Source organism: Equus caballus, chromosome 19, assembly GCF_041296265.1.
Source record: "Equus caballus isolate H_3958 breed thoroughbred chromosome 19, TB-T2T, whole genome shotgun sequence".
Lineage (NCBI taxonomy): Eukaryota > Metazoa > Chordata > Mammalia > Perissodactyla > Equidae > Equus > Equus caballus.
In genome coordinates, this window is record NC_091702.1 from 63,791,098 (window position 1) to 63,863,186 (window position 72,089).

The following is a 72,089-nucleotide window of genomic DNA, read 5'->3' on the forward strand; positions in this document are numbered from 1 at the left end:
TGCTGATCCCGTCTGAAGATACTCCTTTGGGTGGAGGGGAAAGGGAAAGTTTGTCTTATTTGCATTTTATTTTATTTTTTTCTAAAAAAGCAACAGAAAGCAGGGAAAAGACTGGCGAGGACGAAGCCGGGAGCTGGGAGCTCTGAATGCGTGCTTGCTTTCAAACGCCAGCCGCTCCGCCATCTTGCCCAGGGCCCAGCCCAGTGCGAGCAGGTCTGCCGGGTGCAGGTGCGGAGGCGTTTGACCCACAACGCTCAGAGTCACTCAGAATCAGGAAACCGAAAAGCCAAAGATGGCAAATATTTTTACAGACCACACTTCTGCTTCAGCCTTTTTAACACAATGTGATTAAATAACTCTTATTGAAAGGCGGTAAGGAGGTGAAAAAAAAAAACGTTTAAGCTAAACACCTCACCTGCCCCCATATGCTGAAAAAAATACAGGTTATGAGATTTCAAAGTACATTTTGAACTAGGACATGTGGCTTTTCTCTGCTAAAGAGAGCTTTGCAGAGAGCTTACTTCATTAAGAAGCAAGTTTAAGAGAAGAAAGTCCCCCCTGGAATAAAGCCCTTATCAAAGAAAGAGGCTCTGAGAGCCGGCCTGGGCTCCTGGCACCCCCAGAGAAACGGTTGCTTGGAAGGAAGAGACTTAAGTGGTGTCACTTACGCGGGACATCTGCAGTCCTCTTCTGCCTCTGGCACTTACAAGCCACAAGGCCTTTGACAACTCACTTACCCTCTCGGATTTCAGTCTGTCCTCTTTTGTAAAGAGGGATGGTAACACTCATCTCCTAAGATTGGTATAAGGATTAAATGAGATAATGCATGAAAAGCACAATGCCAGGCACTCAATAAACCATATCTATTATTATTCTTATTTCTTATTAACCCTCCCATTATTTCTTATTAACCTGACTTCTGGGGACATGACAATCTGAGATTGGATCCTGGGAAGGAAATGCTTAGCCACAGAGCTCTTGAAGGCGGGTGGTGGTGAAGTCCCCTGGGAAGAGCTCCGGGGGTCCAGGGGCCAAGGCTGAGGACACTGATAAAGAAGAGGAGGGGCCCCTTCAGAGTCCCTGTCCAAAGCTGTCCCTGCTCTTGTTCATTTGCTTAAAGGGTCAGATTAATATCTCCGAAATGTGTCAAATACTCTTCTTAAATATTTTTTAATAGACTGGAGCCTAACTATAGACTGTGAAGAAAGTAGGGGAAAATCCAAGCAACTTTTTGATTATCAATGCCCCTTAAATTGTTCCTGACCATGGGCATGTGAAGAATGCTCACTCAGAGCAAAGTTGAATGCAGAGAACATTATCTGTCTTCAGTCCCAGAGGAATGCCGGGGGTCTCCCTTCCATCTCGTACTGAGAACAGGCAATACTACCAAAACTGACAGACAGATGGCCCTGGGAGTCCAATTCACCGGTAGGTTTATGAGGACTAGCGTGTCACCATTACACATGGGGGAGCAGACAAGTTACGGCAACTCCCTCACAAGCCTGGTGCTTAGGGAACAGCAAAGGAAGGAGGGCCTTCAATGCAGACCCAGAGGAAGTTAAGGAAATCAGTGGTTTTAAGGTCGGGTGAGGGCCGGGGGTACAGGATCCTGAAAATAGCCATTGAGGATCTGGAATTTCCATTTTTGCTGTGCAAACATGTCGGATTTCCCAGCAATTCCCAGAAAACTCAGAATCATCCATGACAACTGTCAGAGCATCTTTCTCCAGTCCAGTCGCTGGTTACATTTGTCTGTTCTCTCATCAAGCCTCTTGCCTCTTCCCCTTTCTTTCCATGGCCACCAGCCAAATTTAGGACCCCTACCTCATGTCCTGACTTCACACTATCATTTCCTAACGCTCTTCCTTCCTCCTTTTAGTCTCCCTCCCTCTCTTCTAAAAATTCTCCTAGCTGCATATGAAACTGTAGTAGAATTCTCAACTGGAGCATAAGTGTTCACTTAGAATGCCTGGAAGACGGTTGAGATGTCCCTAAGGGATGTGGGAGGAGGGAGTCTGACTGGCATGAGAGATGAAAAATAACTCATCCTCAAAGAAGAGAGGCCCTCACTGGCAAGCCCGGTCTGACAATAAGGCTTCAGTGGTGGAACGGGGGCCAGATTCTGGGTGTGACACCAGTTGTCGAATTTTCCTCTGGCTCAGGCCCCATGGACTTATCAGCAAGTCCCCAAGGAGAAAAGGGCTGAATGCAATAACGAAAAGAATTCAGCTTAATGTGAAGACAGAAAAGAGATTCTCGCTGCTTTAGGGAAGAAAATGAAGTGGTTCTGGTGCTCTGTGGCAGCAATGCTAGCGACACAGGCCCAGGGAACGGTAATGACCCTGCACCATGTCTAGCCTCATGACAGGAGGTGGAAGCTGGCAGTGGCAGGAGGGGATTTCCCAACATCTTCCCAAAGGCACCAGAAGGTTCTTGGCCCCTTTGCATTTGCTTCACCAGGATCGGCAGAACCAGGAGCAAATGGTCAAGTCCAGTCAAAGGAGAGAAGGACATGGCAAAGCGGGTGTGGGCTGAGAGCACTACACTCGAGCACGTGCGAGTTAGTCCCAGGGATTCTGCAAGTTCAGGAGGATTTCTCTGCAGAGAATTTGTAAGGCTCTACCTAAGATGGTGGGGACATTTATGCTATTCTTGTGGTCCCCTTTGTACCTTCAGGCTGGGATGGCTTGAGGAAATGTGGTATTTAATCAAAAAACAGTTCACCAGGGGAGAGACATTAACATTTGTTAAATGTCTACTGTATGTTGGGTATCGTGATAAGTACATTTACACATATGTCATTCAGTCTTTATAATGACTCCACAAATCAGGCACTTGTATGCCTCTGTTAATTAAAGCTGGAGACCCTGAGGTTCAGGGTGGTGAAATTACCTGCCCGGGATAACACAGCTGGCTCGGACTGCACCCGATTCACCCGAGTGTAGGGTCCTTGCTTTCCCCATTGTCCTTGCACTTAGGAAAGATGCAGTGTCTGCTACCAAATGGAAAACATCAAAACCTGATGGATTCGCAACCATTCTACATTAAGTATTGTGTCCTGAATATGCTCTGTTAGCATCACAACTCATCACTAAATATAAACAAGCCAAACTTAGAGACCCATAAGTTACTTTCACAAAAGCATTTTACGTAAATGGAAATGAAGGAAGGAAAACAGAGCAAAAGAGAACAGTTGGCAGGTCCCAGTGACAGCTGTGAGTCTTCTTATCTACACCATCAGCGAAATTCGAGAAGGGATGCATTACAGTGGATGAGAATGAAATGAACTTGGTCTTGTGCCTATGCAAACTTCTTGTCAGGATTCTGCCTCTGGGATTCCAGCGTCCACTGGAAACACGATTGTCCCATTGCGTTAGGCGTTCTTTGACCTTAGGGAAATAGATCCTGTTTGAGACAAGTACACATTTGAGTAATCCCAGGATCTACCTCTGACGCAACACTGCAGTGATAGAGTCACACTCCTGAAGGGAACAAAACTGTTCCTTTGTGTAAAGGATACATAGAAAGAAAGCCAAGTGTGTGTCTTAGGGGAAGAAGTAGAGAGAGTGTTAAGCAGTCACAGAAAGAAATTTTGGTCTCTTGGTGTCTCACAGACATATCACACTCATCTTCGTCAAAACTAAACTCACCATCTTGTCCCCTAGTGTCCTTGCCTCAGTAAATGGCTCCAACATCTACCCAGTTGTCCAAGCCTGAAACCAAGCATCAAAAGTGGCTTGTCTCTCCCTTTCCACTCACATCTAGCCAATCACAGAATCCTTTTGTTCCTACCTTTTAATTATTTCTCAATTCCTCCCTTTGACTTCAACCCCACTTATTCTCTGAATTAAGGTCACCGTTTTCTCCTCCCTGATTGGCAGAAAAATTTTCCACCTGGTCTCTGTCTTGTTTGCCCATTAAACCATTCTCCAAGTACGTCAAAAGTAGTCTCATTTTTTATTTTAATCGTGGTAAAATACACATAAAATGTGCCATCTGAACCATTTTCAAGTGTGTAGTCAATGGTATTAAGTATGTTCACACTGTTCTCCTACCATTAGCACTATCTATCCACGGAACTCTTTTCATCTTGCAAAACTGAAATTCTATACCTATTAACAAGAACTCCCCATTCCTTCCTCCCAGCTCCTGACAAACTTCCTTCCATTTTCTGTCTCTATGACTTTGACGACACTAGGTACCTCAGAGATGTGGATTCATCCAGTATTTGTCCTTTTGTGACTGGCTTATTTGACTTAGTGTAATACCCCCAAAGTTCACCCATGTTGTAGCATGTGTCGTTTTTAAGGCTGAATAATATTCCATTGTGTATATATACTACATTTTGTTTATCCATTGCTTCTGCCTTTGGCTATTGTGAATAATGCTGCCATGAACATGGGTGTACAAATGTCTCTTTGAGTCTCTGCTTTCAGTTCTTTTGGTGTATATACCTAGAAGTGGAATTGCTAGGTCATACGATAATACTATTTTTAATTTTTGGAGGACCTGCCATACTGTTTCCATAGCTACTGCACCATTTTACATTCCCACTAACAGTGTGCAAGGGTTCCAATTTCTCCGTATTCTCATCAACACTTGTTATTTTCTGGGTTTTTGGTAGTAGCCATCTTAATGGGTGGTATCTCATTGTTGTTTTGATTTGCATTTCCTTAATGATTAGCGATGTTGAGCATCTTCCCACGCGCTTATTGGACATTTGTATTTCTTCTATGGAGAAACGTCTAGTCAAGTCCTGTGCCCATTTTTTAACTGAGCTGTTTGGATTTTTCTTGTTGAAGTAGAGCCTCGCTTTTATTTCCCACTATAATTTTTAATTTCCAACCATAGCTCTATCTGATTTTATTTCTTTATCATTTAAGGCCTTGTTTAAGGTGCATAACAGTTAAAGACTGTTGTGTCTTTTAGTAGATTGTTCCTTTTACCAATATGAACTGCCAACGTGTCCCTTTTAACACATTTTGCCCTGAATTTTGTTATCTGTGATTCTAATCTTGCTGTACTAGATATTTGTTGTTGCTGTTAGCAATTGTCTGGCGTATCTTTTTTTTCACAGTTTTATTGAGGTATAATTGACATATGAAAAACTGCACATATTTAATATATATAATTTGATGTTTAGACATATGCATAAACCCACAAAACCATCACCATATCCATCACCTCACAAAGTTTCCTTGTGATTCTTTGTGGGGGGCTTTTGGGGGAGGGGAGGAATAAGAACACAACAGGAGATCTACCCTCTTTTTTTAATATAATTTTTAATAGACTTTATTTTTTAGAGCAGTTTTAAGTTCACAGCAAAATTGAGCAGGAAGCCTATCTTTTTTCATCCCTGAATTTTCTGCCTTTCAGGAATCTCTTTCAGTGTGTCTCTTTTTACCAACATATAGAGGATTTTTAAAAGTCCAATCTAAGAAACTGTATCTTTTATTCATAAAACAAATGCCTGCACTTGCCGGACTTCATGGTGAGGATTTAGGGACAAATGGAAAGACAAGGTCCCTCTTCTCCCGGGGCTGGTCAGCCTGTCCACGTTATTCGGTTACTGGTGAGTGTGCTTGTTTCTAATTATTTCGTATTTTCTCCTTGCTACGTCTTCACTTTGTTCCTATTCTTTCTCCTTTCCTCATTCTGTCATACTAACCCATTTTACTTTGTTACATTTTTTTGATCAAATGTGTTGAAAAGGGCTGTTATGTATTGCTATTCATTTAACAATTGCCCTTAAATTTTCACCACAGGTTCTTAAATATACTTTTCTAATAAAGTTTAAATTTATTCGCTATATCTGTCTTCTTCCTGAAGAAGATGAGAAACTTAGCATGACTTCAGTTCCCTCAATATTCCCCCCTCACATTGACCATGTAGTAATCACTTCCTAGGTTGTCACTAAACCCATGTTTCCCCTAATGTTGCTTTTAAAATCAATAAATATCTTAATTCACCAATGTGTTTTACCAACGTCTTTCTTACCATTTGGAGTCACTCCTTCTTGCTGGAGTATATACACTACAGAAGTTCTTTCAGCAAGCGTCTACATGTGACAAATCCCAGCATCTTTGTGGTCTGAAAATATCCGTAAACCCTAATTCCTGATGCAAAGTTTGAATAATAAGTATTTCTGTATTAAAAGATTTTTTTATCAGAGTTTTTAGTTTTATGGCATCTAACATTGTTGATGAGAAAGCTGATATTATCTTAACACTCATTCTTTTAGTCTATATTATATCTCTGGCAGATTTTAGGGTGTTCCCATTATATCTAATGTTACAAACTTTTTAACATAGTGTCTAGATACAAATTTTTTTTTGTCTTATTTAGTACTTCTTGGGACTTTTTTTTTCAACCCAAGGATTCATATCTGTCTTTCCTTCTGGAAAACTCTCATTTATTCTTTTTTTTTTTTTTTTTTCCTGCTTTATCTTCCCAACCCCCCTGTACATAGTTGTATATCTTAGTTGTAGGCCCTTCTAGTTGTGGGATGTGGGACGCTGCCTCAATGTGGTCTGACGAGTGGTGCCATGTCCGTGCCCAGGATCCGAACCCTGGGCCGCCGCAGCGGAGCACGGGAATTCACCATTCGGCCGCAGAGCCAGCCCCTGGAAAACTCTCATTTCTGTATTGCCTATTCGAAATTCTCTCCCATGTATTTTAGTAAATGCATATTGGATCACCTGAATCCATTCTCTCTCTTAACTTTTCTTTGATATTTCTCTTGTCTATATTCTTCACGCTACATTCTAAGAGACTTCTTCTGGTTCACCTTCGAGTTTAGTAATTTGCTCTTCAGCTTATTTTACAGTTGCCATTTCTTACTTTGTCTCTTGGATAATAATATAAATATTTATTTTAAAGTCCTTTCTTTGTTCCTGTATTATCTCTGGCTCCTCACCTCTCCCACCTTATCCCAATTATTCTGTTTGCTGTCTGTGTCTCATGGTTTCGCTCTTCTTCTGATACTTTGTAGTCCTTTTCTATAGGCTCGTCTTTCGTGGGTTTCTCCTAAGTGCATCCTAACTTGTGACAGTCTCCAGATGGATGGTCCTGCAATGGCCTCATCCCCAGCGCTGCATTGGGGACAGCTCCGCAGCAGGCCTGGACCTGGTGCACAAAGGATCACACCCTTTCCAAACCCTGTTCTTGTGAGGCAGAGGATCTCTAGGACTCTGCTGGGAGCAGGTGGGCCCCTCTCAGCCCCCAGCCATGGGCAGATGGAACAGTGTCAGTCCTGATCCCAAATATTGGAAGGATCAGGTCCTACAATGTCAGTCTCCTGGAAGCCCGATGGCTTTGGACCTTTCTTACTACTATGTGTTCCTGCCTACTTCCCGCCCCTCATTTTTTGGCAAACTTCTGGATTTCTGATTTATGAAGAGTTCCCTTTATTTTCTGTTTTCAAGCATGAAAGTGCTTTTAATAATACAATTTTACTATATTGATATCATTTCTCCACGTCCAGAGTAGAAGGGGGATTCCTGCCTGTTCAATTTGTTGATGTTCCATTTGCCATCTGCAAGTCGATGGAGCAGCCAGTCAAAATATAAATATGACTACTCTCTTCAACATAAGGCCCTTCACAGCTCCCCTACTCTTTCTGGATAAATCAAAAGGCATCTTATGGCCTGACTTCTGCCCACCTCTTCAGACTCATGTCTCACTGTTTGCCAACTTACATTCTCAGAAGCAGCCACGAACTTCACCTCCAGACTTCTTCACGTGCCGTTCCCTCTATGTGGAGCACTCTTCCCTGCCCATTTTGCCTTCATCCTTTATGTCTCAACAAACCTCAGAATCAGTTCCTCCAGGAAGCTCTCTGTGACTAACAAAAATCAGATTAGGTGTCCCTCCTAAGAGCAGCCTAAGCTGCCCATAGAGTCGCTCTGCTGCCGCACTTCCCGCACTGTGCTTGAGAGCCGGCTTGCAGGACTGTTACCCCTTCTGGACTGTGTGCTCCATTAGGGCTGCGTGCCTCACTGTCCAGCATGGGACGTGGCACACAGGGGGAACTCAGTGTGTAGTATTGAATGCATTGTGGATGCCACCCAGAAAGGCAGGGAGGGAGGAGGTTGGGAGGGATATTAGGAAGAAATGATGGGGAAAAAAAGGCCTGGAGATTCAAGAAAGTCTCGGACTAGATCCTTTACTAATGAAAATTTGTCTTTTTTATTTAAAGATTTTGAGGTCTATCTGCCCTCATTTTACCCCACCACTGTCTCTTGCCCACTCCCAGTTTTCCAAGAGTACTTTTTCACTGGGCTTCTCAACTGCCTTAGTTTTCTAGGGTTGCCATAACAAAATACCACAAACTAGATGAGTTAAACAACAGAAAAATATTCTCTCACGGTTCCAGAGGCTAGAAGTCCAAGAGCAAGGTGTCAGGAGGGTGGGTTCCTTCTGAGGGCTGTAAGGGAGAAGCTGCCCCACACCTCTCTCCCAGCTTCTGGGGGCCTCAGATCTTCCTTGGCTTGTACATAGCATTCTCCCTGCACCTTCACAGCAGTAGCTTATTGTTAAAATAATTATAAAATGTGGTTTACAAGACGTGATAAAGTAAAACATAACAGATGAGGAATTCCCCTGTGGTACTCCCACAAAAAGGAAAGTGTTACAAACAGGAAAGAGGACAGAAGAATTCAAATAACTCCAATCCCTCAGCAACCAAGTTAGCAGCAACCTGGGTGGGGCGCCCAATTTGATTTCCACAAGTCAACTGATTTCAAAAACGTTGAAGAGACAGCTAGACACTATTCATGACTGGGATAGTCCACTACTTAGGGATTAGTTTTGCTATGGTGACACACATACACACACATACACAACATAAGAACACACTTGAATCTGCCTCTGCGTCAAACAATTTATAAGAATAACAGAGGTTAAGGAACATGACTCCATTAAATGATTCCATGGAGATCAAGTCAGCAAACCCCAGACTGGGAAACTCTATAAAACAAACTATCCAGTTTATTCAACAAATAAATGTCAAAGGAAAACATAAGAGATGGAAGAGAAAACCAATAGGTTAAAAGAAACTTCAGAAAAATATTAACCAATTACAGAAATCTTATTTGGATACAGTCACACAAACTAAAAAAAAAAAAAAAAAAAAAATCACATATAAAACAATTTAAAATTTGAACACTGCCTAAATATTTGATGATAGTAAGAAATGATTATTAATTTCAGATGCGATATTGTGGTTCTTTTTATTTTTAAGGCTTTATCTTCTAGGGAAATGTGAGTGACTCAAGTGGGTTGTTAAACGATGTCATGTCTGAGGTTTTCTTCTAAAAATAAACAAGGTAGAGGGGAATGGATGGGAGTGTAGATAAAAGAAGATTGGTCATGAATTAATGATTGTCAAACCTAGTTAATGGGTATAGGGATTTACGCCATTCTTACCCCTCTTGTATGCTTAAAGTTCTCCAGTAAAAAGAAGTTAAAACATTGAGAGTTTACACTGAAAATTTGGAGAAGAAAAATTAAAAAGAAACTTAAAATAGATGTAGACCACACACAATGCACCCGGTTGCAAAATCCAGTGCCAGAGAACCCCCGACTCAGCTCAGCCTGTCCACCCGTGATTTTGGAAGACGCTCTCTGTAGCTCAGTCGTGAATCTGGAGTGCACTCTGAAATCTTCAACACAATTGCCTCGGCCCACGTGAGGCAGATGGTAGAGCCTTGCCTCAGTTGAGTAAGTTAATTTTCAGCCCTGTGAAGGTATAGAAATAACTAAGGCAATTATGACATGCTGCCCATAGTTTTATGTGCTCTGCCTCTGGGAATACATTTTTCAATCATCAGGATAGCCTAGGAGCACTTGTTATTTAATTTGAAACGATCTTACATGTAATCCTTATGATTTCAATTTGAAGTGTAATTGATATTTGATTTGAGGTTTTAATCCAAAAAGTATAAAACTCTTTGATTTGTTTATGAATGGCATTTGAAAGCTGAGAACCTGATTTATTAGAGTTATAAATTGTTTTATTAGATATACAAGGATTGCCTAAGGGCATTTCAAGTGTTTGAGAAAATCAGGATACTAACGTTTTATACATTTGTTTTAATGTTTAAGGGAATTTAATTTATTAAATTTTAATGAAGTCAAGTGTTTAATTACTCTGTAATTAAAGAACAAGTGGAAATAATTGTTTTTTTCTATAGAAAAATTATTCCATTTATAGAATACAAATTTGAAGATTGAACTTAGCTTAAGAAAAATATTTTTTTAATTAGAACTTTAGTCAATTGAATAGTAATTTAAGACCACATATCGTCCTTTCCAAACACAAAAGTGTCTCCCAGAAATTAAAAAACTTAAATGACACTGTGAGTGTGAGTTCCCACAGCAGAATCAGAACAGACAATCTTACAAATACTCCTTTGTTGGCAAAGAAAACGCAGAGGAGAACCTTTAGACAGAGCATAAACCGCATTTCTTTGTGAGCTTGGGTTTGCGTGGGATTATGACAAGCAGCAAGAGAATAAGAAAGACATGCAATCAGCTTTCTTATATGAACAATGAGAAATAAATAATTGGATTAATTTATTTCTAATTTTCAAAATTAGTTTGACAAATTTGGAGAATTTAGTAGATCCATGTTTTCAAAATTCCATTAAAGATCCATTACTGGATTGTGAAATCAATTTAGTGAGTCACCAGCTTACATAATAGGGATGAATACTGTTTCAAGAAACTTTGTTTCAGTTGAGTTTACCAGTAGCTGTATATGTATTTCTTATTGGGGATGATGTTCAAGACAGTTTGAAAGCCGCTGTTACCAATTTCTGGCTTATGTTAAAGCTCCTTCATAGCATTTTTTTCTAAAATGTAAATTTGTTATTTTTTCTAATTATACACGTAAAACACATATTTTTTCATTGTTCCGTTACAGAAATGTATGCTAAAGATTTTTTTAAATCACTTATAATCCCACCACTCATTTTGTTGTGTAAAAAGGATAGACACTTGTATTCACTAGAATTTCTGTTGAAGAATTGTATATGGGGAATAAAATATTTGATGAGCCTTAAGACTCAAGGTTGAGAGGCCCTGAGCTGAGCAGACCCTCTCTGTGTGAGGTGAGGGAGGGGATTTCCTGTTGCCCAAAGCAATGAGAAGAGAATTTAAGAAGAGCATGAGAGGAAAGCCGAGGGCATGCTAGAGGGTGTGAGTTCTGGAAGGTGACATTTTGCCCCTGACTTCCTTAGGTCCCTCTAATAAAATTACTAAACTCATGAAATGTTTCAGGACAAGGAAACTTTTACAGGAACTCATCAAAGTTTTGAATTTCGTGACATTAAACACGAGCGAGATAGCATGTCGAAAGGCAGGAATGTGAAAGCTCATGGAAATTACTCCCGGAACTAGCAAACATTTTGAGAAAATGTCTGACTCTTTCAAGGCCAAGGTATTGGATCTCAGGTTAGGTTTAATCGTATCACTGTCACAGTCTGCGATGCCACGGTCTTCCAAAACAGGTGTGAGGGTGTGTGCATGAAATATGTATATATATCTCTCCACTTTTTACAAAGGAGAATAGTTCTACTTATGTTGCTATCAGCCTTCTTCATTTGTCATTTTTTATGCCAGAAAATGTGGGTCTCTGTATGCATAAATCACTTGTGGTGTGTTCATACAATGAAATGTTATACAGCTTCACACATCCACGTGGATGGATCTTCCAAATATGGATGGGTGGCTGCGGGGCTGTGGGAGATGAGGCACTCCAGGGCGCGCAGGGCCGAGAGGCTCCGGGCGTGGGGCTGTCACGGGCCGTGGCTTCCTTCCTCCGTCAGAAATCACTCATGGGGTGCGGAGGGACCACGGAGCCCTGGCCTCCGCGTCGGCACAACTCAGCCTCGAGGGGAGGCGGGCGAGCAGTGCGGCCAAGAAACCAAGAGCATGAGACAGGGCAAGCGATTTGGCGCGAAAGGGGAGGCATCTCCAAGGAGGTGACCTTTCAACTGAGACCCAAATGGAAGGGCAGCCCTGCACACACAGAGAACAGCAGGTGCAAAGGCGCAAGGGCAGGTTGGAGAAGAGAACGGAGACCAGTGCAGAGAGCGAGCGACGCATGGAGGATGCGCAAGATGCAGCGAGGCTTCATCCCAACCCCGGCGGAGGTCCAGGCGGAGAGGCAAGTCTGAGCCTCTGCCAAAGGCAGAAGAGGGTGGGAGGGTGCAGGGGCCGGCCCACCGGAGTGAGACAGGATCTGAGAGTGCGAGGGCCTTGCGGGTTTGTTCCCTGCTGTTCGGTGACCATGCAAGGACCGAAAGTACCCTCGGCCTGAGACGCTGCCTGAACAGATTGATGGCAGCAAAGAAGAGAGAAGGAAACAAATCCAAACAGATATTTTGGAGGAAGGAACCGATGTGACTTGGAGATGGACTGAATGTCAGGGGGAATGACAGGAAAGAGTCCAGGATGCGACCTGGATGCCCCGAGATGGATGGTGCAGACAGACGTGGTCAGCAAGTCATTGCTGTCTTCCGTATGTGGTTTCTCCAGCCGGTGAATGGTGACTCCCGTTCTTCGCCCAGTCACTCTGGCCCTGTCCAAGGGTGTCTGGTGTGCCCTTCACCCTGGGTTGAGGCGTGGCTGAGGAGTTGGGGACCAAAAACAGTCCAGGAGAAGGAGCCTGCCTCTTGAGTTCACCCCAGTGAGGCACCCACACGTCCCTAGGGGTGGGGCTGGCAGGCCCAGGAGGTCTGGCCCGACTACTCCCTCCTGGACTTCAATTTCACGTAGGGAACATTTAGAACAAGTTGAGTTCTCTGCATTACTGTCTCATGTACCCCCGGGCCAGTCATGAGGGGATAAATGGAACACAAGAGCACCGGGGAGGGGTGGTGCCTTCAGCCAGCCCCTGCAGCCATGAAGGGGACCCAGAGGTTCCACGTTGGGGGATGGGGTGGCCTTGGCGGTCCAGGCAGGCAGCATTGTGGAGGTCTCTGAGGAGACAATGGCAGCACGTAGGAGCCTGGTGACCAGAAACGACTCTCCACATGCTGAGGCCAACCATTAGCAAGTGTCTGAAGGGCCCCAAACCCAGAGCCAGTGCTCAGGGCGGCCCTGATGCCCTAGGTGAGGAGAGGGCAGCCTGGTGACCCCACACGGCCAGAGGATGGTAGGGGATCGTAAACCAGCTGGGCTGACAGCCCCTCCCCTTTATTAATGCTCTAAAGTAATTTAATTGGGCGTACATAAACACATTTTACATTAAATCTAAAAGCATGATTTATTCAGACCAAAAAAGAGATGAATCTTAAAAAGTTAGTCTCAGGAAAATACATTATAGTCTAATTTCCTTGTCAAAGTTCACAAACAATAAAAACTAAGCAATACAGTGTTTAGACAGATGAGGTGCTGAAAACGTAAAGAAAACCAAGGAATTCAAACAGTATTCAGGCAGTGATTGCCTCCGAAAGGAAATGAGTCACAAGTGACAGCAGCAGAGTGGACAGATTTCCAGCGTGTTCTGTTTCTCAGGGTGGGGAGTAGTAACATGATTTCGGTTTTCTTAAACGATTTTTCAGACACGACATATATGTTATTTTCACCCTTCTGTACGTACTTTACACAAATTTTAGAAGTAAAAAAATTATAAGTAGGTTGAAAAAATTTGACCAAAGTCTAGATTTTGCCCATATCGTGTTGGCCTATATGGCGTTTAAAAGTTTTGACGGCCTGGCCCACCTTTTTAAATATGGAAAATGTTATGTAAAAATCCTTCTTTTGAAAAATTGGAAGATCTGGCAACCCTGAGCCCAGTCCTGAGGGGGGAGTAGCCGCGTGGGGACAGCAACCCCCTTTGGGTTTGGAGTGTTTGCTCAAGGTCTCCCCGCACCCACCTCTTCCCATTCCCCCTCAAATCCGGAGCCTGTAGGCCTTCCGTTTTGTCATTCTCAAGCTATTTCAGTGGCTATATAACATAGCAATTCTACAAGCAATCTAATCATAAAACCTGTGTAAAACTTTACAATTACTTCCTTAGGAAATTCCTTGCAAGGCCCATGGGTGGGTCAAAGTATTCGAATTTAAAACTGTCGTAGCTGTTGCCCTCAGTTTGTACCAAGGTACATTCTCACTAGCTGGGGAGCACGCCCGTGGTCCTGGACTGCAGGCAACCATGAATATTAGCAATTAAGCTTTCTCCCTCCAACAGATGAAAACCAATCGCTGATTATTCTGCTAATTTGCATTTATTTAACCACAAATACGGTTAGCCCTTTTTTTCATGTTTATGGCCATTTCTACAGTAAATTGCCTATTTATATCTCTGGATCTTTTCTCACTATTTCCTTAGTGACTTATAAAATGTTTGTGTATTAGTGATATTAACTGATAGTCCCTATCAGTTTGTCACCTACCTTTAAACGTTATTAATGGTGGGATTGAGGAAAGTTATCACAGAGAGATTTTTAATTTTATGTAGTCTGATCTAGTAATCTTTATAAGTGCCAATTTAGGAAAAATAAAAATATTGACTAGGTACTTTTTTTCTTTCAAATAGAACAAATTTACCTTTTGTTATGAAAATAATGTATTCATTGTTTAAAAAAATTCAAATGGTATAGGAACATTTAAAGAAGAAAGTAAAATTAACCATAAATCCTACTGTCCATGGTGGTCTATATTTTAAATACTACAGAAAATACTTTCTTTACAAGTTTATTGAGCCCCTGGAGAAAAAAAAGGGTATATTCTTATAGTGTACATCATTCTCTTTGCTAAACAGAGGGACTTTGCTAATAAAATTCAGTCCTACTTTTAGCCATCACAATGTAAATGCCTCGGCTTGTTGACAAAGCAGCCACATAGAGGCAGCTTTCTGACCTTTCACCCTGAAATCAAGCGGCAGGACTGTTCTTAGAGCTGGCCAAGATGCATATGGCCTTTGGCGCCTCACCAGTGACCACGTGCACAGGAAACCTAGAATTTTCCCCCTTCCTAGGGTGGGCTTTCGAGGCCAACAGTCCAGTGCTCTCACCTCTACTGCTCCTTCCTCAGTCTTCTGAGCACATAGGGAAGGGGCCATATTCGGGAAGACGGGGCATAGATATTGGATAGTAATTAAAGTGTACATAGCGTATGAGGACAAAAGGCCAGCAGCCTTATCCTGCACCTTCAATGCCTACCCCCATTGCCTTTGGAGACTGTATTCTTTACGTTTATAATCTAATCACTTTACTTAAAAGCACCCAAGGAGCTTAAGCTCAATTTTCATTTCTCTAAATTCATTTGCAAACTCTATTTCCATTTCTCTGAATCCACTCGTTGGTGGGTACACATCTTTGATGTAGCTACAACTGTACAAATATTCTATTTTGTGTCATGCATCATTCACCTAAACCATCTCCTACGCACTTTTCAGTGCAGCTAAAGAGCCCCCTGAGCATCTATTCCGAGGGGCTTTGCAGCCTTCCCCCTTCTTCTAATGAGTTTTTGATTATTTGTTCAGCTATTACTTTCTTCCTTAGACGTGCTCAGTTATAAGCCCTTTTAAATTCAAAACATGTCTGTACAGATTACTTTTTTGGTTGCTTCTTTTCGGTTTATTTCCTTGAGGCACAGGTCCAAGGTTAGAGGTTACGAACGGCTTTTCACCTCGAGTGAGCAGCACTCTCGGCGAAACAGCTGTGGTCTCGTCATGTGATTTCCTTTCGCCATCGTGAGTTTCTTTAGCAGTCATGAAGGAATAAAGGAGAATTTCTCTGGCGGGAACCACCCAGCTGTGGTCCACCACCCATGGCCGCCACTGAAAACCCGCTGATATTTTTCTCAAATTCCCTCCAACCTAAGCCCTGCAGAATTTTCTCAAGGTGAGTCTAACCCATTCACTCAGAAAGAAGGAGTTCCTCTGTGGGCAACTGTCCTTTTTGCTAACCTCAACATGTGGCTTAGATCACAGGGCCTCCAGCAGACAGACTGCCCTAACCCCAGAGCAGACAGCAGGCCTCGCACTGCAGGTCCCTGGCCATCCTCCCCGACGTCAGGGGGCACTCTCTGGAGCATGCCCGCCTTGCTCAAGTTGTGCAGGAACAGTGCCCAGGGTCCTGGCCTCCTTGGAGTTTGCGTGGTCAATTGTGTGAAGTCTGCCAGCCCTGCCCACCCTCCACAGAACACCCAAGTCCAAAGGCCATGGACTCCACTTCCATCAACCAATAGATATCTTCTGAGAGTTTACTTCCACCCTTGGCCCCTAGTCTCTTCTCAATGCAGTAGCCAAAGGGATCCATCTAAATGTAGGTCAGATCTTGTCTCTCTTCTGCTCAGAAGCCACCCTCTCCCCTCCTCAAAGGCCTCCCAAACCAAAGGTCTTTAAGCTGCTACAAGGCCTGTGCAGTCTGGCTCCCTGTTGTGTATCTTACCCCTTCTCCTGCCTCCTGCCCCCTCTGCTCTAGACACACCTGTCTTCTCGCTCTTCTCCAGCACATCAAACACACTCCCATCTCAGACTTTCTGCCCTTGCTGTTGTCTCTACCTGGAATACACTTCCCCTAGAAAGCAAGCTGCATACCTCACTCCCTTCCTTCTTTAGGTATTTGGCCAAATGCCACATCTCAGCGAGCTTTCCTTGAACTAGTTCAAAATTGCAACCTCCTCCCTCTTGCTACGTGCTAGTCTCCTTTCCTGCTTTGTTTTTTTCCATACCATTTATATACATATACACCTATCACATTTACACCCACATGCTCATAGTCGGTCCCCACCACTATTTTCTAAGATGCTTGAGAGCAGAGACTTTCGTCTATTGTGTTCACTGCCATTTCCCCAATGACTCCCACGATGACCAATTGGCATATGGCGGGCGCCATACACATGCATTTTTTTAAATGAAATGCCACAGGCCTTGCACAATGCCAGGCACTACACAAAAATTTACAGGCACAGCCCCTGCCCCCCAGAAACTCTTGGTTTAGTTGGGGAGTTTGACAATTGCTAATACCTTATAAAGTCACATATCTCAGGCTAACACTCTAGAAACTGCTTAGTTCCTCTAAGACACTGCGACAGCCCCTGAGGGAAGATGCCTCCAGAAAGAGGGTAGTTTATGGGCTGTGGTTTTGTGGCCGAACTGCCTGGTTTCACGTAGATGTTGCTAGCTTGCACAAAGATCTTAGCTTATTTTTCTTTCACTCAATTGTGCTTTTTCTATGAACAATGATTTTTTATTAAAATAGCAAATGATAATAGTCAATCTTTTTTTATATATAACTCTTAAGTCAGAGAAGCCCATAGTACAAAGTATCCGACTGATCTTTTAGAGTTTTTCTTGATTCAAAACCACACCTAGCACACCCATTAGGATGACTAATATTTTTAAAAAAGAAAAAAAAACAGGAAATAACAAGTGTTGGAGAGCATGTGGAGGAATTGGAACCCTGAGCACTATTGTGGAAATATAAATGGTGCAGCCACTATGGAAAACAGTACAGCAGGTCCTCAAAAAATTAAAAATATAATTACCATATGATCTAGGGATTCCACTCCCCCAAAAAACTGAAAGCAGGATCTCAAAGAGATATTTGCACTCCCATGTTCATAGCAGCGTTGCTTGCAATAGCCAAAACGTGGAAGCAACCCCAGAGTCCATTGACAGAGGAATGGATAAACAAAATGTGGAGTATACATACAATGGAATATTTTTCAGGCTTAAAAAAGAAGGAAATTCTGACATATGCTATATGGGTGAACCTTGAAGACACCATGCTCAGGGCAATAAGCCAGTCACAGAGAGACAAATACCGTCTGCTTCCACTTACATGAGGTCCCTAGGCCGTCAAACTGATAGAAATGGAAAGGAGAGGGCGGTTGTCAGGAGCTGGGTGGAGGGGAAATGGGGAGTTGTTGTTTAATGGGTATAGAGTTTCAGTTTTGCAGGACATAGAAGTTCTGGAGATGGGTTGCACAGCAGCGTGAATAAACTTAACACTGCTGAACCGTACGCTTAAAAATGGTTAAGATAGTAAATCTTACGTTATTCATATTTTACTACAATTAAAATTTCTTTCATTAAAAAAGCACACCTAGAAAATACGAGAAATCTCTCTGTTGGACAGTTGAACACATGGGCACCAACTCCTTGTGCAAGCACATTGGTCTCAAAATATCAAAAACATGTTTTAAAAGAAGGGAAAAATCAGCAGGCATTAGTTGGTGGGAACACCACTGTCACTGAAAGTTCCTCTCTAGTCTACTCTTCCTCAGTTTCCTGAAATCATTGTCTTCTGATGGAACCAACAGTCCCTGAGTGAGGAGTGAGGTGGGGAACAATTTTCACACCTACGTTTCACCATCTAGTGATATGACATGTCCACAAAGGGTCACTGGTTCACAAGGGAGGGGGCGTCTAGCCATTTCTACCACCAAGGCATGAAATAGAGAAAGGAACCAGTGCTCTGGATCTGAGGCTTAAAGACTGACCAGTGAATAAGCTTTCTTCCCATTGCAGGCAGAGGACCCAGCATGAGGAACGTAGAAAGCATGCTGGGCAATCGTGTGTATTTCAGCGCTGGTCTCAATGAGGCCTGCAGTGCTTTGGTTACCTGAGGGTGTGGAGAAAGGACCAGCAACAGAAGAGAATATGCCATTCATTATCTTTGGGAAAATTATTTAGTTGCTCTAAGCACCGCTTTCTCATTTTAAAAAACAGAGATAAATCTAAACTCACAGAGTTGTTGTGAAGGTTAAATGATAGAAATGTCCTGTCACATAGACTAGCAATATACACACAATTGTTAATGACTGTCCTGTTAATAATGTTAATAATAATTGTCCAGTATTATGCTGGAAATCATGAAAGATCTTGTGATCCAAGTCAAAGAATTTGAATTACATCCTGTAAAAATGCAAAGCCAATAAGGGGGTTTTCTTCTAAATCTTTAAAAAATATTTGAGGGACCCGGCCCCATGGCCTAGTGGTTACAGTTCTGTGTGCTCTGCTTTGGCAGCCCAGGTTCGCGGGTTCAGATCCCAGGCACAGACCTTCACCGCTTGCCAGCCATGCTATGAAGCACCCACATACAAAAGCTAGAGGAGGATTGGCACAGATGTTAGCCCAGGCTAATCTTCCTCAAGCAAAAAGAGGAGGATTGGCAACGGATGTTAGTTCAGGGCAAATCTTCCTCAGGAAAAAAATATACACATATTTAAGAATGATATGACTAGACGTACATTTTAGAAAAAGAACACTCGGGTGACTTTAAAAGTGGGCATGATCAGGGAGCAATAGAGGGAGGGAGAGTAGTTTGGAGGCCAGGACGAGGTTTCAGGTGACACATGAAGGGTGTGCACCAAGGTCTGAGGAGTTACACTGAAACTGGCCAAAACATACAAACTAATCGTGTTTATTCTCAGTCAGCAGGAACAAGGATATCCAAGTGAGCATAGGAAAGTCTTCCTTTTGTTTCATTCTCTCTGTGTCTCCCAAGTGGAAAAGAGAGAGCAGTAAAAATGATAAACAATGCTTTTCTCCCTGGGCCCTCTACACAAGCAGCCCAGGTTTCATACGGCTTTGCAGGGAGCAACGCTGAAAGGAAACTGATGGCAAGGCCTTCTGAAATTACACTTCCAGGAGCCTAAACCCCGCAGGCACCAGACCTGAGGACTGATCAGCGTCCATCACTGAGTGAGAAGGTTCTCACTGAATTGTTCACTCATAGCTAAAGTAGAAGCTGGTTCTGGTTAGGCCATTCAAAATTCTTTTGCATAACCCTATTTAGACACAACAAGGATTTTCAAAATATTTTTCCTAGCCTTACTCTTTATTTAAATTAGATCATAAACAGACCCACAATGTGTAAAAGACATAAAAGACTGAACTGTTTTGACTAAATATGCATGAGACGTGTTTGAGGCTGGCATGGGGAAGAGGGCAAGAAAGAAAGAAATGCTCTCTCAGCAGCCTCCTCTGTGCTCCTTCCGGAAACCAGTTTGAAAACCACTTATGCAAGGAAAAATAAAGCTTCTACCTTTGCACAGGAGGCTGCTCTTTCAGGTGGAGTCTGAATGATGCCAAATGGGAGAACACATGTAATAGAAGGAACTTCTAACATATTAACTAGGTACTCGCCACCCACCCCACCTCCCACCTATTCTTTGTCTTGGAGCCTTTATCCAGGAGTCAGATAACGTTAATTCCTCAGGGTCAGAGCCAAAACAATCACAGCCAGAGAATAGAGTTCCAGTCACATCCGTTCTAGCTGCACACACTTCAAGCCTTAAAATATTCTTTTGTAAATCCGTGTCATATAAAATAGCTTTGTGAGACGTGGCTTTTTAAATATCAAAAACTGAGTCGTCAGCATAAAAAATAAGTTTAGAAGAGTTCTTGCCTGGTCACTTGAGGAGGAGAATAAAAGTTCATTAATAATCTTACTGGAATCAGAGAAGACATGGACATTCTGACTGTGTGGGCCCATTCCTACACCTTGGGAGCTGGGAGGGAAAAATGATCAAAGTTCCATCAAGTCTGGAGAGTTCTGAAAGCTGGGCCTCACCTCCCGTGCCCAGACCCAAGAGATGGCAAACCTGGTGCAGATTTCGATACGTTTACCCACATGGGACGGTCTGGCAACAGGAGAGTGAAAATCGTGGAGGCAGAGTGGCATGGCAAGACTCTGGGTCCCAAAGAGCCACAGATAAGTAGCAGAAAGCATCCTGTCCTCCACAAGGAGTGTGGGAAGTGGCCAGGCGAGGGCCCTTCGAGTGGGGCAGGAATTTGAGGCTTATTTCCCTGAAGCGACTGAGTCAAAACCTCCAATGACTGAGTAGTCACTCATTTAAACGAATTTACCTGATGTTTTCTGCAGGTGGAGATGGGGGCTTGAAGTAAAAACTGAGTGCAGTTATAAGAAAATAAAGAAAGCACATTTTTGTGCAACTGAATTTATGATTTGTAGAAATTTGTACCCAAAACACTAATAAAAAATATTTTTATCAAAAATCTCAATCTATGCTTGAAACTAGTCTTATTAAAGCACATTAAGATAAATCATGAAATTTGAAAACAGATACACAGCAGTTTTTCCACAGGGAAAACAACACAGGCACGTCTTATTACCAAAACCCCTGGGGGCAGATGTTTGTGAACTCAGAATATTTCAGATTTTAGACACACAATCCTAAATATTATATAATAGCCCCAGAATGGCCTAGGGGAACACATCACATCAAACAGGATAGGAATAGACACACTGCATGAGATAAAAAACACAGATAAATAAAGACAAGTCAGTGCAGTTCAAGTTTTTTCTCCAAATGTTTTCAGATCAGTCTAGGTTTTGCTGCCAAATAAGTTATTTAAAAACTTTCCATTTTCAGATCTTCCTGGATTTTAGAATTGAAGATAAGGGATTGCGAATCTGTAGCAAATTTAGCATTGTTCAGAGAAAGTATCAGAACCAAGTGAAACTTGAGTTGCGTCTTGAAGACTAGGCAGGACTTGAAAGGGAGGGAAGAAAGACATTCAGACAGAAGCAATGACGCGACTGAAAGATGTAGTGGGAGATAGGCCTGTCCAGGAAGTCCACAGAAATCAGTTGGGAAGGGTTGTGGTAACACCTGAGATTTGAGAGGTAAATTGGGATAGGACTTTGGAAGGTCAGGCTAAAATTTGAGACTGTATAGAATGCACTCAGAGGGCACAGTGACTTCTAATCCATAAGTCATGATTCTCGGTGCATACTATCCAGTGTCATGAGCTGGCAGCTTCTTCATGACAAGATAGGGCAGCAAGGGGAGGAGCAGGACCTAGCACTGGTCCTGCCCTGTAGGCCAGCACCAGCTGAGATTCTGCTAGGCAGTGTTGAAGAGCTTGGTCATCTTCAGCCTCAGTACAGAAAATACCCAGGACCAGGACTTCAAGGTGAAATGGCAGGAGGTCTCAGCTGGCAGTCAACAAGGAGCCAGGTGTCCTCCACAGCACAGAAAACCACGGGAAGAGGAGACAGGAATTCATATTCCATTTGTTCCAATACAGTTGCAGGAGTACCTAATGCGTGGTACTTATTGTTGAACTGCAGTGTTAGGAAAGGCTAGGTTATGTGGGGTAACAAGTTAACTCTCAAATCTCAGAAAGTTTATTTCTTGCTCCAGTTTCATGTCCAGCACTGGTGTGTGGAGTGCTCTCCTGCACAGCGTCCAGGAAGCCAGGCTGACAGAGCCTCCACCATCTTGTGCCTGCACCATCTGGAACGGGTGGCCTCCCAGTTTGCCCCAGTCCCAGAGAGACATGTGTCCCTCCTACTTACTATCCATTGGCCAGAATTAGTCATGTGGCCCCAACCTAATGGCAAAGGAGGCTAGGAAATAAAGGGAAACACACAGAATATTTAGTGAGCACTGGTTCTCTAACTTACGACTGAATAGATTTTATAACAATTTTAATTTTTTTTAGAAACAGTTCTCTCAGGATGAGTGTTTGGAATATTGAAGAAAATATCAGTTTACTTAGCATTAGTTGCACACATATTCTTACTTTGCTTTTAAGTCCAGACGTAAATTATACTGAAAATTCTTTCTATGAAAAAATTCAAGACAAATTAGACAATATTGAAATAATTTCAACAAATGTCAACTCAATAAAATTTGAAATTACCTAGTAAATTGCACACTTGTTTGGGTAACCCTCACTCGAAGACTTATTTTAAAGGCGACTGCTTTATTTACTGAGAAATAATATTTATCCATAAACTTTTTCCAATCAAGAAAATGTTGGATGGTTATAAAGTGGGCATATGATTTTTTTCCTTCACGTTTCCAGATAAGAAGCAAATTCAATCTAGAGTTGGGGTTGGGAGTAGTCGCCATCTTGACAATCAGGACCATGATTTGGAAAGATTAATCTGATGACATTTTTATTGTTGAATGGGTTGAAGATTGTACACAAAGAAAGCAGCTAATACCAAAGTTCAACTGTGAAGTAATTATGTGCCATTTCGCAAAAGAATTATTTTATGAACAGAAAACTTTCAGGTTGAAGCCAGGGACAATCTGGCCTATAGTTTCTAAACTTCACTAGGCCAAAGGCTGCCATGCAGAGATGATACATCTCGGACCACTGGATCTTCCAGGTTTCTCTTCCAGTCCATGGGTGCCTTTCCTGAAGTCAGAGAAGATAAAGCTGCTGGGGAGATGACTTTGCCACAACCACAAGCCCTGACTCACACTATTGGTAAACAGAGCAGAAGTAATGTCACAAGGCATGGGGCTTGCTGAGCGGAAAGCCTGAAATAGCAAACCCCAGAGTTTTATTTAGAAGAACGCTTACAATGTCAAGCTTATGAGATAGCTCTTAGCTGCCAATAAAACAAACAAATGAAAATGAATGTGGTGGCATTTTTTTTAAATAAAAACTATGTGGTCTTTTTTTATTCATATCACTTAAAGTTGAAAACTTTGACTGGAGGAAAAGCCATGTTGTTAGCTACTGAGCCTTCTGGCATTCTGAATTTTTGGCAGAAGCATCCTCAACTGTAATGATTTTTGTCGAAAACAAAGGTTTTAAGCATTCAAGCTTTGATTTATCCTCCCTCTGGTCTGAAATAACCATTATTGTTTGGGGACTTTTTTGTTTGCCTGTTTATTTAGTTTAATTTGGTTCAGTTTGAACGGATCTTGAAGTTAACATGCTCAAGGATTTGCAATGTAGAAAGGAATTCTATGAAGGCAGCAGATTCTTGGGTTTTTTCCTTCTGTAAGACTCTCCTGTTGAGTCTATGCTCAACCCAATAATCATACGAGGTAGAAAAAAAATGAAGAGTAAACTCAACATAGTAAAATCCTAACTGCACCAGTTCCATTCTTGCAGCTTTTTTCCCCTAATGCTTTCCAGGCCTCAGACATCCACAGGAGAAGAAAAGCAAGCCACAAGCCACGAGTCCCTCCCCCTGCCCTGCCTTCTTCCCAACCTCTTCCCTAGCACACAAACACACGCACACTCACTCAGTCCTTTGGAAATGGTAATTCCCACCCAAAACATGCAAGCTTACATAAAATGTTCTTTGGCCTTACTGATAATTCACCTATGCTTCCCAGTTTTTCTATTTTGAGAGAATGGGAAGGGAAAGAATCTCAAGAATCTTTAAGAAAATGCAGAGAAGGAAAGCTGTGCCAGGCAACTGAGGGAAAGCAAATTACAGTCATCATTTTCAAAAGAGGAATGAAATCAAAAGCCATCAACTCTAGATAAATAATGAAAACAATCACGAAAGACATTAATAAACAGATGGTTTGTGAACTTAAGAGGAAATGGTGGCTCACCAGAAGATATCATGTATGCAGTAAGAACAAGTCGTATGAAATTGAGTTCACTTCCATTTTTGAAAATTCAACTAGTGAAAGAGCTGGAGAACTCCGTAACTACTGTGTTTCTTGACTTCATGAGACGTGCTGTCTTTCACAATCTTCATGAATCCTGACGAAGAAGTGTGGGCTGGACGCCAGTACAGCTGGGTGACTTCTCTTTGAGGTGAATGGCCAGCCCCTGGGCTCAGGATCCGCGCCCACCTGAGGGAGCTGTCAAGTGGCTTGTTACAGGGCTCATCCTCAGCCCTGTGTTACTTAACCCATTTTTCAAGTGCCTCCATGGGGACCTAAATATCGCGGTTATCAAATTGGTCCAACTTAAAATTATAAAAGTTATTGACAATTAGCTCCAAAAAATTCTCAGCAAAATGAAATAATGAGCTATATCTTAAAAAGTATTTATATCTGAAGTAAATAAAGCCTTGCTTTCGTATTTCTCTCCTGAAAGCTGAGGCGTCTCTAACTTTTTAGGTCTTCATCTGTCATATTTGTCTCGTAGATTTTCCCAGCGTATTATTTACCTTCAAATTGTCTTTCTGGTTGTTTGTAGAGTCCTTTGAAGCATCTCTCGTCTCCTCCATGTTCCTAGGTAGAGGTGAATCTAAGGATCAGAGGGGAGTGATTGGAACCAGACATCATTTATCACCAGCCAGCATGAGAACACGTTGTAACGTAACTCAGGGCCACAGAACCAGTGAATACTGTGGTAGTGATATTAACCAGTTATTCATTCAGGAGAAAATAAGGTCAGAGTATTAGGCTAAACACTAACAATCAGTAATGCCTGAGGCTGCAAAATTTGCAGTTCATAAGAAAGGACTGAGAGCCTAGAAATTTGATTATTAGAGTGAGGGTCCTAGGAAAAAGTGTGGGGGTAGGTCAAAAACACCAACAGGGAAGGGGTTAGAGGAAATGCTAGAAATAAAAGAAGGGAGAGGTATTAAGAAAGGGATGGTCCCTGTGCGACGAGGCCCAAGGCCTAAGCAGTGAGCCTCGGTCCTTGAGGGAGCAAGAGAGCAAGGAAGCTGTGGAGGCACACAAAGCTGACGAGGCGCCCAGTTTCCTCTCCCCACCTACAAACTCATAGAACTTTGAGAAAATTACCTAAACTCTCCAGTGAAAAACCGTGTGAGACTTCACTGGGGTTCAGTGTGGTTTCAGCTGCGGGAGAGTGAGTCACTAATTTCCTCATCAAAACCATGTGAGGGCATCCCCAGCCCCTCACCGTGGACTGCTGGGCAATGAGGAAAATCCACCTGCAGGTGATGGCCTGGCTGAAGGCCCGCTGAGACAATCCCCTCAGTAGTAAAGGAACGGGCTGCCACGCAGGTGAATTACACAGTGGAGAGTTGCTCACATGTTTTGGCAATGGCTCATTCCCTAGGGAGAGCGCCGTTCAGACAGAGCTGGAGTGCTCTCTTCCCCATCCTTAGGTACTTGGAAATGTCAGCTCTTCCTGTCTCGGTTCCAGGTCCACCTTTTCAAGGCTTCACTTGCCTGCTTACCTGCCGCTATTGTTTCAGACCCTGCCCTGGAAACTTCTCCTTGGCCTTTCCCCTGGGGTCCAGCACCTGCTTCCTGATTCGAGGCCCCCATCTCCATCAGCATTTTTTGCCTCCCAAGTCCCTAGCTCCCACATTCCATTTCTCATTCATCTCTACCTGACCACCATCTTAGGGTTCTTCTGCTCAACTCTTCCCCTGACCCTAAGAGATTAATTCACTCCGCATTGCATTTTTTTCTTCTGCAAATTAATGAGTCAACCGATCAAAGATCAGCTCCATGAAGGTGGGGGTTTGGTCTGCTTTGCTAACTGCAATACCTTGAGCATCTAGAATAGTGCCTGACACCTAGTAAGCTGTTAATAAATATTTGTTGAGTTAATTAATGAATCGCACTAGAAATTAACCCTTTCTTTCCACAACTTCTCCTGTATCATCAGCAGCCATTCTGCAGCCAAAAGGCCCCCATCTCCCTGCCATCATAAACCCAGAGCCACCTCAAGTGTTTGGCCATATTTATTTTTTAAAGAGAATCAATCCTCAGAAGAGCTGTTTTGTTTTCTTACACATTTTTAAATATCTGAGATCCCCATTTTTACATACCTTGCAAATATATGCGACCAATTCTCTTTAATCTTTTGGGGGTTTTTCTTAGTCTCCAAACCTTTCGGGTTGAAAGGAATGCTTTGAGAAAAAGACATATTCTCTCCCTATATAAACTCAAGAGGATAGCTCTGATGCATTTGACGGTACATACACCAACAAGAGAACCAGACATGAAGAATTTGAAACTACTGATAGGCTGCAAGTACTTTTGGCTGCCATCACTCCACATTTTAGGTTTAACAGTGACACAGCATAAGCCAGCTTTGGAGTCCACTGAGGTCAGCCACTGGCTGCTTGACCTTGAACAAATCATTGAAAGAAACTGAGCCTAAGGTGCTAGCATATTTCTATCATCACTCAAGAGGTTATTTAAATCCTGATGTATTGCCCCTGCAGTTAAGGTAAGGAGCCACGAGATGATGTTGACGTCTTTACGGCCTGAGCAGCAGAAATCAACTTGTCTCCTTTGTGCATTTTACCAAACTAGGGAAGGTTTTTGCCCAAAGTCTCCCTGTCAGATCTCTTGGCTTTCAGTCCACTAACCATGCTTCAGGTGTAGTTTACCTGAGATGGCAATACATGTGCTTTTTTTATTTGGTATAATAAAATAGAGCTATAGGTTTAAATATATAATTAATATACAGATCACACATTTCAGAGCTAATGATCTAAAAATAAATAAATAAATACCAAAGGGCAACACTTCGGTAGCTTTTTCATTAATATTTAACTAAAGTCTATTTCAATACCAAATCTCGGTAACTCTCCTGACTTCCATTACTTTAAAGTCCCTTCCTTGAAATTATAACCAAACCAAGGATCTAGGGCTTCCCGCTCTCTTAGCTCTTTTTTGATGATGGTTCTTCTCGTCAACTTCTGGTTTCCCTCCTTTAGTTAGCTGAAGGATAGGCCTTAATTTCCCCTTTGCCCCTCTCTCTTCCACAGTCGCAGAAGCACAAGTCCCCACATCCTTGCGCTAGGAACAGTCTAGTGGCCAACATCGTAAGCGTTGCTAAAGATCCCTCCAGAAGTCTTGCCTCTGCAACTACCCAGCAAAGCTATGAGGCCTCAGGCCAGTCGTGTCCCCTCTCTGGGATTCAGTGCCTTTATCTCTAGGGCTAGGTGGCTCCAGAGTCTACTGAAGCTCTGAGATTCTATGACTATATTCCAAGGGTCATATATATATGAAAGTAAAAATAGTCAACCTTAAAGTTAATAAAAACAATACTATGGGAAAGTGAACTCAGTAAAACTAAACCTCTTATATAGACAACCCATATGTAACAGAAATCTCTGAAAGACTCAATTTCTCCAGTTTCTTGGAACCCAACAAGGAAACAGACCAATATTTTAGGGGTCCCTAATGAGTCCCTTTTTCTCTCTCAACACAATTTTTTATTTGTGTGTGTCTGTGTGCTTTGTCACTCCACTTAGATTGTAAATTCCTCCAGGAAAGGGAATAGATCTTTTTCTAACTCAATGTCTATCATATAATAATCCATCAAGAAACACTCAGCTGATCGCTGATTTGCCAATTAACAAAATCTGCCTTTTATTGACAAAGTTATGTGAATCGCATTTGACAGCACTATAAAAAATACATGAACTGCATTGAAGAGTTTGACTTTTATCTGGTATATGGAGGGAGAGTCCCCATCATTTACTCTTATTGGGAAAGCTATCCAATAACTCCATCTTGTTCCGGTATCTATGCCAAATCATATGCACCTGTAGATCGCACAATTTGTTTGTATTTCACGTACCACATGAAATTCTTTTAGGAGTTCTACATGTCAAGACATTGTATCTGGTGATATAAAGCAGACTTTATAACCTAACAAAAAGGTAGAGTTTAAAATGTTCTCATTTATAATTCCTTCAAACCAATAATCTAAACTTCTCTCAAATAGAAGAGAGTAGTATCTTCACTAATTCCCACCCCTTGTTAAACTCCTGCATCTGGTTTCTCCATCCTGATTCCTAGGCTTCATAGCATTACTGGAAAACTTTTATAAACCCATGCTCAAAACTATCCTGGAGTAAGACAGTAAGGCACAAATATAGAGAGGGATACGGCCTATAGTTCCAACATTGATGGATAATATATGTGCTTAAAGATAAAGCCAAGGTAAAAATTACAACTAGTCGAAAATTTGTCTTTCTGACTTTGCTATTTCTGGTTTTCAATTGCTGTAATCCCATGGTCAGAGACAGCAGACAGATGCTATAAAGGGCTTGAGAAAACCTTGTTTTCAGTTTGACTGTTGCCAAAACTGCATAGATACTTTCAAGGGAGAAACAGGGTGTGAGAGTTCTAGACTCATCTATGCTCGTCCCCACCTTGAGATTTGAGTTCCTTGATGTAACTGCCATTGTCCTTGTTATTGTCTTTTCCTTTCCCAGATTCAACACCAACTTATTCTGTTATTCTGGCCAACTCATTTCACCTGTCCGGCAGATTCTGGTAGAATCTTTCTTTGAGCTCACAGGAATGTAGTGAACATTTGGGAGACTCTGAAGACCTGAAGAGTATTAGATGAAGAGGATATTTAATGGTGACATAGTGGAGGTGCTGTAAAGACAGAGATTAGAGGCAGATATGGGTACAAGGACTCCCAGCAGACCCGCAGGTATGTAAGCCAACACTCAACATCGTGCCCTGTGGAATCCAATTGAATCTAGCTCAACGACGTCATCGGCCTTCTCTTGGATTGTTCCTCCCCTGACTTTGACCTGACGGGATGTGAAAACTCCCCAGCAGTGTCTACTCCTGCTACTCCTCAGAATTATCATAATTTAGGAGGAAACACACTCTTGCCTCCTCCCAGCCGCTCCCATACCCTCATTCTACCACCAGCTCTCAGCCTAGCCTTTTGACTCCCAACTCCCTCCTTGCTACCGTTTTCTACCAACCTCTAGACCCTTCAGTTTCTCTCCTGATAGTTTAGTCTTTGGCTTACAGTCTTCTCCCAAATGATTCATGACAGCATCTTGTTAATCTCAATATCCACGTGAATGGCCCTTTCCACACTCCAGCCTCAACATTCTTACACTACCTCTGCACCTCCACTGAAGCCCCCACATCTCCCTTTGCATCTGTTATTCTGCAGAATTGCTCCCTTGTGAGGTTTTTCAGCCTAAATTTCCCTTCTTTGAATCCTCCCTCCCCTTTGACATATACTAAAATTGCTGCAATCACCCCATCACAGCTTTCGGCCTGCTTGTTCCTCTATTTCCTCCATTACGTTCATGTCCTCCTTTACTTGCTTCCTTATCCACTCTTGGTTCTGATAATGAACGATTTGTTATTATTCCCATTAGTACCTCAGAATCCTCTGTGCCTTCCCTCTTCCATGACATTTGCCTTGGCAAGCCCCAGTTCTGAGCAAACTCTGTTATTCACATTGCCTGCTCATGTGTCAGGCTACTGAATATTACCAGAGAAAATCTTGAATGTGGATCAATTGTTTTCATTCCAAAATCATACCATCTGGCCTTAGCTGGGTTCTCAAATTTAGGAATTTATCTCTATCACTTTTGCCATATCAAATTGTTATTGCTAACCTGAAAGTCCACCCTCCTGGTCATCATCTGTTTTCTTAATCGCACTCTATGATGTGAATTTAATCATTTTCGCTTCACTGCCATTCAAAATTTTAGCATCTATAATCCATCCTCTCCTTCTTTACTCCTTTTTCAGAGGAGGGCATTTCCGTCGTGCTGACTACATGTGTCCATTCCTTCCCCAACTCCTCCAAGAACGTATCCTATCCATCATCACGCCCATCTCTTCCTCTCTGGTATTCTTCCTCAGTTACACCCAGGTCTCCCACATTCGTACAAGGTTCCCTCAACCATCCTACCTCCATGAGGTACCACCCTTCCTGTATCCTTTTGCAACTGTCAAACTTCTTGAGAAAGTGTCTGTGTTTGATGCCTCCACTTCAACTTTCATTTACTCCTCACTCGTGCATCTGATCAACAAGGTTACCAATGACCAACCGGTCATATAATCTTTTTTATTAATAACCATTTTCTCAAAGAACATTTAAGGACATGAGAAAATTTTCATGATATAATGTTAAATTTTTTAAAGTAACAAAATTACGCAGTGTGGTCCCAAATTCTATTATTTAAAATGTTGATATGTGTGTTAATGTGTGTGTCTGTTCAGGAAGTGAGTAGGACAAAAACCATCAAAATGTTAAGAGTTATCAGATTAATGGTTACTGGCAAAGAAATCAAATTATGGATTTTTTCATACATTTTTATGCTTTTTCAAATATTCTTTAATGAGTGCTCCTTTCATAATCAGAGGAGCAAAAAAGGATTTAAGTGTTTTTTTTCCTCACTCCTCTTTCTCAGGCCCCCTGACACATTTGACCCCATTCATTGCTAGTCCCCGAAACTCTTCCCAGGACTGGCTCGTAGGTGTGCAATCCCTGCAGATGCATAGGGTCCCACACTTGGGAAGACTCTGGGCTCAATTTAGGGCTCTTCTGTCTCCATTTTGAAGTTCTTAATTTTTTTAACAAGGGCCCCATATTTTCATTTTGCCCTGGGCCCTGCAAATTATGCAGCTTGTCTCGACTCTTCTCTTAGCTTCTGACACTACATTCCCCTTTTTCTGCATCCCTAACCTCTCTTTTCTATTTCATCATTCCACTCACTAAAATCATTTCATTATAATGGTGGGTGACCATCACCCGCCTTACCTCTTTCCTTTGTTATTCTCAATAACGGCTCCAGCTTTCACTTCACAAAATGCCACCTAAATCTGTTACCTGAATCCTGAGCTTCAAATCTGCATTTCCACCCATCTTCTGGGTATTTCCACAAGGATGTTCAGTATGCACTTCACACCTAACATGCCCAAAAAGGAATTCAGCCCTTACTTATGTATTCTTCCATGACCTTCTTCTTTCCTTCAACTGTATGTCTTAGAGAGTTCCTGGTGTGGAGGCATGTAGCTACAGTTCTTTAACTTTCGCTGCTCTACAATGTTCTATTATATGAATATACTTCAATTTATTTCTCCATGTTACTCAAGGTGGATATTTGGGCTGTGTTGGGAGTTTCGCTATTTGTTGCCGTGTCCTGGTGCACACACATGAGAAGAGTTTCCCTAGGTTATGAAACTCAGAGTGAAATTGCTATGTCATAGAGCATACACAAATTCAGTTTTACTTGGCAATACCAAACTGTTTTCAAAGTGGTTGCATCAGTTTATAAACACTCCCACCTACAGCATATGAATTGTCTTGTTGCTCCATATCCTCACCATGCTTGATATTGTCTGATTAAAATTTGTCATTGTCATGGTTTCTCATTATGATTTCAATTTGCATTTCCCTGATCATTAACGAGAATGAGCATCTGTCATATTTTAATAGTATGTGAAAAGTATCCTATTCTTATAGTGCCTTCATAATCAGAGGATATCTTTTTTTTTTTTCATTAAAATCTACACCACAGCCAGCTGTTGCCATATAGGAAAGTTTTTCAGTCACCCCTGAAGAACACTAGAGATGTACAGTCTTCTCCTCACTTAGCTGATGAACTTGACCAGTTTCAAACTATTATACTTTTGGATTTGATTGATTAAGTACCATACTCTCAGGATGATGATGATCTGTAAAATTTGCTCTATCTGGAACTGACTGTGGCTGTTAAACATTTCCACACAACTAGCGTGGAGTTGCTCAGTGCCCTGATTAGGGACAGAGTCACTTCAGGGGCAGACACAATTGTGCAAGAAAGAATTCTCATCCCACACAGCAGTACCAGCTCCTAACCCAGCAAGATCAAGGAATAGGAAAGAAAACACACGTATCTGTTGTTTGGTGAAGTGTCTACTCCACTCAGGAAAGGACTTGTGGAAGCCACGGGAATTGGACGTACCCTGCCAGCCCCAACCCAGCCCAGCCCAATCTCTCCTAGACACTTCCTGCGCTTTCTGGAGTTCCCCAGGCATGTTCTTCTCATAAGTCACTGCTTCCTGTCAATCATTACCTAAATATTTTTGCATCAGGGAAGACTAAGTATCTTGAGGCAAGGAATCTCCAAAATTGAGCTGAGGTTAATTACCCTACAAAGTACACGTAGCCATGAATTTCAGGTTCCTGAATTAGACAGACAAGATGATGATTAACTCAGTTCGATCTGGCAGATATCTTTTAAGCAGCTACTGTGTCCAAAAAGAATATGATAGGACCCTTGTCACTTAGTAAGCAAACTTCATATACCAACAACAAGAAAGGATTTCACAGCTCTTACTCCAAACTAGAAAGACCACTATCAAGTCACAGCCTGATTACATCATATCTCTGTGCAGTATATTTAATAAACTTCTATAGCAGTTTATAATAAGTCTGTTCCTCATTTTCTTGCCCAGTATCTATTGTGAGAAAATTAGACTTGACATTTCTTTCAAAAGACCCTTGTTATTTCACAACCAATTATTGCTCTAGAACTCTCTCCCCTAAACTAAAACATAATAATAGCTAGAATTTATTGAGTTTTTACTATGTGCCAGGAGTTAGAGCAAGTGTTCTATGCATAGTGTCTCATTTAAGCTTCACAACAACCCTCTGAGGTATATGCTCTTTGCTGCTGCTGTTGTTGTTGTCTCACATATAATTCCCATACAATAAAGAGCACGTATTTTTGACCCAGCTATCCCACTACTGGGTATCTACCCAAACAACTTGAAATCAACAATCCAAAGTGACCTATGTACCACTATGTTCCTTGCAGCACTATTCACAGTAGCCAAGACATGGAAGCAATCCAAGTGCCCATTGACCAATGATTGGATAAAGAAAATGTGGTATATATAAACAATGGAATAATACTCAGCCATAAAAAAGACACAATCATCCCATTTACAACAACATGGATGGGACTAGAGGATATTATAGTAAGCAAAATAAGCCAGACTGAGAAAGACAAACACCATATGGTTTCGCTCTTATGTAGAATATAAACACATGGACAAAGAGGACAGTTCAGTGGTTACCAGGGGAAAGGGGGCTAGAGAGTGGGCACAGGTGGTGAAGGGGAGCCCCTATATGGTGACAGACAAGAAATAATGTACAACTGAAATTCACAATGATGTAAACTATTATGAACACAATAAAAAAAAAGAGCACATATTGAAAGTACTCAATTTGATGTTTCAGTGATGTATATTTCTTTGAAACCATCACAATCAAGACAGTGAACCTATCCATCACTCCCAAAAGTTTCCCCATGGCCTTTTATAGTCCTTCCCTTTCCTTCCTCTTTGTTCTCTCCCTCCTCCTCATCCCAAGGAAATACTGATCTGTCACTGTAGATTAGTTTGCGTTTTCTGGAATTTTAAAAAATGGAGTTCTAGAATTTTTTAAAAATGGAATCCTGCTCTCTTTCTGTCTTCTTTACTCAGTGTAGTTATTCTGAGATTCATTCATGTTGTTGTATTTGTCAGTAGTTCATCCATTTTCATTGCCTAGTTCCATATTGTGTGGTCTGAATATACCGTTATTTGTTTAGCCATTCACCTGTGAGATTTGGCTTGTTTCCAGGTTTTGGCTATTACACATAAAGCTGCTGCAAACATTCATATACAAGTCTTTGGGTGAGCATATGCTTTTATTTCTCTTGCATAAATGTCTAGGAATGGAAGAATGAGTTTACATCGCAGGTATATGTTCAACATTTTAAGAATCTGCCAATCTTATTGCTGCTGTAACAAATTGCCAAAAACTGAGAAGCTTAAAACAACACAAATTCATCTGTTATAATTCTAGGAGTCAAATGTCTAAAGTGGAGTGTTGGCTGGGCCGTGTTCCTTCTGGAGGCTTCAGGGGAGAATCCATTTGCTTTCTATGTTAGCCGCTAGTCAGCCTGCGTTCTTTGGCCCAAGGCCTCTTTCTCAGAACACTCCCACTTCCTGCTTCTGTGAGCCCGCCTCCTACTCCTGACTCTGAGCCTCCTGCCTCCCTCTTATAAGAACCTTTGTGATTATACCGTACCCATCTAGGATGATCTCCCGCTTCTCCAAGATCTTTCACTTAATCACAGCTCCAAAGTCCTTTTACCATGAAAAGAAACATATTCACAGGTTCAAGGATTAAGATATGCACATTTTCAAGGGGCCATTATTCAACCCACCCATCTGTCTTCCAGAGGTTATTTCATTTTCTGTTCCTATCAGCAGTACAAGAGAGTTCTCGTTCTTCCACATCCTTACCAACACTTGTCATGCTCGGTCATTTTAATGTTAGCCATTTTAATAGGTTTATCTTGGAATCTCATTGTCACTTTAAATGGAACTTCTTGAATAACAAATGATGTCGAACACCTTTTCATGTACTTGCTTGCCATTTGTAAATCTTCTGAGGTGGAGTGTCTGTTCAAATCTTCTTCCCATCTTTTATGGGTTTTGTGGTTTTTATTGCTGGATTTTGAGAGTTCTTTATATGTTCTGAATACAAATATGAATTGCAACTATTTTATACCAGTCTGTGGTTTGCATATTTGTTCTCTTAACAGTATCTTTCAAAAAGCAGAAGTTTTTAATTTTAAGTCCAATTTATGAATTTTTTCTTTTATAAATTGGGCTTTTAGTACCATATCTAAAAACTCTTTGCCTAACCTAAGGTCAAAAGGATTTTCCCTTGTGTTTTCTTCTAGACGTTTTATAGTTTTAGTTCTTACATTTAGGTCTATGGTCCATTTTGAATCAAGCTTTGCAGATGGTGCAAGATATGAATTGAAGTTCTCTGTTTTGCATATAAGTATCTAATTGTTCCAGCATGGTTGGTTGAAAAGCCCATCCTTTCTCCACTGAATTACCTTTGTGCCTTCAGTTGTCCATATGCATGCAGGCCTATTTTTGGACTCTCTGGTCTATTACAATCTGTCTACTTTTATATCATTAGCACATTGTCTTGAATACTGTAATTTATAATAAGATTTGAAAGCAGATAATGTTAGTCCTTCAACTTTATTCTTTTCTAAGTTGTTTTAGTTATTTTAGGTCTTTTCCTTTTTCATTTGAGTTTTATAATCATCTTGCAATTTATATATAAAAGCCTATGGGAATTTTGATTGGGATTCTGTTGAATCTTTAGATCAGTTGGGAGATAACTGATGTCATGGCAACACTGATTCTCCTGATCTATGACACTATATAGCTCTCCATTATTGAGTTCTTCTCAATGAGGTTTTGCAGATTTCAGTATACAAGTCTTGCTCATCTTTTGTCAAATAAAACTAAGTATTTTCATTTTTTTATGCTATTTTAAATGGTATTTTTTTCAATTTCTGATTGTTCATTGCTAGTGTATACAAATACAGGTGATTTTTGTGTACTGGTGTGTATCTTATAGCCTTGATAACTCATTTACTAGATCCAGTAGATTTTTTTAGATTACATTGAATCCTCTACATGGAAGATCATGTTGTCTGTGAATAAAGACAGTTTTATTTCTTTTTTTCCAAACTGAATGCCTTTTTTTCGTTTGTTTAGTGCTGTAAATTTCCTTATAACTACTGATTTAGCAGCATCCCACAAATTTTCATATGTTGTGATTTTATTTTCATTCAGTTCACAGTACTTCCTAATTTTCCTTTTGACTTGTTCTTTGGCCCATGAGTAATTTAGACATGTGCTGTTTGGTTTCCAAATATTTGGTGATTTTCCAGCGATCCTTCTGTTATTGACTTCTAATTTAATTCCACTGTAGCCAGAGAATATACTTTGTATGATTTCTATCCTTTAAAAATTATTGAGACTTGTTTTATGGCCTAGAACATGATCTTTGTAAATGTCCTACTTGCACTTGAAAATGAATGTCTGCACTTGAAAATAAGCTGCTATTGTTGAATGGAGTGTCCCATAAATGTCAATTAAGTCAGGCTGGTTGATTGTTTTTGTTCAAGTCATATATCTTAACTGGTCTTCTCTCTACTTGTTCTACGAACTATTGAAAGTATTATATTGAAATATCTGATTATAACTGTGGATTTGCCTATTTCTTCTTGTAGTTCCATCAGTTTTTGCTTCATCTATTTTGAAGTTTGCTATTGAAATCAGCATGAACATTTAGGAATGTTATTCCCTCCTGATAAATTGACAGCTTGATTAATATGAAATGACTCTTTTTTTTTTTTTTTTTTTTTTTTTTTTTTTGCTGAGGAAAATTCACCCTGAGCTTACATCTGTGCCAGTCTTCCTCTTTCTGTGTGTGAGCTGCCACAGCATGGCTGCTGACAAGTGGTGTCAGTCCACACCCAGGAACTGAACCTGGGTCGCTGAAGCAGAACACACCAAATTTACCCACTAGGCCACTGGAGCTGGCCCTGAAATGACCTTCTTTATCCAAAGTAATAGTCTTTGCTCTGAAATCTACTTTGTCTGTTATTACTATAGCCACTTCAGCATTCTTTTGACTGATATTAACATATCTTTTTCCAACCTTTTATTTCTCTTATTCTCATGTCATTGTATTTAAAGTGCATTTCTTGTAGCCAGCATATAGTTAGATCTTCCTTTTTACCCAGTGTGACAATTTCTACCATCTAATTAGCGTGTTTAGTCTATTTACAATTAATGTGACAATACGCCTAGGTTTAAACCTGTTATCTTGCTGCTTTTTTCCTGTTTGCCCCACGTGATCCTTGTTCTCTTTTTTATTTTTTGCTTCATTCTGAATTAATTGAATATTTTTTATGATTGCATTTTATCTACTTCGTTGACAATATTAACCACAACTTTCGCTTCAACAGTATAGTTTAATTTGCCCCTTTCAGCTTCCGTGTTATTTTTCTCATACTTTTTACTTCTACATATGTGTATTAATTTTCCGCATAACAAGTTACCATAAACTTAGAGGATTAACACAACACACATTCATTATCTCACAGTTCTATAAGTCGGGGATGACCTGGCTGGGTTTTCTGCTCAGTATCTCACAGGCTGAAATCAACATGTCAGCCCACTATGTTCTCACATGGGACATGGGGTCTTCTTCCAACCTCATTCTATTACTGGAAAAATTCAATTCCTTGTGGTTTTAGGACTGAGGCTCCCATTTCCTGTTAAGTGTCGACAAGGGGCACTCTCAGCTCCGTGTGGTCACTCTCCAGTATTTACACTTGAACCCCTCCATGTACAAAGCCAGCACCAATACATCAAATCCTCCTTGTTCTTTCAATCTCTTTGCCTTCTCCTTCTGCTACCAGATGGAGAAAACGCTCTGCTTTTAAAAGGACTCATATGATTAGTTAGGTCCACCCGGATAATCTCCCTATCTCAAGGTCAACTGTGCTGTAAGACATAACATGGCAGAACATGTAGAACATAACATAACGTAGCATAACAATAGTGACATCATCATATTCAACGGGGCTGGAGATTAGGGCATGGAATTTCGGGAGGCCATTTTTAGAATTCTGCCTACCACAATGTTATAAACCTCACACTATGTTGTCATTATCTTTTTTAATATTTAATTTTCTTTTAAAATATTTAAATAATAAGAAAAATATATTGTATATTTACCATGTCCAGTGCTCTTCATTTCTTTGTATAGGTCCGTACTTCCATCTGCTATCTTTTTCCTTCTGATTGAACAAGTCCCTTTGACATATCGTGTTGTGCAGCTCTGTTAATGACGAATTCTTTAGGCTTTTGCATTTCTAAAAATCCTTATTTCACCTTTGTTTCTCAAAGATATTTTCACTGGGTATATAATTCGACATGACAGTTTTTCATTTTCCTACTTCAAAATGTTGAATCACAGTCTTCTCAATTGCACTGTTTATGACGAAAAATCTGCTGACATCATCTTTGTTCCTCTATGCACGACGTGTCATCTTTCTTTTACAACTTACAAGATTTTCTCTTTATCAATTTTTTAGCAATTTGATAATGATGTGCTTTGGTGTAGTTCTCTTCAGGTTGTGTGTGTTTGGGCTTCATTGTACTTGAATCTGTGGGTTTATAATTTTTGTTAAATTTGGAAAACTCTCAACCATTATTTCTTTAAAGATGGTTTGCATTTTCCTTTTTCAGGAACTCCTATTACATCTATAATAAGCTGCATGAAGTTGTCTTGAAGCTCACTGATGCTCTGTTCATTTTTTATTCCCTTTTTGTCTGTGTGTTTCATTTTAGATTGTTTCTATTACTATATCTTCAAGTTCAATATATTTTCTGTGATGTCTAATCTTCCAGTAATCAAATCTAGTGTATTTGTCATCTCAGACATTGTAATTTTCAGATCTAGAGGTTGACCTGGGACTTTTTTATGTCTTCTCTGTCCTTACTTCTCTTGTTGAACATATAGAATACAGTCATAATAACTGTTTAAATGCCTATCTGCTAATTCTAACATCTATGTGGGTTGTGGATTGGTTTTGATTGATTTTTCTCCTCATTATGAGTCATATTTCCCTGCTTCTTTGCATGTCTGGTAATTTTTGATGGGATGTCAGACATTTTGAATTTTACTTTGTTGACTGCTAAATATTTTGGTATTCTAAAAATACTCTTGAGCTTTGTCATAGGATGCAGTTAAGTTACCTGAGAAAGGTTTGATCATTGCAGGTCTTGCTTTTAAAATTTGTTAGGCAGAATCAGAGCTGTGTTTTACAGACCTAATTGCTTCTCACCATAGAAGCAAGAATCTTTAGGTGCTCTGTCTATGAATTATGACATTTTCCACTCTGGCTACTGGGAACACACTATTCCTGGTGTGAGTACTGAGAACTATTCTAGTTACTCTTTTTAAGTGGTTTTTTCCCCAAACCCAAATAATTTCCTCAAATGCAAGTGCTGGTCAGAACTCAGACCAATACTTGTGTGGGTCCCTCTGCAGTTCCGCAGAGTTCAAATATCTGAAAATACCTCCTACTTTCATTCTCAGGAAGCCAAGAATTTTCTTACCCCTGTCAAATACCTCAACCCTATATTGTTGCTAATCCCTTAAGGTGCTTCCAGCAGTGTGTACAGTAGTTAAAATCACAGAGTGTTCTAAGTAGGGGCTGTAATGACCTGTAAAGAAACGCTTGCGAAATTAGCACTTTACCCAACATTCCTTTCTAATCCCCTTACGAGGTGAGTGATGGCACATTCTACCTTGTCTTTTTATAAATAGGATGTTCAGGTGCTACTATTAAGTGTTCTAAGAAATAATGTAAGAGACTGAAGACCTTTGCTGCCATGGTAGTGGGTTTTGCTTTGGTGATGGATAGCCATAGAAATCTTCTCTGCGAGGCAACCTTTTGAACAGCCCTCTGTTCCACTGACCCTTCTCTCTTGCATCTTCACCTTCAATTAGGCCTGTCGATAGTATCTTCACTCTCAAAACAAAACCACAACTGCAAAAAACAAGAAACAAGTTGGGGGGAAATCCTCCTCCTTTCCTGAGTGGTTGGCCCATATCTCTCCTTCCCCTTGCCATCAAACTGTTTCAAATACTTGCAGCCTCTACTCCCTCCTTCCCTACTCACTCCTAACTCTCTGTAATCTGACTTTTGTCCTCTATTAATTGACTGCACTATAGTCTAGTCTGAAGCTAGACCATCAGAGGTCATTATCTGGTTGTGTAATAACAATCCAAGTCCTCTTTCACCTTGGCAACCCTGCAACATTTGACACAGCAGGTCATCCTTGTTTGAAAGTCTCTTTCTCTGCTGGCATTTATTGACACAACAGTCTATCAGTGTCCCTCCTCCATCAGCAACCCCATCTTCTCTGCTTTCTCAGGCTCCTTCTTCTGCCCCTAACCCCTAAATGTAGGTTTTTCCCAAGAACAAACCATTAGAGATTTTGCCTGTTCCTGCTTATATTCTTTCCCTCAACATTCTCATCCAATATCATGGCTTCAACTACGACTTCTAGAAATATGTCTCCTGACTCTATGTCCAGCCCTCCCGTCTCTGCTTAATTTAGGTCCAGCAATTCAATTCATATGGGAGACATCACCACCTAGATTTCCCCGTAAAACATCTCACACTATGTCAATGACTAAACTTAAGACTTTTCTTTCCAAATTAATTGCCTTCTGTGCTCTATAATTTATTTTATAACGTACTAAACTATCCTATCACCCAGGATCAAAGCCTCCTGATTCTCTTTGACTCTGGTGTCACCCTTGCCACCTCACAATCAGTGACCTCGTTCAGCTGATGGAACCTGCGTCTTCTATTTAAAACTGTCCTCTCCTCTGCGTTCGCACTGCCACTACCCTGCCCTCATTACTTCCATGTAGACTAGGGCAGTCCACTGTCCTTCTCTCTCTCTGTTTCTTCAAAGCATGGTCTCATTTACGGTGGTCTAATCTGGAAGGACAGCCCTCATGAAACACACCTCGGCACTCAAACGCCTTCAACTACCAAAACAGTCTGAGCTTCTTAGTGTATAAAATATCGCAGACCATCGTTTTAGCTTTATTTCCTAAAACGTCTCATCACACACCCAAGACTTAAAGCCAATTGAAACATTCTCTGTTCCCAAAAAAATCAGTGCTTTCCCACCTCAGAGCCCCAGTTGGTTTACACTGTTTGTTTTTACTGAAATGCCCTTCTCTGTGCTTTAATCCTATCCTTTCTTCAAAACTGGCTAAAATTCACCTTCTTAACTAAGCTTTCCTGTCATCTCCAAACCTAGAAGTATGTTATCGATACTCTTAATCCCATAATGCTTTATGTATCATTCTTTTTTTTTTTTTTTTTTTACTTTTTACTTTGTGTTGCAGCTATTTTTACATATCCTGTCTCCCTTAGTAGACTATAAACTTCTTAACGTTCAGGTTACCTTTGCTTTCTTCATGATGCCTACATGGTAAATGATAAAAGTAATCAATAAGCACATAATGCTCAATTAATCCATCAGTCCCCTCACCAAATTTCAATGCTTTATGAAGGGAAAAAAATATGAGTGAGATGGATTCCTTGCTCTCTAAAATAACCACAGTGTGAGGGAGTATGTAATCCATGCGGTGTGGCTGAAGAGAGGATCAGCGCTCTCAGGCAGTCTTACTCAGGGTGCGGTGGATCGAGAGGTCTTCTTCAAGTATTTGGTGCTTGAGATCGACTTGGAAGAAGAGGTGGGATTCTGTAAGCAAAGATGCAGAGAAGAGCATTCCAAGTTCAATGTGAGCAAAGACCTAGAGAGGTAGGAGAGTATGAGGTGTTCAGAGAATCCTGAGTACAACACTTTGACCAGAGAGAGTTCATGTGGGGGATACTGAGCGATAAAGCTGGAAAGGCAGGTTCAGGTTAGATTATGTAATCTCTGTCCCATTGGTGGGTGGGGCTGGTGGCAACTCCTGCGGCACAGTGAACACTGGGCCTCGCCAACATCAGAATTAGCAGGCACTTACCCGGCCACGAGGATTATGGGAGCTTCCCACTTCTCCACCGTTCTTACGGCAGTATGCTATCTTATGATAGTTGTTTCTAGATTTTCTTTGTTTCCAGTTTATCCATCCATTTATTTATTCAAACATTAAGAAACCTACTATATTTCAAACACTGTGCAGGACCCTAAGGATTCCAAGACGAAGATTCATGCTTCTAATCCCAGGAACTTCACATTCCAGTAAAAAGCCAGCCTTTAGTTTTTTCCTGACTAAAATGGTGACACAGATGACACAAAGTCTTATTCTGGGTACAATCTAAATATGTTTTGTGATTCATTTGTTTTGTTTTGTTTTGCTTTGGTTGTTTATTGGGCTTGTCAGTTAATATATATTATTTTATAGAAGGGAAGGGAGCTAGTCCTTTTTATTTTTATTTTTATTTTTAAAAAAGTACATTAAAAAAGACTTTCGCCCCATAGAAAGAGTAACACAGCTTTGTGATTCAGATATTTACTTACCATCTTCCCCATGAAGGAAAATACCAGAATGTTTTCCCCAGAGCTGTATTCTTCAATTTGTGGCTAGACTCAGGTCCTGAAATAGTCAGACTTTATTTAACCTAGAAATTCTAGCAGTTTTGGAGGCTGCAACACTGTTCTGAATTTTTTTTTCTGAACACAGTTACTGTAAATGAGAACTGAGATTTCCCCACACGCAACATCTAACCTAACCCATAAACTATGAAATAATGCTCCCAAATTATTTTTTTTATCCTGCTGGGGAAGAGGAAGAAGAACGGATAAGGGATTTTCTCTCTTGGATTCTTTGGGACCTCAGAAGCTTAAAACCTTAATTAGACTACTCTTGCGTGAAACTGCTGACACACCTATTTTGGTGCCATCAACTTCCTCTTTCCCTTCATAATTTCCTCTTTAGAAGTTATTTCCGATTAGTGTCAATACTCTCTTTTATATAATAGTTATACTTTTTTAAAGGCAGCAGATGAGCCTGCCCAAAGAGCTGACACAGCTATCAAGTGGAAAATCAACTGTAGCAACAATGTAGCAATGACAAGTTTCACATTTAACATCCTCATTCCCCCTAAAAGAACAAATGAGTATTTTCTGATGAGCAACCTCACTGGTTTTAGTGACCACAGAGAGGGAGATATTTAACAGGAGAAGTGTACAGAGGTCCAGGGAATGCCCATCTGGATCCTATTGGATTGTTCAGATGGCGCAAAGTAATTCTTTGGGAAATAGAGTCAGCAAGCAGCCTAGAATACTAATCATCAGGGCAATGTAAATTAAAACCACAATGATACATCACCTGACACCTCTTAGAATGGCTATTACCAAAAAGACAAGAAATAACAAGTGTTAACGAGTTTGTGAAGAAAAGAGAACACTCCAGCACTGTTGGTGAAAACGTAAATCAGCTCAACCACTATGGAAAACAGTATGGAGTCCTCAAAAAATTAAAAATAGAACTAACCTATGATTCAGCAATTCCACTTCTGAGTATTTATCTAAAGAAAACAAAAACACTAACTCAAAAAGATATCTGCACCTCCACGTTCTTTGCAGCATCATTTATAACAGCCAAGACCTAGAAGCAACCGAAGTGTCCATCGATGGAAGAATGGATAAAGAAAATGTGGTATATATACACAATGGAATATTATTTAGCCATAAAAAAGGAAATCCTGCCATTTGTGACAATATGGACGCACCTTGAGGCAATTATGCTAAGTGAAATAAGTCAGACAGAGAAATACATAGAACATATTGGGAGTTGCCAGAGGTGGGGGAGTGGGCAAAATGGGTGAAGGGAGACAAAAGGTACAAACTTTCAGTTATAAAATGAAGTCATGGGGATGTAATTACAGCAAAGTGACTATAGTTTATAATAGTGTATTATCTATCTGCAAGTTACTAAGAAAGTGAATCTTAAAAGTTCTCATGACCAGAAAAATAATTCATAACTAAGTATGGTAATGGATGTTAACTAGACATGTTGCAGTGATCATTTCAAAACATATAAATATATTGAATCCTTATGTTGTACACCTGAAACTAATATAATGTTATATGTCAATTATATCTCAATAAAATAAAAATTTTAAAAATAAACCTAGAACCTCTAGATTTATGAGAAAATGTCACATAAACCAGGGTATAAAATGGAGATGTAACATAGATTAAACACTCCCACTGTATGACACAATATTCCAATACCTCACTTAGAGATCTTGTCCACTTTGAACTAGAGAACGCGTGTTTGACGTTGAAAAGAAACCCTGAGAGCCACGCTCAGCATCCCAGATCTCTTGGTGCTTTGCCTGGGCCTCGCCATTACCTATACACCTGAAATCATGAGTAAAACTCGATCCTGGCGAATATCTCTGATCCTTGTGAGCCTATTTGACAATGATTCTTTGCTGTGGCTCACACTCCTAGGAAAGAAGAGTTCTATGCCTCTGTCATCCTTAGTGGAGAGAAGGAGAAGAAAGAAGCTTCTGTTGACAAGGAGGCAGTGGGGACAACTGAACTTTTAATAATCTTTTAATGCTGGTGGTTTTGAATGCCTAAAATCCCCAGACACGAAGAGACCCTGTACCCATCTGCCAACCCCTCTCCATAGGCCTTCACCACGGGCTCACAAGAAAGAATGAAGTCAGATCGGAGGAGCTGAGAAGGAATGTCCTGAGGCCCAAGTATAAGACACCCATTGGTGTTTGAAGGAAGAACAGAAAACTGAAGAGAAATCCTCCAGGCACCCTAGGTTTCATTAAGTATGAAGAAGTGGTCAACTGGTAGCTGGGATGGGGTAAAAAAGCTGAGAGAAACCCCCATGAGGTACAAGCCTGTGGGGCCTGCTGAAGTCTGAGAACAAAATAGGAGAACTGAAAGAAACCTTCCAGGAACTCTAGTCCTTACCCTGAGTACAACACAGCAGCAGTCTATTGCTGAAGGAAGGGCAGATCAGCTGAGAGAGATCCCCTCTGAGGTGCAGATATGTGGGGTCTGATCAAGTCTGATGCCGGGGCTGAAGAACTGAGAAAAACACTATGGTCACTCAGACTGGGCCTCACACGGGATACCAAGCAGCAGCCACCTGTGTTGGAAGAAAGCAATGTAACTAAGAGAAACTCCTTGACATGCAGGCATGTGGGACCTGCTAAGTGCTAAGGACAAGGAAAGATCCAGGCATTTAGACCCCAACCTTCTACAGGGAAGATTCTTACACTGTCTTCAAATAATTTGAAGCCATTGGTGAATTGAATCTAACTAAAGCAGTCACTAAATCCAAACCTAGTTCAACTACAGACTAGATTAACTCAGTCCCCTAGTGGCTGACAAAAGAAGAGATGTGACTTTTATGGACAAAAAATATTGTTTATTTAAAGATCTATTGTTCTTTACACTCAGAGTCTAAAATTCAGTAAAAAAAATTACGAGACATGCAACGAAGAAGGTTATGTAACCCATTCCTAGGAGAGTGTTATGGATTAAATTGTGTTCCCCCAAAATTTAAATGTTGAAGCCCTAACCTCCAATGTGATTGTACTTGGAGATAAAGCCTTTAAGGAGATAATTAAAGTTGAATAAAGTCATAATGCTGGGGCCCTAATCTGATAAGATTCGTATCCTTATAAGAAAAAGATGAGGCACCAGAGACCTTAGTCTCTCTTGGGACACACACAGAGGACAGGCCATGTGAAGACACAGAAAGAAGGTGGACCATCCACAATGCAGGAAGAGAGGACTTAGCAGATGCAACCCTGCTAACACCTTGAACTTGGACTTCCAGCCTCCAGAAGTGAGAGACAATATGCGTCTGCTGTTTAAGACACTCAGTTGGTAGCTTGTTATAGCAGCTGAGCTGACTAAAACAAAGAGGAAACACTCAATAAAATCAGATCCAGATTTAGCTCAGAGGTTAGAATTATTCGATAGAGGTTTTTAAATAACTATAATGAATATGTTAAAAGTTCTAATGAAAAAGATGAACAATATGAATGTATGGTTGGGGAATTTCAGCAGACAGATGGAAACTATATAAAAAGCTAATGCAAAATGCTAGAAATAAAAAATAAAATTATAAAAATAAAGACACTTTTCAACGGATTTATCAGCAGACTAGACATACCAGAAGAAAAAAATCACTACGCTTAAAGTAATTATCAAAACTGGATCACAGAGAGAAAAAAAATGGAACACAGCATTCAAGAATTGTGTGACAATAGCAAATGCTCTAATGTGGAAGTAAGCAGAGTCTTGGAAGAAGGAGGAATAGCAAAGACAGAAAAATATTTAGAGAGAAAATGGCCACGAATTTTTCAAAATTGATGAAAGATATCAACCATCAGATTCAAGAAGCTCAGAAGACTCAAATGGATTAAATAAAATAAAACCACACATTACTACATCATAGTCAAACTACTGAAAAACAAAGATAAGCAGAAAATCTTGAAAGCATCAAGAGAAAAAAGACACATTATATAAAAAGGAGCAATGATAAGAATAATGACTGACTCATCCAAAATAATGGAATCCGGAAGATAATAGAACATTTTTTAAGTGCTGCAGGAAAAAAAGCACTGTTAATGTAGCATTCTATCAGAAAAACTATTCATCAAAAATGAAGGTGAAATTAAGACATGTTCTAACACAAAAAAATTGAAAGAATGAATCCCAAGCTCACCTGAATTACACGAAATGCTAAAACAAGTTTCTTAGGCTGAGGGACAGTGATACCAGAGAGAAATCCAGTTCAGCAAGAAGGAATGAGAAACACTGAAAAGGGCAAATATGTTGGAAAATATACAAAACCTTTTTAAAAATTATTCATACAAATACGTTTAAATCTCTAAAAGACTATAGATTGTTAAAGATAAAACAATAACACTCTATTGTATAGTTTATCATCTATGTTGAAATAAACTATATGACAACAAAAGCAAAAAGGGCAGGGGTGGAAATTGTAAGGTGTTTACAAAGTTCGTGAAGTAAAAGAACATTTTTTGAAAGGTGGCAGTAGTAAATTAAAGGTATATATTGTAATCTTTAAAACAATCACTAAAAATTAATATAAGGTAGCATAACTAAAAAAATAGCAGAGATCAAATGGAATACTAAAGATATTCAGTTTAGGAAAAGAGACAGAAAAGAAAGAAGAGAAGAAAATGGAGCGTAAAAGGAAGATAGAAAATAAGCAACAAGATGGTAAAGTTAAGCCCAACATATTAATAATAACAATCACAGTAAATAAACTTAAAACCCTAATTAAAAAGCAAGGATGTCAGAATGGGCAAAAATACAAAACAGAAATATATTCTGTTGAAAAGAAGTATACTTTAAAAACAAAGAGACAAGTTGAAAAGGATGGAAAAGATATAACACACAAACACTAAACATAAGAAATTTGTTGTGGCTATATTAATGGACAAAGTAGACTTCAGGATAGAATATGACTAGACATGAAGAGTAATATTCCATAAAAATAAATTGACCAATTCATTAGGAAAACATAAAAATATGTATGGATTTAAGAAAAAATCAGCTAAATATGTGAAGCAAAAATTGACAAAACTAAAGGGAGAAATAGACAAATCTGAATCATAATTGGAGACTTTAATATCCCTAGGGTAATTTTCGCTGTGTCAACTTAGCTAACCTAGAACTGTTTCCCAGAATTCCCTTTCTGTATGCTTTCAATCCGGCATTGGCCAGAGGAGAAATTTGAGTAAAATTAAAGAGCAAAAGTGAAGGAACAGCCATCATCCTCTGAAGGTTGATATAGAGCACCAAGTGCTGTTACAGCTCACACAAGTTGCCACTGATCTCTTGGCTCATCTTGTGTGCACAGACTAGCAGCAGATCCTACAGCATCTCAAGCTCCTATTAGATCTCCTATTTTAGCTTCTTTGAGTCCTGGACAATGCTCATGTGCACCTCTGTATTGAAGGATGACAGCTCCGTCTGCAGGTCCCTCACTTTGTCAAGATTGAGAAAATAAAGACGGACCCATGTTCCAGTTTATCCTCATGGGGTTCAGTTTGTCCTCATAAGTCTCAATTTGTCCTTACTCTTCTCTGCTTCACATCCAGTTGTCATTCCTCACCATTAGCCCTGCTGATCCATAGACTTCAGACCTACCCCCAGAAAGAGAGGCAACAACATTCCATAGACTTCTTCACCAGCTCTTAAAATTTCATAAGGTCTTAACACTGTTCTGAAAAATAAAGTCTCCTTTCTAAAAATTGTGTAAGGTCTGATTCCCTTATTCCATATCTCTTGCACTGTTTCTACTTTCCTAATTGAATCCTAATTGATATAACCTATCTCTCAATAATTGAAAGAACAAGTAAACAAAAAATCAGCAAAGGTTTTAGAGAATTTAAAGGACACTATCAACCGCCCTTGTGTAATTGACATTGAAAGAATACTTTACTTAGCAAAAACAGAATACATATGCTTCTCAAGTGCACATGAAACATTCACTAAGCTAATGAACATCGATGCAAAAGTCCTCAACAAAGCACTAGTAAATCAAATACAATATATTAAAAGGATCATGCACCGTGATCAAGTGGGGTTTATTCTAGGAATGCAAGGATGGTTCAACAGCCACAAATCAATCAAAACGACACACTACATTAATAAAATTAAGAATAAAAATCACAGGATCATCTCAGTAGATGCAGAGGAAGCATTCAACAAGATTCAGCATCCACTTATGATAAAAATTCTGAATAAAATAGGTACAGAAGGAAAGGACCTCAATATAATAAAGGCCATATGTGACAAACCCGCAGCTACATTACACACAATGGTGAAAAACTGAAAGCTATCCCTTTAAGAACAGGAACACACAAGGATGCTCACTGTCACCACTCTTACTTAACATAGTGTTGGAAGTCCTAGTCAGAGCAATGAGGCAAGAAAAAGAAAGAAAAGGGCTCCAAATTGGAAAGGAAGAAGTGAAAATGTTCCTCTTTGCAGACGACATGATTTTATATATAGAAAACCCTAAAGAATCCACTTAAAAAGTATTAGAAATAATAAATAAATACAGTAAAGTTGCAGGGTACAAAACCAACATACAAAAATCAGTCACATTTCTATATATTAACAACGAAGCAACAGAAAGATTTCCTTTAGTGTTTCTTATTTTACTCATCCTTTACTTAGAAGCATGTTATTAATTTTCAAGTAGTTTTAGATTTTTAAAGATTCTTATTATTATTGATTTCTAATTTAACACTGATGTGGGCATAGAAAATACTCTGTTAGATTTTAATCTCTTCATATTTATTGACTTGTTTTATTGCGCAGTATATGGTAAAGTGATTTAGTTTCATTCTTTTGCCTGTGGCTGTTGAGTTTTCCCAACACCATTTGTTGAATAGACTTTCCTTTCTCCCTTGTATGTTCTTGGCTCCTTTGTCAAATATTAGCTGTCCATAAATGTTTGGATTTATTTCTGTCAGTTCTGTTCCATTGATCTGTGTGTCTGTTTTGTTGCCAGTACTATGCTGTTTTGATTACTATGGCTTTGTAGTATACTTTGAAATCAGGGAGTGTGATGCCTCCAGCTTTGTTCTTTTTCTCAGGATTGCTTTGGCTATTCAGGTCTTTTGTTGTTGCATATAAATTTTAGGATTCTCTGCTCTATTTCTGTGAAAAATGTTGTTGAAACTTTGATAAGGATCGCATTGAATCTATAGATTGCTTTAGGTAATATGGATGTTTTAACTATGTTAATTCTTCCAATCCATGAGCATGGAATATCTTTCGATTTCTTTGTGTCTTCTTCAATTTATTTTGACAATGTCTTGTAGTTTTCAGTGTGTAGGTCTTTCACCTCCTTGGTTAAATTTATTCCTAAGTATTTTATTCTTTTTGTTGCAATTATAAATGGGATTGTATTCTTGAAATACTGCCCAGGTATTTGGTCAAACATTATTCTGGGTGTTTCTGTGAGGGTGATTTTGGACGAGATTAACATTTAAATTGGTGGACTGAGTAAGGCAGATTGCTCTCCATAATGTAGGCAGGCCTCATCCAAAGCTGAAGGCCTGAATAGAGCAAGAGGCTGACCCTCCCCTGAATGAGGGAATTCTCCCTGATGGCCTTCAAGTTGAAACATCAGCTCTTCTAGCCTGTTGATCTTCGAACTGGGACATCCTCTCTGCCTGGTTCTATAGCAACTTCTGGCCTTTGGACTCAAAATGGAACATTAGTTCTGGCAAACTAATTTGAAGATAATAATCACATGAGCCAATTCCTTATAATAAATCTCTTTTTATATATCCTATTTCTCTAAAGAACACTGACTAACACGCTCACAAAGGGGAAAATGCCTAAGCTTGGTCCATGGATGGGTCAGCTCAGCTTGTGGGTGTAAGCCAAAGTAGACAGTGATTGAATTACATCCCTATTCTAAGATGTCCCTGAAAGAGAGTAGTAAGAGGAAATCCTACCGTTAGAGCTTTGAATGGGACATATGGTCATCTGCTTGAGGTGGAAAAGGAGTGGTTACTGGGGAATGGCTTAGCATAGCCAATCAAGGTCCTGGAAGGAGAAAGATTGAAAGATTGGAGTCAGGGAAAATTGTAATATGAGCATGTGGATGGACATATGTAAGCAGATTCAAAGTCTGAAGTTTTCGTATTGCATATGGTGCCCAAAGAGAATCTATGAAGCAAAGGCCCTAAACACACAGGTAGACAGAATTATTCAACCAGTTGACATCAGTCAGCTTCTGAATTGGCCACCCCATGCAATGGGCACATGAACAAAGTAGCCGTGGTGGCAGAAATGGAGGATGTGCCTGGGCTGAAAATCATGGGCGCTCACTTACCAAAGCTGAGCTAGCTACTGTTACTTCCAAATCTCCCACCTGCCAACAACAGAGATCAACCCCAAATTCCTGTTACAGCACTCCAACAAGACTGTCTGTGGTGGCTCACCTTCAATGTGGCCACCATCGATTCATCCTTCCCTGCTTGCACCTGCCATTCCTCTATCAAGAGGTGGACTCTATTCCTCCTTTCCCTTGAATCAAGGCTGAGCCCCTGTGACTTGCTTGACCAATGGAAATATAGACACGCTGGGACTTCCAAAGCTGGGTTGTAAGAAGCCTTGCAACTGCCACCTGGACCTCTTGGAATGCTCCTGGAACTCTTATTTGAGAGAATCTAGCTGCCAAATAAGAAGTCAGACTTCTACCTTGAGACCACCATGCTGTGAGAAGACTATGCCATCTACAGAGGCCTTGAAAGATGAGACTTTAAGTACAGAGAGAGAGAGAAGCCAAAGTACACTAGACACCAGACACGTGTGGGAGAAACCACCTTCGAAGGAAATCCTCTAGCCTCAGATGTCCCAGCTGATGCCATGGAGATCAGAGCCCCACTAGCCAGCTGAGTCCTTCCTGAATTCCTAAACCAAGAAGCCACGGGAAAAATGGCATTGTTATTTTAAGCCGCTAAGTTATGGGGTGGTTTATTACACAACAATAAAGACCAACTGGAGGTTGGTGGCAAGTTGACTGCATTAGATCCCTTCCACCTTGAAAAAGGCAACAATGCATTTGACAGCAATATGCAAATATTCCAGGCAGGGGTTAGCCTCTCTTAGTTGCAGGCCTACAGGCTTAGAGAGTATTTGACCCACTGTCCCAGCATCCCATATAACACCACCACCTCATATCAAAGGAACAACAGCAAAGGAGGTATAGGAGTTAGCACGTAAGTGTGGAATCTACTAGTCATATCATGTACTGTACCAAGCAGAATCAGCTAAAATGCCAGACCAGAGGCAATACCTTGCAAGGATAGGAATGTCATCCATCAGGATGTAGTACTTTAAATTATTGACCTTTATATGGTTCCTAATAGGTCCCTAATAGAATACCTGGGTCCAGGAACTGAGAAGTGGAGGCAGAAGTGGCCCCACTTACCATCACTCCTGGTGACCTACTTGGGGAGTTTCCCCAAGTTGTTGAAGCTTCCCTTTGTTGAAACTCAGTACTCTGCAGGTTTCGAGGTCTCACTTCCCAAAGGGGGAACACGTCGCCAGTGGACATAGAAAAAGTCCCACTAATCGAAACAGTGCCTCTGCCTTTTGAGCCCTTCAGCTTCTCATCCCAAGACATCAGCAGACAATAAGAGGAGTCACTTGATGTCAAGTGACTTTGGGTGAGGTGGCTCTCTTCAGCGTTCCTGAAGAGGACTGGTAGCTCTGAGCTGAATGTTGACAGCATTCCCAGCAGCTAGAGAAATAAGGTTTGTTGTCTTGTGGGAGAAACTGGGCAATGCATCACACTAGTTTCCATTCATTTCACACTATATTTGGAGAGGGTACTAGGGAGGACCTTGAATTTCATATGTAGTCACCTGTACTTGACCTCAGTAAAATTCCTGGTGGTTGTAAAAGTAAGCCAAGAAGTCTTATTTGAGCCTTCATTGTAGAGATTGAGAACATTAGTGAAAAACAGAGATTTCCAACTGACCAATGGAACAGAGTAAAGGGTCCAGAGACAGGCTCAGACATATAAAATCAACTGATGATTGACAAAGGTGACACTGTACTTTAGTAGAGGAAGGAGAGTCATTTTAATAAATGGCACTGAGTTCTTTGGATTTCCATGTGAAAAGTAATGTATTTTGATCCCTTCCTCACAGCCATACTAAAACATTAACTACAGACAGATTGCAGATCTAACTGGAAAGGACAAACTTTCAGAGGAAAACAAGTCACTCCACAGTCACCAGCCACAGAGATCCCGCTCTCACGCAATCACCTTCACCATGCCCCTCCTGCTCCTTCTTCCTCAGCTGAGGAACATTGGAGAAAACTGATGCTATCAGAAGGGAAGACTCATATCTTCTGTCCAACAATAAACCTACCTGAACTTATGCCCATATACTCTATTTTCCCTCTTATTAAAGTAGAAGCTCTACCTCTGTCCAAATTAAAAACAAACAAGCAAGTACCATTAAACACAAAAACTCCACTCTTATTCTGGGTCCTCTCTCTGTGCCTCAGTTTCCTCTTCTGCAAGAAAAGTACGGCTAATAACAGCTCCTACATCTTTGGGTTATGACGAATATTAAATTAGTGATGCTTGAGAATGCTTAAAATATTGCCTAGCTCATGGCAAGCACTCACTGTTAGTTACTACTCTATCCAGCACGATATCTTGAGGAAGTTGACTATATTTGTGGTCTCCACTTCCTCACCTCTCATTCACTCTTCAAATCAAAAATCAGCTGACACAGCAACCACACAAAAACCTCTCTAAAGTCTTCCCGTTGCCTGTGGGTAACAATTTTCATCCTTTACCATACACTGTACAAAGTGCTATGTGCTCAGGCCCCTAGTCATCTCATATTTTCTCTTAATTTTTCCATTTTGTTCAATCGCTATACCTCTGAAAAAACGACCTTTTCTCCCTCCCTCCGACATTTCAAGGTCATTCCTGCCTTTGTGATTATTGTTTTATTTCTATTTGCCTCCTTGCACAAGCCACCGTGAAGGTAGGGATGGTATCTGTTTTTTCACCAATGAATCCCCAACACCCAGAATAATGTCTGGTATATACTAAGCACTCAAAAACAATTTGTGTGGACATCAAGAATTAGTTAATGACTAGCCCATTCTGATATGGCTTCTTTCCACGTCACGCCAATGAAGCTGCTCCATGTTTCCAAATCCAGTGGACACATCTCTCCACACGTTATTCTGTTTCCGCATTAGTCCACAATTCAGTCCATGAAACTCTCCTCTTCGGGCTTCTGTGAAACCCCTCTTTCCCAATTTTTCTCCAATCCCACGGTGTTTTCTCCTGTTAGGTATTCTTTGCATGTTCCTCGTCCTCTCAGGATGTCTGAATGTTGAGCACTCCAGGGCTGGGTCCTGGGAATTCTGTCTCTCTAGGTGAACCATAGGACCTACACCAAACCTGACATGTTGCTTCAGGATGGAAATTGCAGTGAACAAATCAATTAGAGGGTGGGGAAGAATTCTGGCTCTTTCCATCCCAGGTGGAATTCCTGGTTAGACACATGAATCTTCAGAGTAGGTGAGATGATTCCTGCATGTGAAAGATGGAATCCAGGGGCATCCCAGATCACTTTATGGTCTTGCCTTTGGGGCTTTGCAATGTTCTCAGCCTCTGGTTGTCTGCCTTCCTAACCCAAAGATTGCTTCTTTTCTCTGCCCAGGCTTGCTGCCTGCTCTTCCTCTGATTTGTCATTCGCCCACTCCCAGTGCCTTTGTTCTCACACCACACCCTCTCTGTACCTCCTATTTGTAACGTCTATCACGTGCTCTCCACAGGCACAAACAGGCAGGGTAGGACAGCAAGGCAATCATGCATACAACGAGGAAGAACAATTAACATCTGTCCATTTTATCACATGCCCACAAATCACCTCCCTGAGTAGATTTAACTCAACACACTTTGTCATTCAGCTGCCATTTCTGCATACTCCCCTCCAGTAGCCACTGTACCCCTCCTGCAGACGTTAGCCAAAGACATCAGACTTGCCACAGAGGCATGCCATCTCAGAAATCAAAAGGAAGCCTCAACAGAAACAAACAAGGTATAGTACAACCACTCCTCACATTCTCTTTCTGGCCCATTCAAACATTACTTAATCTGTATAAATCAAGGCCTTGTTTTGAAAAGGGCACCCCCTTTAAACACAGTAAAGGAACTAAAGACCATTCCTCCAGACAAAAATATTTGACTAGATGTTTACAGGCAGAGAGTTCTGCGGCTTTAAGTCTCCCAAACCTTCTCACTTGGTAATAGATGTATTTTTCCCTTTGTCTGATACCATCCCTTTATCAGTACAGTCCACAAATGAAGAGGGCGGGCAGAAGACTCTCGGGGAGTTGATCTAGTTACTCTTGGTCCAAGTTCTTACCTGGGCAGAGGTATCTCTCATAACTAGGAAGCTGATCCCTGGCGAGGAAAGATAAGTCTTCACCAAGAGAATCTGCCAACACTCTTACGATTTACAATTCTAGAAGATAATGGGTGGCAAAAACAAATTATGACCTAAACTATCTTCTTTCTACATCATTCCTATTCATCATGTGTTCCAACTTATTCTGAACTACCTCCACAGAAAGAAATGCTAAATTATTTGCAAGCTCTGGCTGTGCCTAGCTGACCTCCTGGAATCAAGGCTGTAGCTCAGGAAACGGACTTGTTTATTTCCTTCCTCCTACCCTCAGCACACGGAAGGATTGCTTTATGGTTTATTTTCCAGAGGGATAATGCAGGGTCAGGTTGTGGCAGGTTCCCAAGAGAAAACCAAAGTCCATAATACACAGGAGATAAGCCATATAACCCCTCAGGAACAAATAAAAAGACAAGTGGCAATAGACCACAGATTTAAACAAATTTGTGAAGGATGGAAACTGGGTGAAGGAGGGTGACTGGCTTCACTCAACAGAGGAAGGTTAACTTTAAACACCTGCAGTGAGCCGGCCAAAGAGAAGCGGGCTCAGCGCTCCTCACGCCGGAACTGCCCCCACCCCACCCCACCCCCAGCAAGTCTGTAAGCTCCTCCTTGAGCGCAGGATGGAATCTGTCTTCATTCAGGTTTTAATCCCAGAACCTAATAAAATCCTGATAACAGGAGCTCAAAGAGTATTTGTGAGTCAAAAGAGTGAATATATTAATTTGCTAATGTGTCTACTGGTAGGCCTATTAACTTAATTCAGCCTGCAAAATCACGTTCTATGTTCAAGAGTTTCCTTAGGGAGCTAGCCTAACACTACAGCGTTATTTAGACAGAATTCATAAAGCAGACCAGCAGTGGACAGTGAAGGCACAGTGCCGGCGTAGTACAACTGTGTGGTGGTCTTCTATTGTGCTGTAACCAATTATCATAAACTTAGTGGCAGAAAACAACACGAATTTATTATCTTACACTTCTGGAGGTCAGAAGTCCAAACTGAGTCTCACTGGGTTAGAATCAAGATATCAACAGGGCTGCATTCCTTTCTACAGGCTCTCGGGAAGAATCCATTTCCTTGCCTTTTCCAGCTTCTAGAGGCCCCCCACATTCCCTGGCTCACACCCCATCTTCAAAGCCGGCAGCAGTGGGTGAGTCTTCTCACACTGCATCTACCTGACCCTTGTTCTATCATCACCTCTCTCTGATCCAGCTATGAAAGATCCTCAGCTTTTAAAGACACTTGCGATTAAACTGGACCTACCCAGACAATCCAGGATAATCTCCTCATGTTCAAGATCCTTACCTTAACCACATCTGTAAAGCCCTTTTCATAAGTGAAGTAATGTAATCACAGTTTCCAGATTAGGACTGGACGTATTTGGGGACCTCTCATTTCGACCACACAAATGTCCCCCAGTCAAGTACCATTGGGCTGTATCAGGCAAATGTCCTCATCACCTCTTAGAAGGGTCTTGTTCCCCTGCAGCAAGCTCAGTGTCGGTCATGCTCAGCTTGGGAGGGAAATCAGAAGATAGCACCTCAGGGCAAGCCCCCAAATGCCCCCTGTCCTAACAAGGCTTGCTCTGGCCTTAGTTATGTCTCCCACAGGGGTCACCTGACTGCTTGCATCCAGGTGTGTAGGCTGACTCATTTTTCTTTTTCAGAGAGACAAAGATACTAACCATGCTGAACCGCGCATCTACTAAAATATGCTGAAGACTGAAAAAGAAAAAATGTAAATGAGCCCCTAGAAGAAATCCTTTCAGTTCTTTTTTCATCAGAATGGTACCTTTCCACGGCTAAAGGTCAGTTATCAAGCTAGTTTTCATTATAAGGTTTCCTTTTCAATCTGGTGATAGCTGTTTTACTCACTTCTGCACTTTACTTTGCTTTTCTCCCGCCCTTTGGAATGGGCTAATGGCCTTTCTCTTCTGTCTTCCATGGTTATTGGAAAGACTTTCTCCCAATCCGAGCGTTCCTGGGGTTGAATTCCTCTTCCCACACACCCTGGTCTCCTGGGTCTCCCTGGGCGTCTGTATTTCACAGCACCTGCTCCCGGGGACAGTGTTCAGACAAGCGCTGCTGGCCACTGATTGTCACTGCGCCAACACGGTGAGGCCAGCAGTCGAGAGAGATGGCCCAAGACGCTTGTCAGCATGAACCTCTGAAGAAAAGACACCTGAGTGTCTGCAAAAGGCTAAAGACTTAACTTGAGATTTGATTGTTGATTATAAACTAAGAGGTTCTTTTTCTGACTCTTCGAGGTTTGAATTTGAGAGGAATGAAAGAGCTCACATTAGATTTCTCCAGAATACATCACTCATATCCAAGTTGTGCTGCAGCTCAACTTTCTGCAAAACAGACCCTTCAGTAACCAAAAACGGTTAAACTGATGTTTCCAGGGGGCAGGGGGATGTGTGAGTCAAGGATAAAACATAAATCACTATACTTGTTATACTAATTTCCACATATAATCAGGATTATGAAATGCTGCCAGAGGAAATTTCCATTTCCCAGCACTTGGGAAACATTTGAAATATGGGACAAATCCTCCTCCCAGGAAGTTTTATTAAGGTGTTGAATTAAAATTCCAAATTATCACAGAAATCAGATATGAAGTGACACTCTGTATGCAGATGCTAAAACCTCCTAGCTAACCTTGGTTCATAAACCTTTTCTCCTTTGCTACACCCAGAGATTCATTCTTCCTTTCCCCACAGACACTCAAGACCTGCGTGCTCCTGTGTTCAGCCTCCCAGATTTCCTGGGACATCACGCAAATTGTCTCTTCAATCGCCTTTCACGCGTGTGTTAACCGCGTCTTCACCGGGTTGCTGGCCCACTCTTTCTGTAGGACACCCTCTTGCATAGCACACTCCTCCTATAAAACGTGGACTTCTATAATAATGTGGACTTCTCCTATAAAACGTGGACTTCTATAATAACGAGGACTTCTCCTATAAAACGTGGACTTCTATAATAACATGGACTTCTCCCATGTTTGTGTCAGTGATTTCCTTTCCCTCTTATCTCAAGCCTTCTTCTTTTTCTATCACATTTTCTATCACATTCTATCTCAATCTCCTTTTTCTATCACATTTCCTACATTCGTGCCTGTGAGTTTATGCAGCTATTGATGTTGTCATACAGTCCATAACAATAAATACAAAATCCATACTGAGAAGTCTAATGCTTCACTACTGTAAATGCTGTTCAGAAGGATGAGCACATGGAAGGCTAGTCCCTTCACTTCTGAGCAACAACGAGGGCATCTCTAGGGTCGATTAGAATCCTCTCTTATTCGTGACTGGCTCGCAATCAGAGGACAATATTTCAGAGAGTGAATACAGCAGTGCCCTTACAAGTCTACTGAAATAGGATCTAAAAAGCTGTAAAACTTATCACAAATATTGCCACCTTTTTTATCCATTCAGGAATTCCTGTTTTGAAGCCTTTAGCATTAGTCATGAAGCCAAAACAAATTTTAAAATAAGAGCAAATTGTAAAAAAAAAAAGGAAATTTTTCCCTACTGTACCATTTCTAGGAAATAAGTGGTTGATAACCTACAGTACATATCACTGTGCCCAGCACATCGAGAGCTCTCAGTCAATGACTCTTGAATGGACGGATGGATTAATGAATTCACAATGGGAAGAAAGTGATGAGACTTATTTCCATAGACTGCACCTGAAAGTTCATCCATTACTTCAAAGGCAGAATGGATATGCTGTTTCCTGAATGAGCACCCAGTATTTTGAAAAGAAGCAGATGACCGAATGCAGATCAAGGCAGAGCCCAGTGGGGATGACACATTGCCATGCTGTTTGGCTTCATTTTTCCTCTGCTTGTCACAGCTCCCAACCTGCCTGTCAGAAGCCATTCTTTCTCATTAAAATTATTGTTCATAGGCAACGTATCCACAAGGAAAAACATACACAACAGGGAAAGGTAATACTTTCGGTTCATTCCCCATGAAGACAGCTGGTAAGTCAGTGCTCCTTTCTCCTTCACAGCCTCTTCACCCCTCATTCACTGACCAGCCTCTTTCCCAGCTGCCTTCAGAAAACTTTTCCCACCTTGCCTTTGGGAAACAACCCTATGAGGAATGGTATACCAAGGGGCAAGAGAAGTACAACTTCAATTTTTTCTAGGGTAACAAAGTGCTTTTTTCAGCTTCATAAATTCCCTTAACCTCAAGAAGCAGCGAAGCAAACCTGGGTTCACAGACTTGAGAGTCTATGTCTTCACTCAGGGGCTGGCCCTGCTCTAGAGAGGAAAGTCCAAGCTTTGGTCAATTCTGAGTCATTCTCATTCTTGGTAAGACAAAGAAATCCATTTGGCACAACTGTCCAGGGTTTGAATCTGCTTTATGGAAAATATAGTGAGTATAGTTTGACCCAGAATCCCAGATTCAAACGAGTCCTATTTTTGGATTCAAAAATCCTTCTGTCCATGAGAATAAGAAGGAGCAGTGGGGGTGAGTGACAATATTACATTAGATGACTCCCCTCTTTGCTTCAGACTATGTCTGAGTTAGACCCAGATCCCCGCCAGACACTTGGAATATGTTGTGAAGCACCAAGGTTTATAACATTGATTCCACAGCACTTATGGCTTCACTATACACCATAAGGATAAAAATAGGAAGGAGGTCACCTGCTTGTTTCTTCCTCCATCAATCAGTATGCATCGCTATCACCCCTGTCTTGCCTCCAATTTAACCGCTAACTCTAATATGTGGGAAAGATGAGCAGACATTTTCTATAAAATGCCAAATGGAATGAAGGCAGTTTGTTTTGGTTTAGCTACAGAGTCACCATCAGTTCTAGCTCATCCAAGAACCAGGAACTAGAATTCTTCTACAGCCTTTGAGCACCAGCAAAGACCAGTTGGGTTTGGAGAGACACGATTCACCAATTGTTATTGCAATTTTACATAATATTGTTGAACAGTTGGAAGATTATAGTAAGACAAAGTAATTTGCCCTGTGATCAAAGTGAAATTTCCATTATTTGATTTGAAAGGGACCAAGGTTCAAAGGCTGCTGAGGAACCCATTCCTGGAGGCAAGATGCTCAATGTATGAAGCACCTGCTTCTCCTCATCTCAGCACCATCACTAAAGTACCGAGGGTTGTGGGTTGGCCTTTTGGGCCATGAGCATGTCAGTAACCCAAGTTCTGCTAGTTTCTCTTCATCTGGAAGGGAAGCTGCCCACAGAGCCTGGAACCTACTGTATTTCAAAGATAAAAGGATGACGTTTGCCCCAGAAAGCCTATCCACGTGCCAGGCTAGGAACACCCACATGTAAATTATGTTTCCACATCAGCACTTTGCCCCAGTATCGACCTGCCCTTTGATTGTTCCTGACTCCTGTGCTTCGAATCTCATGTGCCCTTAGCTGATGGATTGTTCTATCTCTGCCACAGTGGGAGCCACTCAGAACATCAGGCCATATCTGGCCTCGTGGGTTATTGTTCATGGAAAGCAACCATACATCCTTGAAGACAAAAACCATAAGTCATTTTCTAATAACTGGAAAAAAAGGGAAAAAGAGAGGAAGAGCACCAGCCTAGCCTACATCAATGCACAGTTAATCTCCCTAATGGCTTTGGGAAATGCTCCATCTCTGTATGGAAGTCATCCTTACTTGTCACACAATATGTGATGGCCATGGGAAAGAAGTAAAAATGATACCACATTCCTCTAGTTTGCAAGTGGCTCCCCAAGGATTCTCTTTCACATGCTATTCCCAGGTCTCTGTGATCAACTAATAATTTTTTAATCCCACTCTTTAGTAGGAAACTTATAGCTCCCAGCAATACTTTATGCATGATTTTATATTTGCAAATATATTGAGTCTTCCATTGGTTTATTCCATTCAAGATCCCCATCAGAAAAGTTCTACCAGAGTTCAATGCATTCAAAGATGTGCCATAACTCACAGTTTGGGACAATGGGGATATCCACTTCTAAACCCTTCTCTTAAACTCTGCTTTGGAAGAAGTCCTCTCTGTCACCAAATCCTTCCCATTCTCATGTACCTATTGGCACACCACCTGGAATTTAAAAGAAATATGGAGCGAGTGAGAGTTTAGTCTTGCTGAGAATGAAGTTCCTGGATCCAGCAGGGGGACTGAGTATGCAAACCAAAACAAGCAAGACTCCTGTGGTTGCTACTGTGCTAATCTCCCAAGGGGCAGCAGGGAGCTAGTCCCCCGAGGCTCCAGTTTCTCACTTCCCAAGGATGTCTATTACCTAAATAGAAGCAAAAAGACGAGGCAAGAGATGGGGTCAGGGAGTGGCAGCCAGGAATAGCCAAGGCCACCAAAATGCTTCTAGATATCTCAAGCAGTAGTCCCGGCAGTAATCGCTGGGTCATTCCCGGAGGTGAAGTGTCACACGCTGGTGACTGCGGAGAATTCTACATTTGTTGCGATTCACTTATTCCCCAAGAATCCTTTATACACGCTGCTTCTAAACAAAGAGTGCATCCAGGGAGTATTAAGCACTTTCATATTAGACATTACATTTTATTGATATCAGCCCTCCAGAATTTCAACCAGTACTTTTTAGCACAATTATTTTTACATAAATCAGCCTGCTTTTCTGTACTGTCTTTCTGACACTGATACCGAGACAGAGCAGAAATGCGTTTGACCTGGGAATCAAGGACTGGCTTCTCTCAGCCCAGATTCTCCACTAGTTAGCTCTACAAGAGGCAAGCTGCTGACCCACTCTTTTTGTATCTTCACCCATAAAATGAGGTTATTGGATTAAAACAACCTAAATTCCTTTCAATGTTAAAGTTCCACACATCCATAATTTGGCCCATTGATTGAGTTCACTAAGTATCTAGCATTAATTGAGGTGTGGTGGGAACACACAAAAATATATTTCAAAGTGTTTCTACCTTCAAGGAGTTCAAAATCTAACTAGTTTACACTCTACTAGGTTCTATTATTTTCTTAAGGACTTGTATGGGCCCAGCTTATTTATTTTTCCCATGGTGTAACATCCACTGGGCATCAGATGAAATGTGTGTTGAATGAATAAATAACACATGAATAAGCAAAATCCCTGAAGCCAACACCTGTGAAGGGCTAAGAAGTATCACACGGATAGTAAGAGAAGATGAAGTTCAGAAAGGGCGAGATCCGGGTCTGAGGAAGGCCTTGAACAATGAGGAACAGCATCATCTGAGCTGATGGCAACTCCAGAGATGAATGGTCCAAGCAGCAGGAGCTTCAAGGGAGCTGAGAGAGAAGCAATTAGGTGGGATGGGGGAAAGCCTCCTCGTGGGGACGCAATCCGACCAGGACCCGAAACAGAGGTGGAACGGGATAGCCGAAGAGAAGGTAGAAACTTCCAGGCAGGTAAATAGCATAAAGAATTATTTAGAAGAGAAATAAATTTAACATGTTTGAGGATAGAAGCGATCAGACTGACCAATAAATAAATAAAGTTTTATACCAGAGAGTCTATCCGTTCATTTGACAAATAGCTATAAAGAAACACAAATATGTATGTAAATTCTGAGCCTGTCCCTTGTGCCAGTTGTGGTTCCAGGGAGCGGGGAGACTGCAGTGAACAAAACGAGCGTGGAATCCCTGCCCTTCTGGGGCTGACGTTCCAGTGGGGAGACACACCAATCAGGGGAGACACAGCCTGTGTCAGATGGGAATTGCTGCTGCTGGAAAAGTCAGTTAAGGGAGGGGGTCAGGCCCATCCGGAAGGGCCGTGGTGCTGGTTTAAGGACTGGGAAAGTCACCTCTGTGGTCCCGCGGCCCTGCATCTCCCCAACTTTCTCTCCTTTGTCGAACTCGAGTCCAGCCGCTGTAGCATAACCCCATTTCTGTTTCCCACCCTCCCATTTCATTTGGCATCAGCACAACAGAGACCAAGTATTTGCCTGAAATTTGCATCAGGCTTCTTCTCCCAGGTCTCTAGTCAATTCTTGTTCCTGATGTTGATGGAAAAGGGACCCAGCTCAATATGAAGTTTGAGAAACCTGTGGTGGGTAGGTGACAGCTGCCTTTACGACATGCTCCATCTCCTTCTTATCAAGCCTACTTCTCTGTGAGCCACCCAGGATCCAGGTTCTCCCCAACCTGCTACGAAACATATGGTTGAGCATGCAGGTTATACTCAAGCAGCCTGGGCTGGGGGGTTTCGCTTTGCCAGGTAGGCTCTGGAGAGCAACAAATAGTCCAAGAGAAGCCATGTTTAGGGAAGACACAGGAAGATAAGACGCTGTGATTTAAGAACACGAGGCTTGGAGAGTAGCAGTGAGAATGAACGGAAAGGAAAACAAAATAATCAAAGAGCTATTTAAAAGAAAATTTGGGAGCCAGCCCCGTGGCTGAGTGGTTAAGCTCACACACTCCACTTCGATGGCTCACGGTTTGGATCCTGGGCAGGCATCTACACACTGCTCATCAAGCCATGCTGTGGTGGTGTCCCACACAGAAGAACTAGAAGCACTTACAACTGGGATATACAACTATGTACTGGGGCTTTGGGGAGAAAAAGGAAAGAAAAACACAAATTGGCAACAAATGTTAGCTCAGGACCAATCTTCCTTACAAAAAAAAAAATTGATAGGGCTGGATAATGAATGCAAAAAGGGATTGAAAGATAAACAATCCATTCCAGGATTAGAAATAAAACTGGGAGCAAATCGGGGAGGTTTGATAGGAAGATAAGTTTCGGGCTGGGACATAATGATTTTTGACTGATGAAGGTATGTACGTAGGCAGCTCTCTGTGAGTATTACACTTGGGTGAAAATCTGGGGCTGGGTAAATAGAAGCAAGCATTATCTACAGAGAGGTGAGAGCTGGGATCAAAATAAACCTGTTCTCCAGGGAAGAAAGAAAGTATAGCAAGAAAGTATAATAACAGAGGACGTAGGGCCAACATTTAGGAAACACCACCTGGTGAGAGATAAAAGAGAGGAGCGATGAAAAAGACGGTGTATATGGCAGATTCCCACGGAGGAGACTCAAGGAAAACTACACAAACACCCCTGATCTGGCAAGAAGGCCACTGACTATCTGTCAAGGGGTGGTGGTGGAAGCCCCATTTCTGCCTCATTCTCCTATATTAAAATAAGACGCAGAACAGCAAATCCTTGAACCGAAAGCAAATACCAGCCTTTTGCAGGGCAACTCTCTGACACCTTCCAAATGTCAGTTCTGTAAATTTAGAGACATAATGAGGTCACTTAAGAAGCTGGCACCAGCAAGGCTCAGAGGCCGCTGAGCATTTGTGCAGCAGCCTGCCGGCTCAGCCACACTTCCTCACCTGGAGCTGGAGGAGGCTTCAGTGGCTGAGGCCTGGGAAACTCCTCCAGCGGGCATTTGTCTTGGGAATCCAGGCAGCCTGCAATCACTCCCTGTGGGTGGGCTGGCTGATTGGTTGATTGGTTGTGTTTTTTGGTTTTATGTTTTTTTCATAAAAAGAAACATTTCTCAACAGGCTTGCTGCATAAGTACTGGAAATCTGTGTCCTGGGCAGCTCCGACACAGGAAGCTTTTAGCCCAGGAATGAGACTCATGATGCCAAGAGACATAATAGTATGTAATAAATGGTTACTGCAGGCAGCATCGTATGAGGTGGCCAGGTCAGAACCATGATATATAGACCTAAGCTGAATCTCGCTGGACTTAGGCAAAGTGAGACAGCCATGCAGGTCTAGGGGCCGAGGTGAGTCGATGCGTGGAAAGACTGGAAGTGATTTGAAGGAAAGGAAGCCTAGAGAGGCTCCATGATCTTGTGGCGACTTTTAAAGCAGTGTTCACAGCTTCTGGCCTGGGCATCCTGGTACAGGTAAAGGAGCCGGCTCACAGCGCACACTTTCTCCTGCGTGCAAAAGGCAGAAAGAAACAGAATCTGTGTCTTGTTCAGTCTTCCTGCTTATGTTCTTGCACTTCATACTTCCTTGCTGAGGCCGCTTTTGTTTTGGGCCCATCCTGCATCACTTCAAAATGTGCTGCTCCCCTAGTTTTGAAGCTCCCCCCATTTCTGAAACTCCCCTTGTTCAGCCTTCCACCCCTGACACTGGTCAGACTCCCACGAGCCTGTGGTTGATTTCTAAATGCTGCTCCTGGCTCACATTTTCCAGTGATGAAACCGAAACCGGTTGGTTACCAATGACAAGCAGCTGACTCTTTACCAATAAACATAGCTAAAAAGTAGCTGAGACACTCATCTCTGGGTCAGGCTTGATCCCTGCAAGAGCAATTGTGAGGGCTAAAAGGAAATGACACCCCGTCCTAAGCGGCAGGATCGCCCCTTCAACACAGAAGACGAATGGGGCACCACTGTCAGAGTATCACCCCTGGAAAAAGGCCCCATGTTGGCACTGGTGCCACCACAGAAAGACTAGCTGAGTCAAAAGCAGACTCCTGCCTGAGTCACTAGCCAGACAACGCTCTACATCCCTGGAAACCAAAACAACATCACCACACATCGCCTTTGTCCTTAGGGGGTCTATTTCGAGTTTCGGATTTGTTTGTATTTTTAACTTAAGTATTCTTTGAATAGTCTCAACTCAGAGCTTGTGTAGGTTTATCATCTCCTCGGGTTTGTCATTTACCTCCACCAACCTGCCTCAGCATATCCACTGTACTCAAGCAACGTCTGGGAACGTGAATTATTCTCTCTTCTAGGCAAACCAACACTCTTGGACACAGAGAAAGTGAACACAAACCCAAGAGTTCAAGAATTGGCCGACGTATAAAGTATTCACAAATTCAAAAAGTATTCACAAATGTTTTAAAATGTAGCTGAGGATTCAAAAAAAACAAAACCGAGCACACACTTTTGCATTTTGGATCCAGAATGAATACATTGCTTGCTCAGCCCACTTCTGCCTTCTCATAAACAGCGAGATCAAGACCAATGTCATGACTACATGAGTTTCTGTGGTCACACTGGCTTTGTAAAAAAAGCCAATTGCTACACATCCCCAGGACTGATCTGTTTGTTCATTAAAAAGTGCTTTAAACAACAGTTTCTATAGTAGTGATGTAATTAACAAAATTTAGCAAGTTAATTTTAATCTGTTAACTAATTTACAAAATTAACAAAATCCCAATTGATTAGACCATATCAATATCTGATCAGTCTTTTGGCAATTTGTTTATAGTACGCAAACTAAACATGAAATGAGAAATTCTGTGGGTGTCCTAGAAGCGTACTAATGGAGAGCAGAAAGACCTACAGCCACACAGCCAGGCCCAGCAAGAAGCAACATGACCCAATCTGGACCATGGATGGTCAGGAGTGTGACCTCAGGAGGGTACACAAACATTCTCCTTCTCCTCCCCAACTTTCCAATTGTGCCTTCCTGTTACTCACTTCCAGCGAATGACCTTGCTTCCTATTTTACCATAAAGGCTAAAGCCATCCTAAAGATTCCTCATCTATCTCATCTATCATTTAATCTCTACCACTTGGTCCTAGACTCATCCTCACATTTAAATCATAACTAGTCTTCCTGTCTTCGGTTTTCCCCACCTCTACCACTCCAATTTTCTTTTCTTTTTTTTTTTTTAAAGATTTTATTTTCCCTTTTTTCTCCCCAAAGTCCCCCAGTACATAGTTGTGCATTTTTAGTTGTGGGTCCTTCTAGTTGTGGCATGTGGGATGCCGCCTCAGCGTGGCCTGATAAGTGGTGCCATTCCGTGCCCAGGATCCGAACCAGTGAAACCCTGGGCCGCCAAAGTGGAGCGTGTGAACTTAACCACTCAGCCACCAGGCCAACCCCTGCAATTTTCTATTTCAACCTGATCTACTTTCCCAAATCCCAATTTCCATTATGGCCATCCTCTGCTCAAAAGAGTCCTTCAAAGTATCCACAGGTCTCTCAGCAGGGCCCTCTAAAATCTGACCCTGGCCATGTCCAACGTAAAGGTTACCAACCCAGATCGTTCCCTTGTATACTCTATAATCTACAAAGATCGTCTTCTCTTCTGTCGTACTCCAAGACTCCTAGAAAACAGAAACGGAGGCAAAGATTACAGGGCATTACTTTACTTAGGGAGGTGCAATCCCAGGATGAGAGTGAAAGAAAAGGAAAGTGAGCGAGGGAAAGGTAGCAGGCCCCATGAGAGAAACGCAACCACAGCGGCCTCGACATCACAGTGAGCTGGAAGAGTCTCAGCTGGTCACTTGACAGGTCTCCTGCTCAGCTACGCAGGGTGTCTGCAGACAGGCTGGTCAGAGAAACTGTGTCTCAGATGAGTCCGACAGAGGGAGAAAGGGAAAGAGTACTGTCTGTCCAGATCCTTTCCAGCTCCTGTTGTTCTCGGGCCAACTCCCCCACGCTTCTGGGATGCATCTCCTGGACTCTTTGGAAGCTGCTTAGGAAGCCAGAGCCCATGCTTAATGGTGTGATACTTCATACAAGTCTCAAACGGGTGGGAGGAGCCAGAGACTCCAGGCCTGGAGCTGGCCGGTCTCAGATTGTAGAACCTCATAGACTACAGATTCCATCAGGCTCAGCAGCTGAGGTGGAGCAGATGGATGGAAGATGCGAAGGTCCTAGAACCAGACGAGACCAAGAGAATCTGCAGAGGTGCATAAGATGAGTTCACTATGCTGTCTTCCCTCCTAGCCAAAGCCAGCCCTTCCATAAAGTTTACCCACTGATCGTTCAGTTCCCTGAATTCCTTGTTTGGGTGCTTGCTTCCATACCGCCAGGTTGTGAAGGTTGTTTAAAGGTGGTACATGTGAGTGTGTGTGTGGTGTGTGTGAGTGTGTGTGTTTCATCTCCTCCATTAAATTTTAAGCTCATTAATGGCAGGTACCATGCCTGTATTTCCATGGATCCTCATCTCAACTGGCACAGCGTGGGTGCATAAATGGGATCCCATCAGTAGCTGTTTAATGAGTGAAAGAGCCCAACAGCCTGGAGAAGAGCAGATCTGGGGTCACTGCAGCCTAAGAGAACACAAGAACAGCCTCTTTTCTTTGGGCTTCACAGAAATAGCTTGAGCTTTGGAAGAAACCCTAATGGACACCTAAGTCATTCACTTATTGCGCCCTGTGCTCTCAAGGAATTTCCTGCACAGTGAAAAGTTTAAACGACGTAGGTTCAAAGCTACTCAGAAACAATTGACTCATTAAAAAAAAGGAAAAGAAAAAGAAAAGGCAAATGAACTGTTTTCCTCTCCAACAGGAAGTTAGCTAAAAATTAGATCACAAGTTCATCATTTAAATATTTTCTCCTTTTTGTGAATACCAATTCAAATTCAAAACCATGCAACATGGTGAAATGGTTAAGACCATAGACTCGGGAGCCAGAGTCCCTGGCTCAAACCCCAGCCCTGCCACGTAGTAGCCCTGTGAACTTGGGAGAGTTACTTACCTTCTCTGCCCCCATGATTTCCTCATAGATAAAACGAGGACAGTAAGAGCACCTACCCCAAAGGATTTCTGTGCACATTAAGTGAGTAGGTGTCTGTAATGCCTGACGAACAGTGCCTGAGACATGGCAGCCGTGTACAAGTCTTTGCTTAACAAATACATGAGGTTATGGGGCTTGGAAAGGGAAGATAGAAAGCAGCAAAATTACATAGTGCTAAGAGACACAAGGAATTTTAGGGACCAGCTATTCCAACTTTCTCTTTTCATACCTTCCTTGAGAGCTCTAACTTTAAGCATTACTGCGAATCCCCTCCCCTACAAGACTACAGTCCTCGATTTGCATATAAATCACCACGTTCTGGTTGGTTGAATAAGTGACTGTAAACTCCTTAAGGTCAGAGCCTATTACAGTAAACAGCACACTGCTGATCTATGGTGGGGAGGTTTTTAGTAAATATCTGAAGGGAAATGTATGAGGAGGAGGAATGAGAAAGACCAGCTGAAGTTAAAAGGTGACTGACGAGATAACATCTAGCCTACACTCCAAGAAAAGCAATGATTTCATTAATTGAAAATTATGTAGGTCCCACACAACCGGTTGTTTTTCTATTTCCCCATTCTTCTGTCACCTCAGCAGGTGTGGTTTATCGTTCTGGATTCATCTTGCCCATCCTATTTGCTCTGTTACCTCTGCTCTTCATTCTCTCTGTCCCTCAGACACTTAACCAGATCCTTACCATCTGTTTGGCTTCAGAGCTCTAGAGAGGGGACATGGGCCCAGGGCAAATGCCAAAAACACATCCCAGCTGTCAGCAACTCAGTTTTTGCTATTCCTACCCCAAGACCCAGAAGTTTCTCTTCCAAAGGAGGAGATATTATAGCTCGAGGTCACACCCTTGCCCCATTGCTACTCCATAGTTCCTCCTTCTCCGATATGCCTCTCCACCACAGCCCTACTGTTAGCCACTTACAGATCCAAACGTAAAATTATAAATGTAACATGAAGGTCTTTCAGTGGGCCACTTTTACAAAAAGAGATTGTTTACTCATTTCAGATCAAGTTGACAATGATTGTGGCATTTAGACAGAACAAGACCCAGAAAAAAGTCTTAGGCCCAAGTTTCACATAGAGGCATTTTATTTCAGGCCCCCTCCAAGGTTTTCCTGGGACTTGAACTCCATCGGATTCTGTATCTTCCCCATCGTGACGAATTTCAACATTCCATTGTGTGGGGACTCGTACAGTGTATTGGGGGAGGAAGGAATTATTCCCCTCCCCCCCACCCCCAATGTGGCATTTGCATGTCAAAGAAGGCTAATAAGGGGATGCCTTCCAGAGAAGGGCTTTGAACTAGGTCTCTGGGGTATGCACTGGTCATGAATTTACGGAGGAAAATGAGCAATAACTTTCCCAAGAAGAAGTGCATATGTCGTTGGGGAGCATTGTAGGGGTGACGAATTTTTAATATCTTGTTCACTGCACCGTATATTACTAGGATTTCCTTCTAAAGAACTTGTGATAACTTGGCCCCAAACCATAGGTCTGGGTCTTCGAACATTAGGTCTTCTGAAAATACAAAGAATAATAAAAGTTTAGAGTAGGAAGAAACCTTAAGGTAGCATAGTTTAATTCCCTTACTCATAGTAAGGAAACTTGGCCCAGAGAGGTGAAATGACATAGTCACAAAACCCATTAAAATCAGAACTAGGATTTGAATCCAGACCTCCTAATTATACTGATACTGGGCTCTGGTCCTATGATACATAGGAACAACAGTAATCTGAAAAATATAAACTATCAACACAACTCCTACTAAATAGCAGGAATGTTTATTTTTTATTAAAAATTATTTCCCATTTAATTCTAGTGTGTTCAATTCTTTTGGCAATCAGACAAGCCCCACGTGTGTCTGAGGTCGGAACACGGAACATTTCCCCTGCTTTTTCCCATCAGAACTAGGTCTGGCTTCCCCTTGCCCTGCCCTGCCCTCGGAGGACTGCTCTGCCTTAGCCAGACTCACCCTCTCTCTTTTGTGATGTACAATCAGAAAGAAATGGCATGGGAGATGTAACGTTAAGGATGGAGGGAAGATTTCTCCAGAGTTGGAGAAGTTCACAGGGTGCAAAGAAAGAGGGTGGGAAAGGAGAGGAGGCAGGAAGCCACATCGCTCACATCGCTCCGGGTGGTGCGTCCTCTTCCAGGACTTAAGAAATACAAACAAAGACTTGAGTTATTTCGGAATCACCTTTTGCCTGCTGGACTGTGGTTCATCCATCACGGCCTTGCTCAGGGGTAGAGCCACACGGGTAATTATGAGAGAAAAACAGTGTAGGTTGATTTTGAAATTTTTTTATATTTATACTTCATTTTTTTTTGACCTGCCTTTGCTTTTTGAGAAAATGCCCCTTTTTATTAGACACATAAAAGTTCTTGATCTTATAATAGCTTGTAGAAATCATTCTAGCGATATATAAAGAATCTTCAAAATATTCAGATCCCTTGATCCAATAACCCCACTTTTGAGATTTTCTAGGAAATTAAATCTTGCTAATTATGTAAAAAGCTTCAATTCATTTAGAGGTTTATATCAGAATTGTTTATAATGGTATAAAACCTGGAAACCAATTATATATCTGACAATAGTGGGATAAAAAATTTCACAACCATTAAGAATCACACTGCGTAATACATGTATATATACAAAATGTAACAGCACTGGAAAAGCTTAAAATATAACGTTAAGTAAAAGGAGGGCATTCGGAACACAAGCACATGAACCCTGCCTGGCAGGTTGAGTAGGCTTGGTACGGAGCCTAACGGCCATATTTTTCACATGGGCTCCAAGGTGATTTTTGTCTGCATCAAGTCCAGGAATGTCACATATCCACATATGCGTATATAGTGATACAATTATGTAAATGAAAACTAACAAGCTGAGCAAAGACACAGCAGTGACTGACCACCCAAGAGGCCTCACCCCCCCCTCCCCCCCCCCCCACACACACACACATCTTCCTTTCCCACAGAACTCTGGTTCCTGTTTGTACTTCACCAACTGTGGTGATCCCATTCCTTCTTCCATGTAGATACTTTCCCAGTCTCCCTCACTACAAGAAGTGCTCATCTGACTCTGTTCTGGACAATGGGACATAAGAGAAATTCTTCCTGGGGCTTCTGAAAAAAGTGTGCTTTCTAATAAGAGACACGTATTCAAAGAGAGGTTGTTGGTGACATATCTCTTTCTTTACTGTCTTTGATGATGTTTGGAGCGATAGCAGCCATTTTGAAACCATGAGATGAATATACAAAGACTAAAAGCTAGTGTGAATCAGACTCAAGTACTCGTACTTTAGGAATAGATGGGGCAAGTAAGAGCTCCCCAGCTGAGAAAGCAGAGAGCGTCCTACTTTATGGACTTAATTATAAAATTTGATCACTCTGAATAGGTGGTTTAAAATGGTCTTTCAACCAACAGCAACATGTAACATGTGTAAGAGCGGATGTCCTCAGCATCCTTTGCAGATTTTACCCTTGAAGACTTAAGGAGGATAGAGACATACGCAATCAGCATGAGCCACTGCAATATATGTATCATAGCGATGAAGTACATATGCTTGTCAGACTGGAGAAAATACTAGCAATATAGATACCAAAAGAAAAAAAAGCTTAATAACCAGAATATAAAAGAGCATATGTAAATTAACAGGTGACAAGCCATTTTCTTTATTTTTTTTTTTTTTATTAATGTTATGATAGATTACAACCTTGTGAGATTTCAGTTGTACATTTTTGTTACTCATGTTGTGGGTACACCACTTCCCCCTCCGTACCCTCCCCCCACCCCCCCTTTTCCCTGGCAACCACCGATCAGATCTCCTTCTCAATATACTAATTTCCACCTATGAGTGGAGTCATATAGAGTTCGTCT

The 72,089-nt window shown here is 41.4% G+C and overlaps 1 long non-coding RNA gene across 1 annotated transcript; it reads left to right on the forward strand.

Moving 5' to 3' along the window:
* Positions 1–9,435: 9,435 nt before the first annotated feature.
* On the forward strand, positions 9,436–57,972 carry LOC138919008 (uncharacterized). The gene is made up of 5 exons (XR_011428885.1): positions 9,436–9,720; positions 28,854–29,080; positions 55,841–55,936; positions 56,453–56,593; positions 57,509–57,972. It is a non-coding gene; the product is annotated as an uncharacterized lncRNA (long non-coding RNA).
* Positions 57,973–72,089: the final 14,117 nt, after the last annotated feature.